General features: G+C 43.9%; 1 protein-coding gene and 1 long non-coding RNA gene across 2 annotated transcripts; both read left to right on the top strand.

The window, feature by feature from the left end:
• The first annotated feature begins 6823 nt into the window (after positions 1-6823).
• Positions 6824-7929, top strand: LOC311116364. The gene is made up of 4 exons (XR_014611405.1): positions 6824-6901; positions 7110-7193; positions 7439-7498; positions 7896-7929. It is a non-coding gene; the product is annotated as an uncharacterized lncRNA (long non-coding RNA).
• A 6072-nt stretch (positions 7930-14001) lies between these two features.
• On the top strand, positions 14002-64788 carry LOC311116363 (polymeric immunoglobulin receptor-like; the record flags this gene model as incomplete). The annotated part of the gene is made up of 15 exons (XM_084191450.1): positions 14002-14060; positions 16317-16324; positions 16552-16884; positions 18307-18459; positions 18583-18735; positions 26752-26754; positions 26947-27252; positions 57017-57361; positions 57532-57643; positions 58094-58188; positions 58553-58593; positions 62895-62960; positions 63925-64011; positions 64257-64316; positions 64712-64788. 15 exons carry the CDS (start codon positions 14002-14004, stop codon positions 64736-64738), a joined length of 1848 nt encoding a protein of 615 aa, XP_084047576.1. The 3' UTR covers positions 64739-64788.
• Positions 64789-72089: the final 7301 nt, after the last annotated feature.

The raw sequence follows: 72089 nt of genomic DNA, 5'->3' as shown, positions 1-72089 counted from the left end.
CATTCTAGTTTGCGCTGTTTTTTTGTTTGTTCTTTCCAATGTGTCAAGTAATTCTCTTTTTGTTTTCTCATGATTTGGTTGGGTCTAATTGTGTTGTTGTTGTTGTTGTTGTTGTTGTTGTTGTCTTGGGGCTCTGTGGGGTCTGTTTGTGTTTGTGAACAGAGCCCCAGAGCCAGCTTACTTAGGGGACTCTTCTCCAAGTTCATCTCTCTGTAGGTGATGGCTTTGTTAAGGAAGTTTTGGGAATCGCTTGCTTTTAAGTGGTTATAGAATTTAACGGCTCTTTTCTGGATTTTGATAATTAGCGGGTATTGGCCTAATTCTGCTCTGTATGCATTATTTGGTGTTTTACGTTGTACACAGAGGATGTTTTTGCAGAATTCTGCATGCAGAGTCTCAATTTGGTGTCTGTCCCATTTTGTGAATTATTGGTTGGTGAGCGGACCCCAGACCTCACAACCATAAAAGGCAATGGGTTCTATAACTGATTCAAGTATTTTTAGCCAGATTCTAATTGGTATGTCAAATTGTATGTTCCTTTTGATTGCATAGAAGGCCCTTCTTGCCTTGTCTCTCAGATCGTTCACAGCTTTGTGGGAGTTACCTGTGGCGCTGATGTTTAGGCCGAGGTATGTATAGTTTTTTGTGTGCTCTAGGGCAACGGTGTCTAGATGGATTTTGTATTTGTGGTCCTGGCAACTGGACCTTTTTTGGAACACCATTATTTTTGTCTTACTGAGATTTACTGTCAGGGCCCAGGTCTGACAGAATCTGTGCAGAAGATCTAGGTGCTGCTGTAGGCCCTCCTTGGTTGGCAACAGAAGCACCAGATCATCAGCAAACAGTAGACATTTTACTTCAGATTCTAGTAGGGTGAGGCCGGGTGCTGCAGATTGTTCTAGTGCCCTCGCCAATTCGTTGATATATATGTTGAAGAGGGTGGGGCTTAAACTGCATCCCTGTCTCACCCCACAGCCCTGTGGAAAGAAATGTGTGTGTTTTTTGCCAATTTTAACCGCACACTTGTTGTTTGTGTACATGGATTTTATAATGTCGTATGTTTTTCCCCCAACCCCACTTTCCATCAATTTGTATAGCAGACCCTCATGCCAAATTGAGTCAAAAGCATTTTTGAAATCAACAAAGCATGAGAAGACTTTGCCTTTGTTTTGGTTTGTTTGTTTGTCAATTAGGGTGTGCAGGGTGAATACGTGGTCTGTCGTACGGTAATTTGGTAAAAAGCCAATTTGACATTTGCTCAGTACATTGTTTTCACTGAGGAAATGAACTAGTCTGCTGTTAATGATAATGAAGAGGATTTTCCCAAGGATGCTGTTGACGCATATCCCACGGTAGTTATTGGGGTCAAATTTGTCTCCACTTTTGTGGATTGGGGTGATCAGTCCTTGGTTCCAAATATTGGGGAAGATGCCAGAACTAAGGATGATGTTAAAGAGTTTAAGTATAGCTAATTGAAATTTGTGGTCTGTATATTTTATCATTTCATTGAGGATACCATCAACACCTCAGGCCTTTTTGGGTTGGAGGGTTTGTATTTTGTCCTGTAGTTCATTCAATGTAATTGGAGAATCCAGTGGGTTCTGGTATTCTTTAATAGTTGATTCTAAGATTTGCATTTGATAATGTATATTTTTTTGCTGTTTGTTCTCTGTTATAGGGCCAAAAAGATTGGAGAAGTGGTTTACCCACACATCTCAGTTTTGGATAGATAGCTCTTCGTGTTGTTGTTTGTTTAGTGTTTTCCAATTTTCCCAGAAGTGGTTAGAGTCTATGGATTCTTCAATTACATTGAGCTGATTTCTGACATGCTGCTCCTTATTTTTCCGTAGTGTATTTCTGTATTGTTTTAGTGATTTACCATAGTGAAGGCGTAGGCTCAGGTTTTCTGGGTCTCTATGTTTTTGGTTGGATAGGTTTCTCAATTTCTTTCTTATGTTTTTGCATTCTTCATCAAACCATTTATCACTGTTGTTACTTTTCTTTGGTTTTCAATTAGAGATTTTTAGATTTGATAGGGAAGTTGAGAGGTCAAATATACTGTTTAGGTTTTCTACTGCCAAGTTTACACTATTACAGTGGAACGTTTTGTCCAGGAAGTTGTCTAGAATGGATTGAATTTGTTGTTGCCTAATTGTTTTTTGGTAGGTTTCAACACTACTTTCCTTCCATCAATAGCATTTCTTAATATTATTCAGTTCCTTTGGCTTTGATGCCTCATGATTGAGTATTGCTCTGTTCAAGTAGACTGTGATTCAAGTAGACTGTGATTCAAGTAGACTGTGATTTTCAATCCCTGCAGTGTTGAGCTGAGTATCTGAAGTTCCTATACTCTGTATTCCTATGCATTTACATTTACATTTACGTCATTTAGCAGATGCTCTTATTCAGAGTGACTTACAAATTGGTGCATTCACCCTATAGCTAGTGGGATAACCACTTTACAATATTTATTTATTTTTATTATTTTTTTTTTTTGGGGGGGGGGGGGGTAGAAGGATTACTTTATCCTATCCCAGGTATTCCTTAAAGAGGTGGGGTTTAAAATGTCTCCGGAAGGTGGTGAGTGACTCCGCTGTCCTGGCGTCGTGAGGGAGCTTGTTCCACCATTGGGGTGCCAGAGCAGCGAACAGTTTTGACTGGGCTGAGCGGGAACTATGCTTCCGCAGAGGAAGGGGAGCCAGCATGCCAGAGGTGGATGAACGCAATGCCCTCGTTTGGGTGTAGGGACTGATCAGAGCCTGAAGGTACGGAGGTGCCGTTCCCCTCACTGCTCCATAGGCAAGCACCATGGTCTTGTAACGGATGCGAGCTTCAACTGGAAGCCAGTGGAGTGTGCGGAGGAGGGGGGTGACGTGAGAGAACTTGGGAAGGTTGAACACCAGACGGGCTGCGGCATTCTGGATGAGTTGTAGGGGTTTAATGGCACAGGCAGGGAGCCCAGCCAACAACGAGTTGCAGTAATCCAGACGGGAGATGACAAGTGCCTGGATTAGGACCTGTGCCGCTTCCTGTGTAAGGCAGGGTCGTACTCTCCGAATGTTGTAGAGCATGAACCTGCAGGATCGGGTCACCGCCTTGATGTTAGCGGAGAACGACAGGGTGTTGTCCAGGGTCACGCCAAGGCTCTTCGCACTCTGGGAGGAGGACACAACGGAGTTGTCAACCGTGATGGCAAGATCATGGAACGGGCAGTCCTTCCCCGGGAGGAAGAGCAGCTCCGTCTTGCCAGGGTTCAGCTTGAGGTGGTGATCCGTCATCCATACTGATATGTCTGCCAGACATGCAGAGATGCGATTCGCCACCTGGTTATCAGAAGGGGGAAAGGAGAAGATTAGTTGTGTATCGTCAGCGTAGCAATGATAGGAGAGGCCATGTGAGGATATGACAGAGCCAAGTGACTTGGTGTATAGGGAGAAAAGGAGAGGGCCTAGAACTGAGCCCTGGGGGACACCAGTGGTGAGAGCACGTGGTGCGGAGACAGCTTCTCGCCACGCCACTTGGTAGGAGCAACCGGTCAGGTAGGACGCAATCCAGGAGTGAGCCGCGCCGGAGATGCCCAGCTCGGAGAGGGTGGAGAGGAGGATCTGATGGTTCACAGTATCAAAGGCAGCAGACAGGTCTAGAAGGACAAGAGCAGAGGAGAGAGAGTTAGCTTTAGCAGTGCGGAGAGCCTCCATGACACAGAGAAGAGCAGTCTCAGTTGAATGACCAGTCCTGAAACCTGACTGGTTTGGATCAAGAAGGTCATTCTGAGAGAGATAGCAAGAGAGTTGGCTAAAGACGGCACGCTCAATAGTTTTGGAAAGAAAAGAAAGAAGGGATACTGGTCTGTAGTTGTTGACATCAGTGGGATCGAGTGTTGGTTTTTTGAGAAGGGGTGCAACTCTCGCTCTCTTGAAGACGGAAGGGACATAGCCAGCGGTCAAGGATGAGTTGATCAGCGAGGTGAGGTAGGGGAGAAGGTCACCAGAGATGGTCTGTAGAAGAAAGGAGGGGATGGGGTCAAGCGGGCAGGTTGTTGGGCGGCCTGCAGTCACTAGTCGCAAGATTTTATCTGGAGAGAGAGGGGAGAAAGAAGTCAAAGCATAGGGTAGGGCAGTGTGAGCAGGACCAGCAATGTCATTAGACTTAACAAACGAGGATCGGATGTCGTCAACCTTCTTTTCAAAGTGGTTTACGAAGTCATCCACAGAGAGGGAGGAGGGGGGGGGGGTGGGGGGGAGGATTCAGCAGTGAGGAGAATGTGGCAAAGAGCTTCCTAGGGTTAGAGGCAGATGCTTGGAATTTAGAGTGGTAGAAAGTGGCCTTAGCAGCAGAAACAGATGAAGAAAATGTAGAGAGGAGGGAGTGAAAAGATGCCAGGTCGGCAGGGATTTTAGTTTTCTTCCATTTCCGCTCAGCTGCCCGGAACTCTGTTCTGTGAGCTCGCAATGAGTCATCAAGCCACGGAGCTGGAGGGGAGGACCGAGCCGGCCGGGAGGATAGGGGACACAGGGAGTCAAAGGATGCAGAAAGGGAGGAGAGGAGGGTTGAGGAGGCAGAATCAGGAGATAGGAGGGAGAAGGATTGAGCAGAGGGAAGAGATGATAGGATGGAAGAGGAGAGAGTAGTGGGAGAGAGAGAGCGAAGGTTGCGGCGGCACGTTACCATCTGTGTAGGGGCAGAGTGAGTAGTGTTGGAGGAGAGCGAGAGAGAAAAGGATACAAAGTAGTGGTCGGAGACATGGAGGGGAGTTGCAGTGAGATTAGTAGAAGAGCAACATCTAGTAAAGATAAAGTCAAGCGTATTGCCTGCCTTGTGAGTAGGGGGGGACGGTGAGAGGGTGAGGTCAAAAGAGGAGAGGAGTGGAAAGAAGGAGGCAGAGAGAAATGAGTCAAATGTAGACGTAGACGTAGGGAGGTTGAAATCCCCCAAAACTGTGAAGGGTGAGCCATCCTCAGGAAAGGAACTTATCAAGGCGTCAAGCTCATTGATGAACTCTCCAAGGGAACCTGGAGGGCGATAGATGACAAGGATATTAAGCTTAAATGGGCTAGTGACTGTGACAGCGTGGAATTCAAATGAGGAGATAGACAGATGGGTTAGGGGAAAAATTGAGAATGACCACTTGGGAGAGATGAGGATTCCTGTGCCACCACCCCTCTGACCAGATGCTCTCGTGGTATGCGAGAACACATGGTCAGACGAGGAGAGAGCAGTAGGAGTAGCAGTGTTTTCAGTGGTAATCCATGTTTCCGTCAGCGCCAGGAAGTCGAGGGACTGGAGGGTAGCATAGGCTGGGATGAAGTCAGCCTTGTTGGCAGCAGAACGGCAGTTCCAGAGGCTGCCTGAGACCTGGAACTCCAGGTGTGTGGTGCGTGCAGGGACCACCAGGTTAGAGAGGCAGCAGCCACGCGGTGTGAGGCGTTTGGGTAGCCTGTGCGGAGAGGAGAGAACAGGGATAGGCAGAGGCATAGTTGACAGGCTGTAGCAGATGGCTACAATAATGCAGAGGAGATCGGAATGAAATGAACTAAACATCTGGGAAAGGAGAGAGCAGGGCCTCCATTACCAAAAAAATATAACTCTCCCAACTTCCACCTCAGAAACTATAATTGTTTCACTGAACCACCCGAATAAAACTCTCCCAACTTCCACTTTAGAAATTAGAATTGTTGTAAACTACAGCGGTTCAATGTTTCAAGGAATAGACCCAACTTACTTTATTCAGCTAGCTAACTATGACGCCATAGCTAACTAGCATGCTAGCATCCAATAACACACAGTTTAGCACCAATACTTGGTTACAACAAACTACCAATAGTGTGTTAACACACTAAACAGATAATTTGTGTCCGTGTCTAGTTCTTTCATAACGCAGCAATAATTAAACGTTGGCTAGCTAGCACAAATATAGCTACCACAGTACAGCTAGCTGGTAGTGTTGGCTAGCTAGCAATGGCTGCTGTGTTGACTTTGTTTGAAAAACGGCGTCGCTGCGAACGAATGTAGCTGGCTAAAAGGATATTGTATTTAGTTGCTACCGTTGCTAATAGCTACTCCAACTAGTCCAGGAGGTGAGTTAGCTAGCCAGCTTCGTGCTACACCCGGCACCGCCGCACCGCCAAATACAAAAGTAACCTACAATAACTACATACAACAACTACCCACAACAGCCCACGATGCCTACCTATAATACCTAGTAATATACAGCCCACGATGCCTACCTATAATACCTAACTACAATCTAAATACATAGTTTAAGCCTTACTCGACAAAGCCCAAGCTATGTATAAAGCCAAACTTACCCGACGCCAGCTGTCTGGGTGGCAGACTGCAATCAGTAGCTGTAATTAAGTACAGCAGCTACCAACCACCTAACGTTAATGCCTCGGATAATGAGGTTAGAAAAACAGCTGAATGGTAGGTAGCTAGCTGGCTCAATTACAGGTACTCTTAAGCGTGAAATAACATTGGAAACAACTAACCACAGTTGCTAAAAGTTACCAGTAGCTACCCGCTAGCTAGCTAGCTTTGTTGGTCCAAGTAGTGGGTTAGCTAGCCTCGTGCTTCGCTGGGGTCCGCCGAATACAATACTTACCTACAATAATTACCTACAATAACCTACAATAACTACCTAAGTAAACTACCTATAATACCTAACTACAATACCTACCTACAATCTAAATACATGGTTTAAGCTTTACTCAACACCATATAAGAAGCCAAGCTTACCTCCTGCTAGAGAAAACACAACCTCTCCCGTTGATTTCCACACACTATGCATGTCGCCATATGTTTACCTTCTGTCCTGTCCATTTCTCAGGGTCCAAAGCCAGAGAGCCACCATGACGTGATGTACAGCACTGTGATGCCTGATCAGTTCAGGACAGAACAGAAGGTCAACATATGGCTACATGCATCATTGGTCTTAGACAACATTATGGATGTTACTCATAAAACGTCATAGCCTTGGCAAATTTGCATCTGTTTTAGAAAACAATTGTATTTACAGTTTCATTTTCTTTCTTGGAACAAGCAATAGATAAATGTACACTATAACAATACAACAATATGTTTTTGTTATCTGGGTCTCTCTCTATCAGCAGGCCCCATTTCCTGAAGATAATGATGATGTCACATACAGCACTGTCATCCCCCAGCACAAGGCTCAACTAAAAGTACAGGCCAAGGTAAAGCTGCTCTGTTGATTAGCCACAGCTAGTATTATGTTATCAGAAACAACAGTAGGTGATTGTTTCCTCAGTGTTAATATAGTCATGGTTATGTCACCATTATACCCATAGGCATAATATATCACCTTTATGTCACATATCACGATTACAACTGTCTTTCACAGAGAACTGTGTTTCAAACTGTACTCTCCATTATAACAGAACTGTCCCTGTTCACCTCTCTACCTGTTCCTCCTCTGTAGGCAGCAGAACCAGATGATAATGTGGTCTACAGCTCACTAGCTCTACAGGTGACCACACAGGTCAGTGTTGGTGTCTCCTCTGTCTGTTGTACCAGATGATGCTGATCTCTCAACAAAGATACAGACAACACCACATTGCTATGTGTTGTAAACGTCACTCTTTAATCACACAAATCTTTCTTAGTCTTTTTAGTTTGCTGTATGAAAAACTGTATAATCACGTTGTGGCCAGCTAACCTCATTGTTTTCAGTGTGTATCCATAACATTACAGTGTGGAGTGTGCCTGGGTTTAGGGTGAAGTTGCCCCTAGATGCTGATCTTGGGTCAGATTTTTTTTTTAAATCCCACTAAAGGTTAAGGTTAGGATTGGGGGAGGGGAAGATGATTCTAGATCTCTATCTATTGGAAATGTCACCACAGTGATTGTGACTAAATGTTACACGTTCTCTCCAGCAGAGGGCAGCAGCAGCACAGCAGTGACTGACTGAGTGACGTTGGTGGAGTCCTTATCCTGGAAGGACAGTCCACTCCCCTCTCCTGTGTCACAACATCTATCTGCCTCCAATATGCTTCTGTCATACCTCTTAACCCACGCCAGAAAGACCCCTCTATCCTTTTGTGTCCATAAACTACTGAAGACAGTCTGCTGTGTTAGTTTTCATTGTTACCACATATCTGTTATATGTTATTTTCCATCCACCTTTCCCCTTGTCACTTGTTTTTTACATCATCATCTTATTTCTCTCACCTAATTAATTGTCCTATGCCTGTAACTAATCATGATCAAAAGTATAGATAGTATAGTATAGTAGCTACTATGTATAATAACTACTGTACTGCGATAATAAAATGTACTATACTGTCTATATTGCACAATGGACATCTGTCACACCTGATGTGTATTTTTAATGGATTATCAGATAAAATTGAGTTAATCATGAACATATAGTTAACATTCTTTGTGGCTAACTGAATTGGGCCGTTTGTTTTTGTCTCTCTCTTCAAACACAGTGAAGGGAGCATACACCAGGGTTGAATAGAGTTTGGGCTAGACCTTTGTCTCCTTGGTATCTTCTTGATTGATTACAGCATGAGGAGGTGAGGTTTGTGTAATTTAGGGCCTTGTCATGCAAGACAGGGGAGTGGGTGATTGGTTGGAGTAATAGTTCAGCCGTCCTCAGGGACAAAGGAAGTGGTCGGAGGAATAAAAGAGCAGGAAAACTGAAGAGGACTATATAAGATGGAGGGAGACCTTAAGGATGTGTGCCCCTCTGCAGACTGGTATCGGCTTTGTTGAAAACTTTAATGAAGTCATTTCTTGATGCAACAAAAACTCTGTAAGACCTTATTTGTAATAAAGTATAGTGGTTATTTTCCACAACACACCCTGCTCTGTTTCACCTGTCTTGTGCTTGTCTCCATCCCCCTCCAGGTGTAGCCCATTTTCCCCAGTATCCCCTGTGCATTTCTACCTGTTTTCTGTTTGTCTGTTGCCAGTTTGTCTTGTTTCGTCAAGCCTACCAGCGTGTTTTTCCCGTACTTCTATTCTCTCTAGTCCCTGTTTTCTAGTTCTCCCGGTTCTGACCTATTCTACCTGTCCTGACTCCGAGCATGCCTGCTGTCCTGGACCTATCTGACTCTGACCTGGTTTACAAACCTCTGCCTGACCTGACCCTGAGCCTGCCTGCCGTTCTCTACCTTATTGACTCTGCCCTGGATTACTGACCTCTGCCTGCCCTTGACCTGTCGTTTGCCTGCCCACTGTTTTGTAATAAACATCTATGATTTGAACTGTTTGCATATGGGTCTTATCCTGATTCCTGATAGTACAAACTGGCTTACCCAGCAGACTCGGACAAGCTCTGCGACGCCGTCTCCTCCCACTGAGCCACCATTGCAAGACACGAGGAGTTACTTCACAACCTTATGGAAGGATTCCAGACCTTGGCTGAACGCCACGGCTGTGCTTTCCATACATTGCCGGAGAAAGTCAGCAGATTGTCTATTAGGCAGCAGCCACTACTTTAATCCCCCAGACTCTCAGCAACCCCGCCACCAGCGGCATTTCTTCCCAGCCTACCCCGGTGTCCCGAGAACCATGCTTACCTCCGGAGCGCTATGCTGGAGATTCTGGAACCTGCTAAGCTTTTCTCTCCCAGTACTCCCTCATCTTCTGTTCCGGTTGCCCTCGCACGTCCTCAATTTCCACCTCGCCTCCAAGGAATCCCGGAAATCTCCAAAGTCTACACTTCCGAGTGAATCCGATGTCACCCGAGTTCTCTCAGAAATCACAGAGGGTTGCCGACTCGCCTATGCAACTTGGCAGAGCTAGATTGTCTCCTGCCGAATGGTTACACAGACTGAACACATAGGGCTGTCATTATATTTCTACCTGTCCTGTAAAAAGACCCGGCTCATCAGGAGGTATGAGTACACTGGTGGCCATTACGAAGAATGTCCAGTCTCCCATTACTCGTACCCCTCTCCATGCCATCTTGCTGTGCGGTGACCGGTCCAAATCTCTCCCGGTTCTCATTGACTCTGGGGCCGACAAGAGTTTTATGGACGCTACCCTGGTGTCAGAGTTGGGAATCCCCACTCAAACCCTCTCCATTCCCATGGACGTCGGAGCGCTGGATGAGCGTTCTATTGGCAGAGTCACCCACAACATGGTTCCTATCAACCTGCGAGTGTCAGGCAACCAACGCGAGACGATCCAGTTTCTACTTATCGAATCCCCTCAGGTACCCGTTGTGTTGGGGTTTTCATGGCTCCAAAGACACAATCCCCTTGTGGACTGGACTGTGGGTTCGATCAATGGTTGGACCGCATTCTGCCATGCTCAATGCCTGAAGTAGGCGCAGCATGCCCTGGGACGTCTTCCTGCAGACTTGGGTAAAGTCTCGGACCTTTTCGCCATTCCCATGGAATACCAGGACATCCGGGAGGTTTTCAGCAAGGCCCGTGCCACCTCACTTCCTCCGCTTCGGCCCTATGACTGCGCAATTGACCTTCTCCCGGGCACTGCACCGCCTCAGGGGTGGCTCTATTCCCTGTCGGGTCCGGAGACCAAGGCGATGGAAAAATACATTGAGGACTCCCTGGCTGCAGGGTGTATCCGTCATTCTGCCTCCCCCGCCGGCACAGGGTTTTTCTTTGTGGAGAAGAAGGACAAAACCTTGCGCCTGCGTATCGACTACCGGGGCCTGAATGACATCACGGTTAAAAACCGTTACCCACTTCACCTCATCGCCTCGGCTTTTGAGTCTCTCCAGGGGGCTACCATCTGGTAAGGATACGGGAAGGGGACGAGTGGAAGACATCCTTTAACACGGCTAGCAGGCACTACGAATACCTTGTTATGCCATTCAGACGGACCAACGCTCCTGCAGTGTTCCAGGCCCTGGTTTACAATGTTCTCCGTGACATGTTGAACCAGTTCGTGTTCGTCTACCTCAATGACATTCTCGTTTTTTCCCGCTTGGCTCAAGAACATGTCCTCCATGTTTTTCAGCACTCACCTCTCCCAAGGTCCCGATCACGTGGTCTCCAGCTGCAGACCGGGCGTTCTTGGACCTCAAGCACCGATTCACAACCGCCCCCATCCTAATCCATCCGGATCAGTCCCGGCAGTTCGTGTTGGAGGTCGACGCCTTGGACATCAGATTGGGGTCTGTCCTGTCCCAGCGTTCGGCCCAAGACCAAATGTTGCATCCCTGCACTTTCTTCTCCCATCGTCTCAACACCACTGAAAGGAATTACAACGCGGGTAACCGAGAACTCTTCACGGTTAAGATGGCGTTAGAGGAGTGGAGGCACTGGTTAGAGAGGAAGGAACACCCTTTCATAGTGTGGATGGATCACAAGAACCTGGAATATCTCCACACCGCCAAGCGCCTCAACTCCAGGCAATCTCGACAGGCCCTGCTATTCACTCGGTTCAACTTCACCATCTCCTTCAGCCCGGGATCCAAGAATGTGAAGCCGGATGAGCTTTCACGCCTCTATAGCCCCTCTGCTACACCAATGGATCCTGAGACCGCCCTACCCTAACTCTTGTCTCGCGGCTGCATTCGTCTGGGGTATAGAGTACCAGGTCCGTGAGGCGCAGTGTTCCCAGCCGGACCCCGGGGAGGGGGTCCGGTTACCCAGATGTTTGTCCCGGACTCTGCCTGTTCCCCAGTTCTGGAATGGGCTCATCCCTCCCGACTGGCCAGCCATCCTGGCTCCCGTCGGACCCTGACCTTTGTACGACTACCTTTTTTGTGGCCCACCTTGGTTCATGACGTCTCCATGTTCATCACCGCCTGCACTGTGTGTACTCAGAATAAAATTCTAAGGCAAGCTCCGGCTGGCCTCCTTCAACCTCTTCCCGTTCCTCACCGCACCAGGTCCCATATATCCCTGGACTTCGTCAAGGGTCTCCCTCCATCAGATGGCAAAACCACTATCCTCACGTTGGTGGATAGGTTTTCCAAAGCCGCCCACTTCATTCCCCTTCCCAAGTCACCCTCAGCCAAGGAAATGGCCCAGCTCATGGTGCAGCACGTCTTCCGGATCCATGGACTTCCGGTGGTCTCCGATCGCGGTCCTCTGTTTTCGTTCTGGAAGGCGTTCTGCACCCTCATTGGGGCATCGGCCAGCCTGTCCTCCTGTTTTCACCCCCAATCTAACGGCCAGTCGGAGGGAGCCAATCAGGATCTGGAGACGACTCTTCGTTGCCTCGTCTCTGCCAACCCCACCTCCTGGAGCCAGCAACTCTTGTGGGTGGAATACAGTGGGGGGAAAAAGTATTTAGTCAGCCACCAATTGTGCAAGTTCTCCCACTTAAATAGATGAGAGAGGCCTGTAATTTTCATCATAGGTACACATCAACTATGACACACAAAATAAGAGAAAAAAAATCCAGAAAATCACATTGTAGGATTTTTTATGAATTTATTTGCAAAATATGGTGGAAAATAAGTATTTGGTCAATAACAAAAGTTTCTCAATACTTTGTTACATACCCTTTGTTGGCAATGACACAGGTCAAACGTTTTCTGTAAGTCTTCACAAGGTTTTCACACACTGTTGCTGGTATTTTGGCCCATTCCTCCATGCAGATCTCCTCTAGAGCAGTGATGTTTTGGGGCTGTCGCTGGGCAACACGGACTTTCAACTCAGACTTTCAACTGATTTTCTATGGGGTTGAGATCTGGAGACTGGCTAGGCCACTCCAGGACCTTGAAATGCTTCTTACGAAGCCACTCCTTCATTGCCCGGGCGGTGTGTTTGGGGTCATTGTCATGCTGAAAGACGCAGCCACGTTTCATCTTCAATGCCCTTGCTGATGGAAGGAGGTTTTCACTCAAAATCTCACGATACATGGCTCCATTCATCTTTCCTTTACACGGATCAGTGGTCCTGGTCCCTTTGCAGAAAAACAGCCCCAAAGCATGATGTTTCCACCCCCATGCTTCAAAGTAGGTATGGTGTTCTTTGGATGCAACTCAGCATTCTTTGTCCTCCAAACACGACGAGTTGAGTTTTTACCAAAAAGTTCTATTTTGGTTTCATCTGACCATATGACATTCTCCCAATCCTCTTCTGGATCATCCAAATGCACTCTAGCAAACTTCAGATGGGCCTGGACATATACTGGCTTAAGCAGGGGGACACGTCTGGCACTGCAGGATTTGAGTCCCTGGCGGCGTAGTGTGTTACTTATGGTAGGCTTTGTTACTTTGGTCCCAGCTCTCTGCAGGTCATTCACTAGGTCCCCCCGTGTGGTTCTGGGATTTTTGTTCACTGTTCTTGTGATCATTTTGACCCCACGGGGTGAGATCTTGCGTGGAGCCGCAGATCGAGGGAGATTATCAGTGGTCTTGTATGTCTTCCATTTCCTAATAATTGCTCGCACAGTTGATTTCTTCAAACCAAGCTGCTTACCTATTGCAGATTCAGTCTTCCCAGCCTGGTGCAGGTCTACAATTGTGTTTCTGGTGTCCTTTGACAGCTCTTTGGTCTTGGCCATAGTGGAGTTTGGAGTGTGACTGTTTGAGGTTGTGGACAGTTGTCTTTTATACTGATAACAAGTTCAAACAGGTGCCATTAATACAGGTAACGAGTGGAGGACAGAGGAGCCTCTTAAAGAAGAAGTTACAGGTCTGTGAGAGCCAGAAATCTTGCTTGTTTGTAGGTGACCAAATACTTATTTTCCACCATAATTTGCAAATAAATTCATTACAAATCCTACAATGTGATTTTCTGGAGAAAAAAAATCTCAATTTGTCTGTCATAGTTGACGTGTACCTATGATGAAAATTACAGGCCTCTCTCATCTTTTTAAGTGGGAGAACTTGCACAATTGGTGGCTGACTAAATACATTCTTTCCCCACTGTATGCCCGCAACAACCTTCCCTGGTCAGTCACTGGTCTCTCGCCTTTCGGGTGTTCGATGGGATATCGGCCCCCGCTCTTCCCTGAGCAAGAGGACAAGGTCAGCATACCCTCGGCCCAGATGTCCATCCGCCACTGTCGCCGTACCTGGAAGAGAGCCCGGCATGCTCTTCTCCAGGTATGGACGACAGGCGGACCGCCATCGGACCCCGGCTCCCCATTGTCGTCTCGGGCAGAGGGTATGGCTGACCACTCGGGATCTGCCCCTCCGGGTGGAGTTCCGCAAACTTTCACCCCGTTATATCGGCCCTTTCCCCATCTCTAAGACTCTTAGCCCCTCACCCTCCGTATACATCCCTCTTTTCATGTATCAAGGATTAAACCTCTGTCTCACAGCCCTCTGTCTCCTCTTTCCAGTAAACTAAGGGACAACAACACTTAAGCTTCTACTTCCAGCTTATACAAACTATATACATTTTACGGACACAGTATATTTTACAATAGCTCTCTTTTGTTTGTTTTTAGTCCCATCCTTCAGCTACCCTCAACCCATCCTATCTATCTCTGAAGACCATCCAGTTTTGATTTATATTTGCTATATATTTTTCAACTCTGCTGTTTCATAAAGGTTCTGAACCTATATACAAAATCAGAACTGTTTGTGGTCGCCATTGAACATTCACGTGTCCTGGTCTCCGTCTGCCCAAAATGAATTATTAACCCGAGTGGAGAGTCAAAGGACAATTGTGGAGGGGTTCCCGGGGTTCAAACCAAATCTGTTAAAGTACAGGGCAGGGGAATTGATGAACAGTGGGGCATTTATCATATGTTACTGTTTAAGTACCTTAAGTTGGTTTCTGTAAACATTTACTTTGATTAATTTATGGCACCTTTTATTATGTTTTTTAGAATATTTTTAGCAATTTTGAATGTATAGTTTCTTTATTGAATTTGATTGTTTCCGTAGGAGGGGCTATGGCAATTTATAGGCTGGGGTAGAGCTCGTCCCGGACCTGGAGTCGCGGGCAGACCATGATAAGCAGATTCCACTAGCTTCCATAGCCACCGAGTCAGATTCCACAGCCACAAAGTCAACATTTTATTTAAGGTTAGGCATAAGGTTAGCAGTGTGGTTAGGTTAGGGTTAAGGTTAGGTTCAAAATATAATTTTAAGAACATCAATTGTAGAAATGGGTGGGGTTTATGACTTTGTGGCTATGGAAGCTAGTGACGACCATGAAATGCTGCATTCACGTGCTCATCAGAACTTCCTATTTCCTAGTTGTGGTGTCGGAAATACAACTTTGTTTCATTCATGTGCTTTTTAGTGATTTGGTCGGAACAATTCTTCAACTAATAAGAGTTTAGCTAGCATACTTAACATTGACAATATGGTCAAACTAGCTACATTATACATACTGATGAGGCTGTAGTGGTCAAAAACGTATTTGTTGTCATCCTTTGGTTGAAAAGGTTAAAAGGTCAGTGGTGAAACTTGACAACTTGACAACTCGGGCAGCAACATTTTCTCGGTTTCCCCTTGTAATTCCGACTTGGAGGGTTTTTCATGTGAAAATTCCCAGTCGGAACTAGGAATTTCAAAGAAATCCGACAGCACGTGAACGCGGCAATGATCCTTTAATGCAGAAGCATGTAACGTTTAGAGCCCAAGACATATGGGTATCGACTGAAAACCAAGTTGAAGTCTAGTCTCGTGTTTTTCAAAATTTGTAATTTTTTGGTGTGGTTTTCCTGTTTTTGTCCCGCACTGCAAATATTCCTCACTGGATTCTGGAACTCCAACAACCTTTTTGTCAAATAAACCAATGGTGACACCATACCAGCCGCTGCCAACCAACCCTACAGTTTAGCTAAGCAGTCTTTTATCAACATGTAATGCATTGAGTTAACCTGAAACCTGTAGTCTTGTGGTACAGCAGCTTCCTGAGCTACTGCTGATTCGCTACCTTACAGGACAATGTGGTTTGGAGCTGTGTCTATGACCAGGGTTCATTTCCTGGACAACGTTTATTGTTTCTATTTCTATTCCTTTCTAGTCTAATTCTTTTTAAGACAGAGAGGGTTCATATCTGGATTTTGGCAAAACACCTTAAAATCACATAGACTGGAAGTCTAATCATGGGTTTACTTTGAAGCTGATTTTTGGTCTGGTCTGTGGAGATATTGGTCTAACTTTATTGGGAACAAATACATCAAGTAAGTACATAAATAAAGAATTGAAATCAATTAATTGGAATAAATCAAATCATATCAATTGTAATGACTGATCCACAGAATGTATTGTTACCAGCCAATCAGGGGTATGTTCACTTTAACAGAAGCAGAATGAGGGGTACAGACAGTGATGTGTATAGGAGTCATTGTCTTTGGTGCCTCTGTCCTTGACACATACATTTGTGTACAGGTACTATAACACAGAAACACAAACCACACATGGCTCTTCATCTCTCCCTCCTCCTCCTCCTCTTCTCCAGACTCTCAGGTAAGGGTAAAATGTTTTTATGAAGTGAAAAAGTCTCATGCTTGAAGTCAGACAAAATATTAGCTAGCCTACATATTCAGCCCACACTCATCCCTGCCATACCAGCCATTTTGTACACTACTCACTCCGACTGTTGTCCTTGTCCACCTGAATGGGTAATTGGTAGACCACCTTCAGTTGACCGAAAGGACTGAGTCTAAATGTGTTTTCTGTTGCTGTGTCTGCAGGTACCCAGGCAGGGGAGTACGGTGTATCCACAGTGAGTAAGGTGTCTGTGAAGACAGGAAACTCCATCACCATCCCATGTCGCTATAATCTGAGATACATAGAATATGTCAAATACTGGTGTCAAGGAGATTACTGGAATTCTTGTTCTGCTCTAGTACGCACAGACCAACCAAAGATATCTGGGACGGTGTCAATCTCTGATGATGTCACCCGAAGAATCTTCTCTGTTACCATGACTGATCTGCAGCCAGAGGACTCTGGGTATTACTGGTGTGCTGTGGAGACTACAGGAAGAGATCAACATACATACTTGCACCTGTCAGTTACCACAGGTTAGCTCCCCATACCTCTCCTCAATCACACTGTTTTTTTATTTGTTCATTATGACACAGCTATGTAGCTATTGATTTGGGGAAGACTGTTTTAAGGCTCTAAATACAATGCATTTACATGGCTATACATATAGGCAGATACAATGTATGTATGGAGTGTGTTTTCATTGTGGGTTTACATTGTTATACTGTGGAGAACAGAAACACTTTATTATGAAGGGATTCTACATACGGACTTCATAACACATTCATAAGCCATGCATAATGAAATCAAAATCACAACCAAATGCTGATTTATTAATTATCTTTGAGACATTAAATTGAAATACTGTAGAATTCCATTCTTCCTATTGAAGACCGCTCCTTCTGAGGAGTACCAATATGGCGGACGGTGGCTTCAAAGCCTCTCATTGGCCAATACATAGCATCAGCAATCTAGTGTTTGTATGCACTGAGTGTACAAAACATTAGGAAAACCTTCCTAATATTGAGTTGCACCACATTTTGACCTCAAAACAGCCTCAATTCGTCAGGGCATGGACTCTACAAGGTGTCAAATGTGTTCCACAGAGATGCTGGCCCATGTTGATGTCAAAGATACGGCCGAGGCTGCCCCTCCTCCTCGTTCGGGCAGGCTTCGGCGGTCGTCGTCACCGCAGTACTAGCTGCCACCGATCGATGTTTCTGTGTCTCACTAGTTCTGTCTGTATTGTTCACACCTGTTACTCATTAGGCTTATTAGTTTCCCTATATTACCTCTGTTTTCCCTCCTGAGTGTGTGCGTGATTGTTCTTTGTTACGTCGTCTGTTGAGCTGTTGTTTTTGCTCTTCCCTGCGTGGAGGGTTTGCTATATTTACTTGGAGTCGAGTAAAGCCATTTATTCTCAGTTCTGTGTCCTGCGCCTGATTCCGTTTCCCCACTGCACCCAGACGCTGACAGTTGACTCCAATGCTTCCCACAGTTGTGTGAAGTTGGCTGGATATCCTTTGGGTGGTGGACCATTCTTGATACACATGGGAAACGGTTGAGCGTGAAAAACCCAGCAGCGTTGCAGTTCTTGACACACTCAAACCGGTGCGCCTGGCACGTACTACCATACCCCGTTCAAAGGCACTTAAATATTTGTTATTGCCCATTCACCCTCTTAATGGCATACATACACAATCCATGTCTCAATTTGCTCAAGGCTTAAAAATCCTTCTTTAACCTGTCTCTTTTCCTTCATCTACACTGATTGAAGCGGATTTAACAAGTGACATTAATAAAGGATACTAGCTTTCACCTGGATTCACCTGGTCAGTCTATGTCATGGAGAGAGCAGGTGTTCTTAATGTTTTGTACACTCAGTGTACATCATTGTCTATGAAATGACATGCGTTGCTTCTCCCTTGGTGAATTTGTGTCTGTACCTCTGTGTTCAGGTACTCCAGGACTCTATGTGGACCAACAGGAGGTGACTGGAGTTGAAGGAGGGAGTGTCACTGTCTGTTGTCACTATAGTAACACTGTGGCTAAGAAGTGGTTGTGGTGTAAGATGGGTATCTACTATGTCCCCTTGGTGGGAAGATATTCAGGTATTTTAGATGGAACATCAGTGACATCACAGCAGACCATTGATAACAACAACAGACACATTTTAACAGTGACTCTGAATGGATTGAATATGGGGGATACTGGCTGGTACTGGTGTTCCACAGGTGACCTACAGATGCCTGTTCACATCACTGTCAATCAACTGACCACAACACAGAGTATCACACCTGCCTCCACCACCACCCCTACCCCCACTTCCACCATCACCATCTCCACTGTCGATCAACTGACCACAACGCAGACTGACACCATCATCAGTAAGTAATGAGAGACCAGTTTTAACCAAATATAGTGAAATTAGTCTTTCAAATTCACAGAATTCAACTTAAGTCATTTTGCATACATGATACATTGATATATCACGCTGAAATTGTGTCACTTAAACACTAATAAATGAAATACAGAAATTGTTGAACCTTGACAGAAAAGCTGACCCCTCAAGACATCTCTCTGACCTCACCCACAACTGTAGTTCCTGCTGTGTCCTCTTCCACCTCTCAGGCCCCAGTCAACAACACACACGATGGAGCCCAAGGGTAGGTGAACACTACCACCTCTTTAGTCGGTACTCAATAAGCAAAAAGGTCATTTATTTTAATTATTGGTTGAATAAATTGTGTTGTTTTAAAATAAAAAAATAAATGCCTTCTGTATGCCTCAGTCTTCAACTAACACTGTCTGGTTGCAATTTGCATAGTGTCATGTCCTCAAAGCAATGTTGTTCTTCTACAGATGGGAAAGAACACTCTTCTACCTTCCGAAAACTGTTAATGCAGTGCTCTTCCTCCTGTGCACCATCATTGCTGTGGTGAAGTTCATGGCAAACCGACTCTGAGGTCAAACAGGATGAGTAGAAACTAGATTTATTTAGCATTTGCACATTTTTCATTGGATATGTCTTCACCTTCTTCACCTTCTTCTCCTTCTCTAGCTTTATTGGTATATTTAAATTCTTTGCTAATAAACATTTTTTACTCTTCTCAAGATCATCTGTTACGAAATTCTGTGAAATTACAGTGCCTTCGGAAAGTATTCAGACCCCTTTACTTTTTCCACATTTTGTTACGTTACAGCCTTATTCTAAAATTGATTAAATAAATAAAAATCCTCAACAATCTACACACAATACCCCATAATGTTTTTTAGAAATGTTTGCTAATTTATAAAAAATAAAAACCAGAAATACCTAATTTACATACGTATTCTGACCCTTTGATATGAGACTCGAAATTGAGCTCATGTGCATCCTGTTTCCATTGATCATCCTTGAGATGGTTCTACAACTTCATTGGAGTCCACCTGTGGTAAATCAAATAAAGAATAATATGGTCAATTCAATTGATTGGACATGATTTGGAAAGTCACACACCTGTCTATATAAGGTCCCACAGTTGACAGTGCATGGAGGTCCATAGAGCTCGGAGAGAGGATTGTGACGAGGCACAGATCTGGGGAAGGGTACCAAAATATTTCTGCAGCATTGAAGGTCCCCAAGAACACAGTGGCCTCTATCATTCTTAAGTGGATGAAGTTTGGAACCCCCAAGACGGTCACCAAGGGTCTTGGTCAGGGAGGTGACCAATAACCCAAAGGTCACTCTGACAGAGCTCTTGAGTTTCTCTGTGGAGATGGGAGAACCTTCCAGAAGGACAAGCATCTCTCCAGCACTCCACCAATCAGGCCTTTATGGTAGAGTGGCCAGACGGAAGCTACTCCTCAGTAAAAGGCACATGACAACCCTCTTGGAATTTGCCAAAAGGCACCTAAAGACTCTCAGACCATGAGAAACAAGATTCTCTGGTCTGATGAAACCAAGATTGAATTCTTTGGCCTGAATGCCAAGCGTCACATCAGTAGGAAACCTGGCACCATCCCTACGGTGAAGCACGGTAGTGGCAGCGCCATGCTGTGGGGATGTCTTTCAACGGCAGGGACTGGGAGACTAGTCAGGATCGAGGTAAAGATGAACAGAGCAAAGTACAGAGAAATCCTTGATGAAAACCTGCTCCAGAGTGTTTAGGACCTCAGACTGGGGCGAAGGTTCACCTTCCAACAGGACAACGGCCCTAAGCACACAGCCAAGACAACGCAGGAGTGGCTTCGGGACAAGTCTCTGAATTTCCTTGAGTGGCCCTGCCTTGGCCCGGACTTGAACCTGATCGAACATCTCTGTAGCGATCTGAAAATTGCTTTGCAGCAATGCTCCCCATCCAACCTGACAGAGCTTGGGAGGATCTGCAGAGAAGAATGGGAGAAACTCCCCAAATACAGGTGTGCCAAGCTTTTAGCGTCATACCCAAGAAGACTTGAGGCTGTAATCGCTGCCAAAGGTGCTTCAACAAAATACTGAGCTTTCATTTTTTAATTTGTTTATAAATTTACATTTTCTCAAATTTCAAAAAAATAGTTTTTGCTTTGTCATTATGGGGTAGTGTGTGTAGTTTGATGAGGGTTAAAAACAATTTAATCCATTTTAGAATAAGGCTGTAACGTAACAAAATGTGGAAAAAGTCAAGGGGTCTGAATACTTTCCGAATGAACTGTGTAGGAGGTAATTTGCTGTGTTGGAGGCAAAAATAGAACGTTTAGCTCAGTGTTTAACATAATGTCATGGAATGAGTTTGTTTACCAGAAACCTGCCGTGTGGTACAGCAGCTTCCTCAGCTAACTTTAACACTTTAGGTTGGAGGACATCTGTGGTTTTGAGCTGCGTCTATGACCAGCTTTCATCTCTAAGTAGAAGGCAGTCATCACTCCATCTCTGCAGCACCTGCCCTCTCAATTCTATAAATGTCTTTGTGTAATCATTAGTGACCTATTTTCCGGCAGAGGGTAACAGGATAATAGTGACTCTTGGTCCCAAAGAGCCCTTAGAGAATGTTGGAAGCTGAAAACATTGTAGTGACTATGAGTTTTGGGTTAAACTAGTATATATAATGCAATAGTTGCTATCTTTCACTGAGGGGGGCATGTACACAAATATTTTGAGCTTTCTTCAGGATAAAACACACACACGTTTGTTTTACTGTATTTGTGGGGATCAAAAAAGTATGCCCATTCAAAATCATTTTTTCCCTAACCGTAATGCTAATTCTAACCTAAACCCTAACCGTAACCCTAAACCTAACCCCTAAACCTAAAATAGCCTTTTACCTTGTAGGGACCAGTGAAATGTCCCCACTTGTCCCAACTTGTCCTTGTTTTACTGTCATTGTAAGGACATCTGGTCCCCACAAGGATAGTAGAACTAAACCACACACACACACACACACACACACACACACACACACACACACACACACACACAAAACAAGGTTACATTTTAATTTGTTTGTTTTTAGCATGATTTATGAATCCTGAGTTCTTGAGTTGTTTCGTAGTTGATTTTTGGTCGTCTGGTTTACTGTAACAAATCCTCTCCTTGTTGAATCAAAGCCTTGGACTACTATTCTGTCTTTACCTTCTCCAACTTTAATGGAAAATATAAATGCTTTGCTAATAAACATTTTTAAAGACATTATACTGTCCTCAAGATCATTTGTTACAAGATTATGTGCTCTGTGAGTTTAGGTGTGAAATTGTTGTATCAGAAATAGTTGGCTGTGTTGGAGCCAACAATAGAATTTATAACTCAGTAGTTAACATCATGTCATGGAACCTGCAGCCTTCTGGAACTGCAACTTCCTGACATAACTTTAACACTTTAGGTTGGAGGACATCTGAGGTTTTGAGTTGTGTCTACTGTGACCAGGGTTCATTTCCTGTATAGAAGGCAGCCATCACTCCATCTCTGCAGCATCTGCCCTCTCAATTCTATACATTTCTTTGTGTAATCATTAGTGACCTATTTTCCAGCAGAAGGTAACAGGATAATTGTGACTATTGCTCCCAAAGAGCCCTTGCTGAAAGGGGCAGTGCAGTCAAAAATGTGAGTTTCTTGTTTGTTTTTAAATTATATTTCCACACAATGAGGTTGAAATAATACTGTGAAATTGTAACACATTTGGATAATGCCCTTTTAGTGTAAGAGCTTTTTGAAGAAAAAAACGCCAGGATTTTCAGATGTTCAAGTGGGATGGAGTTTTTGACCCACAGAATGACATCACAATCTGAAATGATTATTCTGATTCTGTTTTATTTGCATATGTATCCTCCTACTTTGAAGGGGTAAACTGGATAGGCTCTAGTCTATACAATCCTCTCCGCCAATCAGGGCTCTGTATTTAAATATATTTAAATTTGTATCAACACGCACACATGATCACACAGAGCATTTCAATGTCAAAAGGAGGCTCAGGAAAATAAATCATGAAAAATGTATTTTTGATTTGTTTTCATGAAATGAACACAGACAGTGATTTAAAAATAAAATGAAACTGCATGGGGGCTTGAACAACGTTGTAGTGACTATGAGTTTGGGTTAAACTAGTCTATATAATGCAATAGTTGCTATCTACCACTGAGGGGGGCATGTACACACAAACAGAAGCAGGAAGAGTTAAAGTGAGGTCTGTGAACATTGGGAAGTAGAGTAATTCTCGACTGGTGCCTTTGTCCTTGACTGATCTACACATTAGTACACAGATACCGTGTCACACACACAGACTCAAACCTTCACGACTCCCCACCTCTTTCACCTCTATGATGGGGCCCATGCCCACCTCTTTCACCTCTATGATGGGGCCCATGCCCACCTCTTTGACCTCTTTGATGGGTCTAATGCCCACCTCTTTGACCTCTTTGATGGGGCCCATGCCCACCTCTCTGACGGCCCCTTGTCCACCAGCTCTTTGATTTCTCCCTCCCCCTTGCTGTCTATCCTGCTCCTTGTTAAAGAAATTGCAAGTGTTCACACACACCCTTTTATATGGTGACCAATAGTGGTTGCACTATGTTTTACATTTTAGTCATTTAGCAGACGCTCTTATCCAGAGCGACTTACAGTTAGTGATTGCATACATTTTCATCCTGGCCCCCCGTGAGAAACGAACCCACAACCCTGGCATTGCAAGCGCCATGCACTACCAACTGAGCTACAGGGGACTATGTGAAATCAATTAGTACTAATGAATGGTCATTATGGATGGTTATCATGTATCATACATGTCATTTAGATGTTTATACTATACAAACACACATTGTATTTATGTAGTTCTCTAAATACATATATAGTAGACAAACCAGTCAAAAATCAATAGGTTTACCAACGGTTAAATGACTAACCATTAAGCGCCGTTGGATTGCATGATGGTCAAATGTATTTAAACAAATGTGAAGAGAATCATATGAAAAGTATTGTGATTATTACATTGTTAACCCTTGTGCTTTGCTGGAAAAAAATGACATCCATTATGTTACGGGTCAAATTGACCCGCACAGTTTAAACACACTCAAGACAGTCAAAGAATTAAGTAAAAACAGAAACAACTTTATTTTGTCTTATCAGACATTTCAGAAAGAAGAAATACAATACTTTTTATTTTTTTTAAACAATATTTAAGAACTATTTGTTAAACATATTTCCTTTCTCACAAACAAGATTTTTCAGTTTCCCCAAGTAGGTTTTTTCCCCCCCTATTGGTCCATATTATCCCTTCAGTCTTTCTCTCTACATGTTGAACACAATGTGTGTGTGTGCTTTCTGCAGATGTATTTATTGCATTCTACACAAGTGGTGCTTGTTTTACTGTCTTGTCGAGGGGGGCAGAGCTGGCATCTTTTCCGTTTCTTGCCACTGCCTGTATCCACTGGATCCATTTCTGGTTGATTGGAGGCATGTGTTGATGGTCCAGCTTGAATTTTCTGGACGGCAGATGCAGCTGCTGTCGACCGAGGAGGCCGGACTCTCCTCTGGATCTTGGGAGTGATGAGAGCTTTGCCGAGCTCCTCTAGGAAAAGCCGGCGTCGGTACAATTTGCCACCATTCCATTGCTGGTTGATTTCAGTCCACAGGACATAGGCATTGTAAGCAGACACATCCACAATGTTGTAGAAAATCACCAAAGGCCAGCGGGCAGTCATGCGCTGACAACTATATGTTGCTGTGACTTTATCCAAATTGTCAACTCCTCCTTTGGTGGAATTGTAGTCCAGTATTATTTGTGGCTTGATGTCCTCTCTTGCACTCAGCGATGCATCTTTGTGCATTGTGCTCATTACAAGAACATTCTTGTTCTTCTTTGGGCAGTATGAAACAACAGTTGCATTTTCAGAGAAAGCAAATTTAGAGGAATGCACAGTTCTGCCCTGCATTTTCAGAAGCTCACTGGGAAGTTCAGGTTTGTTTTTTCTGATTGTTCCAACCATGGTCAGCTTTCTCTTCTGTAGTTCAACACCAAGGCGGTAGGATGTGAAGAAGTTGTCACACGTGATGTTATGACCTTGCAGCCCTTCACTCATGTCCAGCACCACCCGCATCCCTTGGTTTTTCTCAGGCACTCCGCCGGGTGGCTTCCCAGTGTAAACTTGCATATTCCATGCATAGCTTGATGTGGCATCACATGCTGCCCATATTTTGATGCCACATTTTGCAGGCTTGTTTGGCATATACTGTCTGAAGGGACAACGTCCTCTGAATGGAACAAGGCGTTCATCAACTGTAACATGAGGACTGGGATTGTACAGTAACGGTAGAATTTCCACCCATTTATCCCATACATCTCTGATTGCAGCTAGTTTGTCTCTTTCACGTCGACCCGGTCTGGTATCACGGTTATCAAAGCGAATCACCCGAGAAATTATGTGGAATTCTTGTAGAGACATTGTTGCCCGAAATATTGGCCTTCCATTCTCTTCATTCCACAGGCTGGCCGTTGCTTCTCCGTTTGACCGGTAGACTCCAGCTAATATGAGCAATCCAATGTATGCATGCAAGTCAATCCGATCCAGTGGCTTCCAGTTCTCTTGAAACACACGGCTCCCCTCCAAGTTGGTCATGTCCAGAACAATCTTCTCTATTGCTTGGGGTAAAAAGAGCTCAAAAGCTGATTGTATGTCATGGACTCGAGTGACAGCAAATCGTGTAGGTCCTGGAACCATTTTTATTACATTGGAAGCTGAGAGTCTACCTTGACCTCGTTGTGGTGACGGTGACCATTCAATATGACCATCTTTAGACTTCCATGTCTTCTCTTCTCTTGATGATGCTTGTTGCATGCTCTGTCTCTCATCTGATGTAGGGGATGGTACGGCAGACTCCTCCTCTGAATCCTCTTCAATGAAGACAAAATCTGGATCATCAACAGCATTGTCCTCTATCTCTGAAATATCCTCTGTCTCTGAAACCTCTTCTTCTTTTTCACTGTCACAGTCCAGAATTTGTGATAAGACTTCATTGATTGAAAATCTTTTGGAGCTCATTTTTGAGTGTCTGTGTCAGGGACCTGCTGCTCTCACACTGAGGAGAAGCTTGGGAAAGCCCTTTTTAACCCAAACACAATTCTAAAAGTGCAACCAGGACCAGTCAAAACAAAATAAATCAAAGACACTTTTTTGTTTTGCACCTGTGCAAATATATATACACATGAAAGCCTCCGGGTCAAAATGACCCACAACATCATGTTTGTATACAAAATGTACACAGACATTCCACAACACATCAGTGTGTCCACATTTTGCAGTTAGGTTCATGACCCTAAATGAGGAAAAGTCATGTAATTTCATGGCGAAAAAGAGTGGTTAACTAGTATTTTAGACAACGCAAAAGTGGAAACGGGTCAAATTGACCCACAACATAATAGGAGGGTTAAAGGCAATTACTTTATATGAAAGGTATTTCTAGATGAAACACTGATCATGTTTGGTGAAAAGCTTTGTGTGATTTTGTGTTTTGTACTTAGTCAATTGAAAATGTGCTTAAAGTTTTGAAAAAACAGCCTTTTTGATGATCTGTTTTGAGTTTTGTACTAAGAGTTGTGAAATGTTACCACATACATGTGAAAATAGTATGAAAGCGATATATTTTTAAAGACATTTTATTCTTCTCAAGATCATTTGTGATTTTGAGAGTGACATTCTGATGTATCTGAAGTAGTTAGCTGTATTGGAGCCAACAACAGAATGAATAGCTCAGTATTTAACATGACATTATGGAATGAGTTTAGCTTAAACTTGCAGCATTCTGAGCTAACACATACACATTTGTACTCAGGTACCTTATAATATACCAGGCAGACTGAAACCATAAACATGGCTCTTAAATCTCTCCCTCCTCCTCCTCCTCCTCCTCCTCCTCCTCTTCCTCATCCTCACCCTCATCCTCTTTGTACTCTCAGCAGGTAAGGGTACTATTTCTACGAATTAAGGGCGAAGTCCCCTGGGTCTATTCACTTAAAACACTGTATAATCAATCTCAATCATGAACGAGCTGTGTGTTGGAGCAATGTGATTCATTTTGTATTTTTCCTTTGTACAGATTCTGTTAAATGTTAATTCTAATTTAAATGTGTTTTGTGTTGATCTGTCCACAGTGAGGTATGTGTCTGTGCAGACAGGAGGCTCCATCACCATCCCATGTCACTATGATCTGAATCACATCAACCATGTGAAATACTGGTGTAAAGGATTAGGTTGGGAACTGTGTTCTTATGTGGTACGCAGTGACCATCCTAAGATCAGTGGTAAGGCCTCAATCTCTGATGACATCAACAAGAGAATCTTCACTATGACCATGACTAACCTGATGTCACAGGACTCTGAGAATTACAGGTGTGTTGTGGAAATCAATGGAGGACCAGATATCAGGATACAATGGTTCTACCTATCTGTCACTCCAGGTAAGATCTCTTCACTGTTTGTATCTAGTAAAGTAGAATGAATAGTGCTCAGCAATGTCCTATGGATTGTCCTGTAAACCTGCAATGTCAAATACAAAATAATGACCCAATTATAAATATCCTTTTACAACAAATGAAATGATAAATGTGTAACCAGTCTGAAATTCATAGACAGAGCTATACTGTATACGTAGGTGCAAGAACTGACCGTGTTTTGAAGCTGGACAGCGTTTGTTTACAATTACATGACATAGTGTCTCTAGCTTCCCCTCAGTTCCCTCTCTGTTGCAGCATGACATAGTGTCTCTAGCTTCCCTTCAGTTCCCTCTCTGTTGCAGCTTGACATAGTGTCTCTAGCTACCCCTCAGTTCCCTCTCTGTTGCAGCATGACATAGTGTCTCTAGTTTCCCTTCAGTTCCCTCTCTGTTGCAGCATGACACAGGGTCTCTAGCTTCCCCTCACTTCCCTCTTTGTTGCAGCATGACATAGTGTCTCTAGCTTCTCTTCAGTTCCCTCTCTGTTGCAACATGACACAGTGTCTCTAGCTTCCCTTCAGTTCCCTCTCTGTTGCAGCATGACATAGTGTCTCCAGCTTCCCCTCATTTCCCTCTCTGTTGCAGCATGACATAGTGTCTCTAGCTTCCCTTCAGTTCCCTCTCTGTTGCAGCATGACATAGTGTCTCTAGCTTCCCTTCAGTTCCCTCTCTGTTGCAGCATGACATAGTGTCTCTAGCTTCCCTTCAGTTCCCTCTCTGTTGTAGCATGTCAGTGTCTCTAGCTTCCCCTCAGTTCCCTCTCTGTTGCAGCATGACATAGTGTCTCTAGCTTCCCCTCAGTTCCCTCTCTGTTGCAGCATGACATAGTGTCTCTAGCTTCCCTTCAGTTCCCTCTCTGTTGCAGCTTGACATAGTGTCTCTAGCTACCCCTCAGTTCCCTCTCTGTTGCAGCATGACATAGTGTCTCTAGTTTCCCTTCAGTTCCCTCTCTGTTGCAGCATGACACAGGGTCTCTAGCTTCCCCTCACTTCCCTCTTTGTTGCAGCATGACATAGTGTCTCTAGCTTCTCTTCAGTTCCCTCTCTGTTGCAGCATGACATAGTGTCTCCAGCTTCCCCTCATTTCCCTCTCTGTTGCAGCATGACATAGTGTCTCTAGCTTCCCTTCAGTTCCCTCTCTGTTGCAGCATGACATAGTGTCTCTAGCTTCCCTTCAGTTCCCTCTCTGTTGCAACATGACATACTGTCTCTAGCTTCCCTTCAGTTCCCTCTCTGTTGTAGCATGTCAGTGTCTCTAGCTTCCCCTCAGTTCCCTCTTTGTTGCAGCATGACATAGTGTCTCCAGCTTCCCCTCAGTTCCCTCTCTTTTGTAGCATGACATAGTGCATGTCTCTAGCTTCCTTTAGTTCCCCTTGAGCTCTCTTCAGTTCTATGGTTTTACGTCATAAGGATTCACATGCTGTAAAAACACTGTTGGATCTATTGTGTAGAGCAAGGCTCACCCTGTCTCATCTGATTTAGAAAGGTTCTGATCTCTAATTCTGTGTCTCATACCATCACACACACTACTATAAACTCTCTCACAAATAGGTGCACGAAAACGCACACACACGAGCACACAAGCACACTATTATAAATACCCTTAGTCTCTGCCTTTTTAGTGTTCTCTCTATCTTTTTGGTGGAAATGTTCACACTCTCATTCCATTAAAGAAACACACACGTCAGAGAGGGGCTCTGCGCAATCTCACTGTAGACGCCTGTAGTGTCTCTGAAAACATCACAACGCTCCCCAGTGTTGCCATGACAACAGATTGTGTTTGCCATAGCTAGCTACCTCTGGAACGCAACGGCAGCACACAGGTGCATCACATACAAATTGTATAACACAGATGAAATGAGCAGGATCACACAGGTGCAGAACGTAGAAGTGGGACAACATAGATCAGGTAGGCAGGAGCACATGGAATACAAATAGAACAGACACATAGTTCCATAGGGAGAGCTATATGCTACAGTTCTTAAACAGTGCTCAAGGATTATCATTAAATGCCACAGGGAGAGTCTGATTATGATCATTTCTCTAAAGTTTCCCATCCGTCAGTTTTTCAGAGGTGAAGAGCTCGCATCCTATCAGAGCTTGTCAGAGATGAGGAGCTCTCATCCTAAGAGAGGGAGGTCTGAGTCAATCACAAAGTGCTGCTTCATTCAGACGGCCTGTCAAAACCCTCTTAAAGACGTGACAGAGGAGGAGAAAAGCTCTTTATCAGTTCCTCACTGTAGAGGGAGCTGTCAGTGCCAGGATCATCAGACGGACAGACAGGGTAGTGTAAAGAAGTGTTCACACAGTACACACTGTCTTAGTTTTGACAACACATGGACTACTGAACGTCCAGTTTAAGAAAAAACGTTATACCCCCCCACACACATACACAGCAGGATGATAATGTTGAGCTACCTGTAAACTACTTCATAACAAAGTGATAAACCTTAATGATGCAACCTCAGACAAAATCAGAGAGAGAGAGAGAGAGAGAGAGAGAGAGAGAGAGAGAGAGAGAGAGAGAGAGAGAGAGAGAGAGAGAGAGAGAGAGAGAGAGAGAGAGAGAGAGAGAGAGACTATTTTCTACAGAAGATAATCCCACCATCCAGAGGCAATCCAAAACATTGGCCTCTTGCCCTCTCTCTAATCCAGTGGTTGTCAGAGTGGGTCCTCTGTCCTCACCCGGTTCTAATCCAGAGGATATTAGCTACTAGCAACCAGTCCTAATCCAGAGGATAATAGCTACTAGCACCCAGTCCTAATCCAAGTTTCCGGGACACATCATCTAGGTCCCGACTCCGACCCACTGTGAGTTTCCTTAGAACACATCCACAAAAATTGATTTACAGTATTAGGCAATTACTGTGTGTCAATGAGCTCTGTCTAATAAAGAAATGGTAGACAGCCAAGATTCCCCCATTCACATCTCAATATAAAGCTTTTTTTTCTATGAATGTATGAACTCTTTATAGAGACCAACGATGGAAAGATAACTCATAATTACAGATATCTCCAGAGCCCTGTCACAGCTTGGCATCAATCATGAGTCTTTGTGTGTGTGTGCACGCACATGTGTGTTTGCCCTTAGTGAAAAAGATGACAGTTGATGCCATTGAACATCCATAGAGAGAGACAGTGTTTTTCTGTTTTTGTTAACAGGAAAACAAATGGGAACAATTTAATGAATGTGAAATGTTCTCTCTCACACAATACAATCCCCAGCTGGAATGTGCAAGTCTATAACATCATTGACTAATAATACTTTCCCTTTATTAAATAGAGTAAGAACAAATGTGTGTGACTCTGACCTCTACAGGACAACATAAAGAAGAATGAATGATCAATGGATTGATTGAAAGGACAAATTATCAATGGAAGTGCTTGGAGGGATGAATGATCAATGGAAGTGATTGGAAGGATGAATGATCAATGGAAGCGCTTGGAAGGATGAATGATCAATGGAAGTGATTTGAAGGACAAATGATCAGTGGAAATTATAGGAAAGATGAATGATCAATGGAAGTGATGGGAATGATGAATGATCAATGGAAGTGATAGGAAGGATGAATGATCAATGGAAGTGATAGGAAGGATGAATGATCAATGGAAGTGATAGGAAGGATGAATGATCAATGGAAGTGATAGGAAGGATGAATGATCGATGGAAGTGATTGGAAGGATGAATGATCAATGGAAGTGATGGGAAGGATGAATGATCAATGGAAGTGATAGGAAGGATGAATGATCAATGGAAGTGATAGGAAGGATGAATGATCAATGGAAGTGATAGGAAGGATGAATGATCAATGGAAGTGATAGGAAGGATGAATGATCAATGGAAGTGATAGGAAGGATGAATGATCAATGGAAGTGATAGGAAGGATGAATGATCAATGGAAGTGATGGGAAGGATGAATGATCAATGGAAGTGATAGGAAGGATGAATGATCAATGGAAGTGATAGGAAGGATGAATGATCAATGGAAGTGATTGAAACGCAGCGGAGGAGAGAGAAATACGTATTCTTCCATTAGAATGGATCAATAATAACCGTAAGGCCACATATGAACTGCTTATAATCAATAAATTATTTAACCCTTTATTGAGGCATGACACAACATCATTATCTTCACATTCTCCAATCAGGTTGGAAATTGTAGCATTGATTCCTCTTGATGACATTGATCCCTTCAGTATGGAAGAGGGTAGTAATCCTCTCTTTAGTATGGAAGAGGGTAGTAATCATCCCTTCAGTATGGAATATGGATGTAATCCTCTCTTCGGTATGGAAGTAATCATCCCTTCAGTATGGAAGAGGGTAGTAATCATCCCTTCAGTATGGAAGAGGGTAGTAATCATCCCTTTAGTATGGAAGAGGGTAGTAATCATCCCTTTAGTATGGAAGAGGGTAGTAATCATCCCTTTAGTATGGAAGAGGGTAGTAATCATCCCTTTAGTATGGAAAGGAGTAATCATCCCTTTAGTATGGAAGAGGGTAGTAATCATCCCTTCAGTATGGAAGAGGGTAGTAATCATCCCTTTAGTATGGAAGAGGGTAGTAATCATCCCTTCAGTATGGAAGAGGGTAGTAATCATCCCTTTAGTATGGAAGAGGGTAGTAATCATCCCTTTAGTATGGAAAGGAGTAATCATCCCTTTAGTATGGAAAGGGGTAGTAATCATCCCTTCAGTATGGAAGAGGGTAGTAATCATCCCTTTAGTATGGAAGAGGGTAGTAATCATCCCTTTAGTATGGAAAGGAGTAGTAATCATCCCTTTAGTATGGAAAGGGGTAGTAATCATCCCTTCAGTATGGAAGAGGGTAGTAATCATCCCTTCAATATGGAAAGGGGTAGTAATCATCCCTTCAGTATGGAAAGGGGTAGTAATCATCCCTTCAATATGGAAAGGGGTAGTAATCATCCCTTCAATATGGAAAGGGGTAGTAATCATCCCTTCAATATGGAAGAGGGTAGTAATCATCCCTTCAGTATGGAAGAGGGTAGTAATCATCCCTTCAATATGGAAGAGGGTAGTAATCATCCCTTCAATATGGAAGAGGGTAGTAATCATCCCTTCAGTATGGAAGAGGGTAGTAATCATCCCTTCAATATGGAAAGGGGTAGTAATCATCCCTTCAGTATGGAAGAGGGTAGTAATCATCCCTTCAATATGGAAAGGGGTAGTAATCATCCCTTCAGTATGGAAGAGGATAGTAATCATCCCTTCAATATGGAAAGGGGTAGTAATCATCCCTTCAGTATGGAAGAGGATAGTAATCATCCCTTCAGTATGGAAAGGGGTAGTAATCATCCCTTCAATATGGAAAGGGATAGTAATCATCCCTTCAGTATGGAAGAGGGTAGTAATCATCCCTTCAGTATGGAAAGGGGTAGTAAACATCCCTTCAATATGGAAAGGGGTAGTAATCATCCCTTCAGTATGGAAGAGGGTAGTAATCTCTGATCATTACCAATCTCATCACTAGGTCTTTAGATGATATGGTGGCACATGTTCCAATACTAACATGAACCCTTTCCTCCTCCCTTCCTTGAGGTAATCATTGATCTGCTATGACTGTGATGGTGGGAAAGCATTTGAAGTGGTCCCTTGTTGTCACCTATCCTTTAATGTTAGATCTGGGGCCTGTCCATTAATGTTAGATCTGGGGCCTGTCCATTAATGTTAGATCTGGGGCCTGTCCTTTAATGTTAGATCTGGGGCCTGTCCATTAATGTTAGATCTGGGGCCTGTCCATTAATGTTAGATCTGGGGCCTGTCCATTAATGTTAGATGGCCGTATGTGGCCCAATGCATCAAGCGTCTCAGAATAGCAGCGCTGATCTAGGAACAGGTCCTCCGTGTCCATTTAATCTGATTCAATGTGATCTAAAAAGGCAAAACGTATCTTAAATCAGCACTCTTACTACGATACGTACTTATGGCCCCAGGTGCTCTCATGTGATTGCCATGCTACCTGGTACCTATGATACAGCCATACCCATTATGCTGGTGATGACTCACAAGCAGGGCCGTAATCAGGGAGTTTCAGAGAGGTCCTGAAGGGGGGGGACATTTTTGTGAATGTTGAAGCTCATTTTTCTCCATTTCTATACAATGAAACTTTAAAATGCTGTTTGGAGAACAGCAAAACAAGCCAAAATTATCCCAGTCATTATCACCTTGGCTACTGTAGGTTCATTCACCTCAGTCCATCTACAGACACATACAGTGGGGGAAAAAAGTATTTAGTCAGCCACCAATTGTGCAAGTTCTCCCACTTAAAAAGATGAGAGAGGCCTGTAATTTTCATCATAGGTACACGTCAACTATGACAGACAAATTGAGAAAATGTTTTCCAGAAAATCACATTGTAGGACTTTTAATGAATTTATTTGCAAATTATGGTGGAAAATAAGTATTTGGTCACGTACAAACAGGCAAGATTTCTGGCTCTCACAGACCTGTAACTTCTTCTTTAAGAGGCTCCTCTGTCCTCCACTCGTTACCTGTATTAATGGCACCTGTTTGAACTTGTTATCAGTATAAAAGACACCTGTCCACAACCTCAAACAGTCACACTCCAAACTCCACTATGGCCAAGACCAAAGAGCTGTCAAAGGACACCAGAAACCAAATTGTAGACCTGCACCAGGCTGGGAAGACTGAATCTGCAATAGGTAAGCAGCTTGGTTTGAAGAAATCAACTGTGGGAGCAATTATTAGGAAATGGAAGACATACAAGACCACTGATAATCTCCCTCGATCTGGGGCTCCATGCAAGATCTCACCCCGTGGGGTCAAAATGATCACAAGAACGGTGAGCAAATATCCCAGAACCACACGGGGGGACCTAGTGAATGACCTGCAGAGAGCTGGGACCAAAGTAATAAAGCCTACCATCAGTAACACACTACGCCGCCAGGGACTCAAATCCTGCAGTGCCAGACGTGTCCCCCTGCTTAAGCCAGTACATGTCCAGGCCCGTCTGAAGTTTGCTAGAGTGCATTTGGATGATCCAGAAGAGGATTGGGAGAATGTCATATGGTCAGATGAAACCAAAATAGAACTTTTTGGTAAAAACTCAACTCGTCGTGTTTGGAGGACAAAGAATGCTGAGTTGCATCCAAAGAACACCATACCTACTGTGAAGCATGGGGGTGGAAACATCATGCTTTGGGGCTGTTTTTCTGCAAAGGGACCAGGACGACTGATCTGTGTAAAGGAAAGAATGAATGGGGCCATGTATCGTGAGATTTTGAGTGAAAACCTCCTTCCATCAGCAAGGGCATTGAAGATGAAACGTGGCTGGGTCTTTCAGCATGACAATGATCCCAAACACACCGCCCGGGCAACGAAGGAGTGGCTTCGTAAGAAGCATTTCAAGGTCCTGGAGTGGCCTAGCCAGTCTACAGATCTCAACCCCATAGAAAATCTTTGGAGGGAGTTGCCCCAAAACATCATTGCTCTAGAGGAGATCTGCATGGAGGAATGGGCCAAAATACCAGCAACAGTGTGTGAAAACCTTGTGAAGACTTACAGAAAACGTTTGACCTGTGTCATTGCCAACAAAGGGTATATAACAAAGTATTGAGAAACTTTTGTTATTGACCAAATACTTATTTTCCACCATAATTTGCAAATAAATTCATAAAAAATCCTACAATGTGATTTTCTTGATTTTTTTTCCTCATTTTGTCTGTCATAGTTGACGTGTACCTATGATGAAAATTACAGGCCTCTCATCTTTTTAAGTGGGAGAACTTGCACAATTGGTGGCTGACTAAATAATTTTTTTCCCCACTGTAGCCTATTAGCTATACAATTGTAATGTTATACCCCTGAAAGGGGGGAAATATGAGAAATGATTCACACTGACACGTAGCATCAGCGACGAAATGGAAACCTATGACATTTTTAGAACTATTGTTTGCATGTTGATTGCATTTTAATGTCGGCCTACAGGGAAGATAGGCCATGTGGAGATGTTCATATTGTTTTAAGTTCCTATCGTATTATTATTTTTAAAGTTCCTAACATATTATTTTTTAAGTTCCTAACGTATTTTTTTTTATGTTCCTCACTTTTTTATTTTTTTACGTTCCTAACATATTCTTTTTTAAAGTTCCTAACGTATTATTTTTTTTAGTTCCTAACTTATAAAAACTTTGCAAAGAGGCAGGCGCGAATAACTCAGTCAGATCAAGTCTAATAAGCGTTCTGAGCTTTGATCAACGCTGGGATCAATATCTAGAGGTTGACCCGTGTTTGATTTTGTTTATTGTGTACAAAGTATATATTTGTTTTATTATTAGCTTTATTAGAAGAAATTACGAGGTCCTGACCTCTGTGTCCTCATATGTAGTCACAGCCATGCTCATAAGTCATTGTAATCCATAGCCTAAACACTGATGAATAAAACACAAATCTATGTTAATCTTTACCCCTATCCAAATTGCATTTCGTACCTATCCAAATTGTAGTTCGTGCCTATCCATATTTATATATTAGGGTAAGTCACTACCCTTTGTGCTATAAAGATCCAGACCTCTTCACATGGGATGAAGTGCGTTTAGGCTACTTTACACACATGAGAAGACACGGCAGTAGAAACTGTGTTCTCCATCTCCATTACATGGTTAGCTAGCTACATAGGCAATTAATTAATATAACAATTTGCTGTTATCAGATATAGGCCTAAAGTAGCTGCAAATCAGGTTGTTATGGACGTGTACACATCTGCAGAAGAGCTACGTCCATAACAACCTGATTTGCAGCTACTGGCCACTCATTTAGTGTTCAGACCGAGCATCGCGGCACTTAACAAAACGTCCCCCTACGGAAGATGCCCTGGTCCAATGACTCATGTGTAATGTAATGGAACTGAGAGTCATGATCAAGGGCTAGGTTACCTGCTGATGTACAGTAGCCATGGAAGATACTGAAAAAGATAGGGACTAGAACAGAAAATCAAGACAATGGACAAATGATGATACACTGGTGTTCAATATAAAGTAAGCTACGCTGACGTCAATAATAGGAAAGCATATTTTTTACATTGATAGTCTATGCCCCTCAAACTCAACTCTGGACCTCGAAGCCAGTTCCACTGCATTTTTGTATTGTTCCCATCTGATCAGGGACTGATTTAGACCTGGTACACCAGGGTGGTGCATTTAACTATCAGGTAGAACAGAAAACCAGTGGTCTCTGACTGAGGTAAAGTAGGTTTTATATCAGACATTAAACAGACATTCACCGTTAGCCTAATTAAAGTTTGACATACATTTCCATTTCTCTCTGATTACTTGAAAGGATCTTTCACGAGCTAATGTTTTTGTTAGGGGTGGACAGATAAAGTCAAATGTTGATTTGATAGAAATAATCAAATCATATAAAAATGCATTTAAATCTCTTTTTTACAACAACCTTTTCATTGATTGTGATAGAAACATCAAAACAAGTGAAAATTATTCTAAAAAGGTCTGGCCTACTTTTACAACCTTTGATTTGTATAAAACATCAAGTATTGATTTGATAGAAATAATCAAATCATATAAAAATGCATTTAAATCTATTTTTCGCAATAATTATTGCATTGATTGCCATAGAAACATCAAACAAGTGAACATTTTTCTAAAACCATCTGGCCTACTTTTACAACCTTTGATTTTCATAAAAATCACGATTTGATAGAAATAATCAAATCATATAAAAATGCATTTACATATCTTGTTCGCAATAATTTTTTTCATTGATTGTCATAGAAACATCAGAACAAGTGCAAAAATATTCTAAAAACATCCGGGAAAGACACTCAAAGAAGAAACAGATACTTTAATTGGAGAAACAGGAAGTACTGACATAAAGAAGAGAACAACAGAATGTTGAGAATATTCAATTCACATTTCATGATTAATCCTATCGTCAAGGCTTCACCCTCTTATTATATAGAAAAACATTGTCTCCTTCCTAGAAAACGTCAACATTCTAACTTAGTTTTAGTGTCTACTGAATCGCAATTGCTCAAACAATAGGCTGCATTAAATCTCGCTTAGCTAATTTTCTAAGCTTTGTGGAAAAGGAAGTGGACACCAGTGTGGCGTTTGACAATGTGCATCACAGTTCACAACATTAGTTCAGCTATACAGCTGAGGGATGGGGCTGGGGAAATTTCACCCCTCTCCAATTAATGAATGTTGAATGTCAACACTTATAAGCCACTGACAGGGCAGTTTCTCAAAATGTATGTAGTGTATTAGGATTATGTCTTTGTTAATGGTTTTTAAGTGGAACTGAAAGAATGTTGATTTTAGTATCAAGAGGGAATGTTTTAGTGTAACGCCACATACAACAGACAGGAAGTGTGTTGTAGACAGGGGATTGGACAGTAGAGGGAGCCACCCACATCTTGGGGAGATTATATATACTGGGGGAAAAACGAAGGAGAGGGTAGAGCGACCATTGCAATCTGAGGCGTCGCTCTCCGGGTGGGCATGTCACCTTTAACTCATGCTGAAAGCTTGTGATATGAATAAACTTATGATCAAGGTTCAGTATGAGCGGACTCCTTTGTTTATCAGCAATAATTGCCAGCATTTACTCGATACGACATGTATTTTTCAATATTTTCAATAAACCACTAACTCAAGCTGAACTGGAAGAGGTGGCTGACTGGAAGAGGTGGCTGCAGCTATGGTCCATGTTGTGTCTACAACCGTCTCTAACATCCCAGCCACCCAAGTCATAGACTGTTCTCTCTGCTACCATACAGCACGTGGTACCGGAACGCCAAGTCCTGGACCAAAAGGCTCCTGAACAGCTTCTACCCCCAAGCCATAAGACTGCTAAATAGTTAGCCGGACTATCTGCATTGACCCTTTTACTATTTCTGACTCTATTCACACACACAATGGACTCTACATACACACACAGACACACTCACATAACACGTACACACATTCGCCACACACACACTCATCACATATGCTGTTGCTACTGTCTATTATCTATTCTGTTGCCTAGTCACTTTACCCCTATCTAAATTGTATTTCGTACCTATCCAAATTGTATTTCGTACCTATCCAAATTGTAGTTCGTACCTATCCATATTGTATTTCGTGCCTATCCATATGTAACATAATATTTAGTGAAATACGTCTAGACTAGATATTGGTGGAGCTAGATGTTTGCTCTGGTTAACCACTGACTTGAACTATAGACTGAAAGGACCATGAGACAGATTTCCAGTTGAATAGTGTTTATCAGTCATACATTGCGTTACGTCAGTTGGGAGGTGTTACAAAGGTCCAGCAGTTGGCAATTATCACAAAAATACATACTAATGGAGAATAACGAGATCATAGTTATTAGACTCATGGCAAACATAGGAGTTAACAGTTGCAGTGTTATCCTGCGCTAACAAAGGGAAAACAACCCTTGCATTGAAAAGATAGAGCCGATGTCTGCGCCCATGCGGAAATCTAATAATAATAAAATCACCATTAAAATATGTCTGTTTAAGCTAGATATATGTTTTTTTTTGCATGGGCTAACTCTCAATCCACCGCATCCGCCTATGGCGGCCTTCCACATCTGTGGTGGAAGGTGGCAGAGCTACGCAGGTGTTAGTCAGACCAGGAGACATTACGAAATTCGGTCTTCTCCAGAAAACATCTGTAGGATCCGAACGGTTTGGGCTACAAACTAGTATGACCCCTCTATGGAAAGGTGAGACTCACAAACACGAGAGATATAGATCTACGATATAGATAGGACAGACACTTCAAAACAAACTTCCTTTGGATTTTTTTAGGGGGGACTATCTGTTTTTCCATGCATGAATCTGTTATTCAATGTGCTTCTATGGGATAATAGTAGTACATTTCATCAAATAATGTTTATATATATTTGTTTATACCTACAGGGTCCTAAAATTCTAAATCTAGTGGCTAAATGATCCTTGTTATGCACATCATAAAACAAATAATTATGTTAGCTTACTAGAAACCCAGCCCTGGGCCCTTAAACTCTAGGGGGTTAAACCGAACATGTAAGGTCCTTGGACTAAGGACTAAGGTTAGGTTCCAGTCCATTATTGGGCTACAGGTAGCCTATCCAAAACGCAGAGAAATGATACAGTCACAAAGAGCAGTAGTAAGCCTACACGGAGATAAAGTAATTCGGTTTTACCTGAACCATGCGGGGATTCCTTGAAGAGACGGAATGTGGTGTTTGGTGTAACAATTCCGTAATTTATAGTGGACTTTCGCCCGCAGCAAACTGTGATAACCTGACTGACAAGAGGTGTGTAGACGCTCCGTCACAAGTGACCACGCCTCTTCGTGAATATTCATAAATACTTTAGCCTATGCCAAGTTAGGAAATAAACGATCAATATGCCAAAACTTTAGTTGTACACAATCATAAATAAGCAAATTAATTCTATAAGGTTCCCTAAATGTGAACATGTAGTAGTTGAATGTTTTCTGGATTTTTTTATTTTGTCTATTACAGTTTCATGGAAGTTGACAACGGTATTATGACGAGATCAATGGGTAAATTGTATCAATAATCATTCTGAAAAATGTGTGTAAATTAATAATAACAGCTGTGTGTCCTTGACTCCTTCCTAAATTTAGCTGTACTTTGCACTTACTGTAGGTTCATCGCTTCACATCGCAGGTGGAACTCTACTGACACCTGCTGGATGAAGATAGAAATCATTAGTATTCAGTGGGTCAAACACCCTATTGGGACAGTTATGAATGAAGATAGGCCTAATCTGAATAAAATGGCAGTCAGAACACAATGAGTTTGCTGGCACCACAGAGATCCTATTAGGCTAAATAGTTCTATATCAAATCAAATTAAATTTGATTTGTCACATGCGCCGAATACAACCTACCTTACAGTGAAATGCTTATTTACAAGCCCTTAAACAACAATGCAGTTTTAAGAAAGTGTTAAGTAAAAAAATTGATAAGTAAGAAATAAAATAATAAAAATAGAAAATAACAAATAATTAAAGAGCAGCAGTAAAATAACAGTAGCGAGGCTATATACAGGGGGTACCGGTACAGAGTCAATGTGCGGGGGCACAGGGCGGCAGGTAGCTTAGTGGTTAAGAGCATTGTGCCGACTAGGTGAAAGATCTGTCTGTGCCCTTGAGCAAGGCACTTAAGCCTAATTGCTCCTGTAAGTCGCTCTGGATAAGAGTGTCTGCTAAATGACTAAAATGTCAAAAAAATGTTAGTTGAGGTAATTGAGGTAATATGTACATGTAGGTAGAGGTAAAGTGACTATGCATAGATGGGGGGGGGGATGCAAGTAGTCCGGGTAGCCATTTGATTAGCTGTTCAGGAGTCTTATGGCTTGGGGGTAGAAGCTTTTTGGACAGACTTAGCGCTCTGGTACCGCTTGCCGTGCGGTAGCAGAGAGAACAGTCTATGACTAGGGTGGCTGGAGTCTTTGGCAATTTTTAGGGCCTTCCTCTGACACCGCCTGGTATAGAGGTCCTGGATGGGAGGAAGCTTGGCCCCAGCGATGTACTGGGCCGTACGCACTACCCTCTGTAGTGCCTCGTGGTCGGAGGCCGAGCAGTTGCCATACCAGGCGGTGATGCAACCAGTCAGGATGCTCTCGGTGCAGCTGTAGAACCTTTTGAGGATCTGAGGACCCATGCCAAATCTTTTCAGTCTCCTGAGGGGGAATAGGCTTTGTCGTGCCCTCTTCAAGACTGTCTTGTTGTGTTAGGACCATGATAGTTTGTTGGTGATGTGGACACCAAGGAACTTGAAGCTCTCAACCTGCTCCACTACAGCCCCGTCGATGAGAATGGGGGCGTGCTCGGTCCTCCTTTTCCTGTAGTCCACAATCATCTCCTTTGTCTTGATCACGTTGAGGGAGAGGTTGTTATGTAATACTGTGGCTGGTACCAAAAGAGAGACCAGAGTTGTGTGGCCACTTATAAAGATGTACTTTTTATTACATTAAACAGCTGCACAGACAAAGACTCAAATCCTTTATTTCCAGTGTTGTTTTACCCTTCTGATCCAGTGGGAGAACTCAAAGTTGGAGGCGTCGCTAGCCAAAGCCTGAAGGCTGTGTCCCGGGGCTAAGCTGTGCCCTATAGAGTAGGCTACCGAAGCACCTACACACACCAGAATCATTTCCTTCATGTATATCTCAGTAACATCATAGCGGCACACATCAGATTACATGTTTGTTAACCGTGTGGTCTAGCGCTATTCACATAATCCAATGCACTTTATTAAATGGTCATTTTGTAACTGTTATTCGCTGTCAACATTTACGTTGATTAATTTATGGTAGCTTACCTTATCTTATAGACAATATTATTTGTCCTTTTGAATGTGTTGTTTTTTGATTGATTAACTGTTTTGGTTTGTCTCCGTAGGTGGGGCTAACGCAACATAAAGGATGCGTTTCCCTGCTCAGATGTTGCATGCATCAACCAATGGTTGCCTTCCATGTTATTGACTGTGCGGTCCTTGCTATAACATATGAGTTGTGTTCCTCTGCTCAGACGTTGGTGATGCATGCCAGATCTCCTGCATGGGTATTTTACTATCAGTAAACCACATCATATGTTATTATAATTTATTCACTTTTATTTAATCAGGGGAGCCCAATTGAGACCAGGCGTTGTAAGATCTGAGCAGCAACGTCTGAGCAGAGGAACACGGCTGGGGCAGAGCTCCTCCTGGGCAGACCATGGTGAACCTTTGACACAAGGTATTTAGCTTTTAGGGCCCAACTTGAAGTCTAGTCTCAAGTTTGTCATTTTGTTTCGTTTTCTATTTTGTCTTGCACTGTAATTTTCCTCACCGGATTCTGGAACTCCACAAACTTTTTGTAAAATAACCCAATGGTGACTCCATATCGCTGCCTCCACTTTAATGCTTTTAAGCCTCCAACTGCTGGGCCAACCCTACAGGCAGTAACAAAGGTAGTAGAACTGAAAAACCAAAATACAATAAAGGAAATTCAAAAGAAAATGTCATACTGAAGAAGTGCCTGTGGGCTATAAAAAATGATGTGAGCTCTGTGCTTTGTGAGTTTGCGTGTGATATTCTGATGTATCGGAAGTAGTTTGCTGAGTTGGAGCCAAAGATAGAAGGTATACAGTGCCTTCGGAAAGTATTCAGAACCCTTGACTCATTCCACATTTTGTTACGTTACAGCCTTATTCTAAAATTGATTAAATAAATCAAAATCCTCAGCAATCTACAGAGAATACCCCATAAGGACAAAGCAAAAACAGTTTTTTAGAAAACTTTGCAAATGTATAAAAAAAAAAAAAAAAAACGTATTTACAAAAAAACTGGTTGAGAAATGTTAAATACATATGTATTTATATAAGTATTCAGACCCTTTGCTATGAAACTCGACATTGAGCTCAAGTGCATCCTGTTTCCATTGATCATCCTTGAGATGTTTCTACAACTTGATTGGAGTCCACCTGTGGTAAATTCAATTGATTGGACATGATTTGGAAATTCACACACCTGTCTATATAAGGTCCCACAGTTGACAGTGCATGTCAGAGCAAAAACCAAGCCATGAGGCCGAAAGAATTGTCCGTAGAGCTCAGAGACAGGATTGTGTCGAGGCACAGATCTGGGGAAGGGTACCAAACCATTTCTGCAGCATTGAAGGTCCCCAAGAACACAGTGGCCTCCATCATTCTTAAATGGAAGAAGTTTGGAACCACCAAGACTCTTCCTAGAGCTGGCCTCCAGGCCAAACGGAGCAATCGGGGGAGAAGGTTCTTGGTCAAGGAGGAGCCCAAGAACCCGATGGTCACTCTGACAGAGCTCTAGAGTTCCTCTGTGGAGATGGAAGAACTTTCCAGAAGGACAACCATCTCTGCATCACTCCACCAATCAGGCCTTTATGGTAGAATGGCCAGACGGAAGCCACTCCTCAGTAAAAGGCACATGACAGCCCGCTTGGAGTTTGCCAAAAGGCACCTAAAGACTCTCAGACCATGAGAAACAAGATTATCTGGTCTGATGAAACCAAGATTGAACTCTTTGGCTTGAATGCCAAGTGTCATGTCTGGAGGAAACCTGGCACCATCCCTACGGTGATGCATGGTGGTGGCAGCATCATGCTCTGGGGATGTTTTTCAGCAGCAGGGACTGGGAGACTAGTCAGGATCGAGGGAAAGATGAACGGAGCAAAGTACAGAGAGATCCTTGATGAAAACCTGTCCAGAGCACTCAGGACCTCAGACTGGGGCAAAGGTTTACGTTTCAACAGGACAACGACCTGTTGAAACGGGGGTTGTTGCTAAAATGTCTAAATAACTGTTTTTGCTTTGTCATTATGTGGTATTGTGTGTAGATTGATGAGGGGAAAAAACTATTGAATCCATTTTAGAATAAGGCTGTAATTTAACAAAATGTGGAAAAAGTAAAGGGGTCTGATTACTTTCCAAATGCACTGTAGCTCAGTATTTAACATGACGTTGTGGAATGAGTTTACCCAAGACTTGCAGCCTTGTGTTACTGCAACTTCCTGAGCTAATTTTGACACTATGAAGATATTATCTGTGGTTTTGAGTTGCCTGTGGTTTTGAGTTGGCCCCTGAAGGACCCTGAACCCTGACCTGGCTTAAAGTGAGAGTCTGTGGAGGTCTAGTTCCCATCACTCCATCTATGCAGCACACCTGAATTCTATCAATTTCTTTGACATAAATGTATGATATAGTTTATTTTATACAGAATTAATTCAGAAATATTGAATTTAGAAAAGAAAAGGTGCAACGCTCGCTCACCATAAAAAGTATTTGTTTTATTAAGCAAGTTTAAAAGACTGACGTTTCAGCCTTTAATGGCCTTCTTCAGAAATATTGAATTTGGCCATTGAAAATGTGGTGCATGATGCTCCTGCATCCAGTCTTTGTATCATTAGTGGCCTGTTTTCCATCAGAGGGTAACAGGATAGTAGTGACTCTTGGTGCATAAAAGGCCTTAGAGAAAGCTGAAATACATGTACATTGTAGTGACTATGACTTTTGGGTTAAACTAGCCAATTTAACACAATAGTTGCTATCTGCCACTGTGGGGGGAATGTACACAGAAACAGGAAGAGAGTTAAAGAAAGTGAGGTCTGTGAACATAAGGAAGTAGAGTATTTCTTGCGGTTGACTTTGTCCTTGACACACACATCAGTACATGGCTCCCAATCTCGCCCGCCTCATCCTCCTCTTCCTCATCTTCCCCAGACTCTCAGCAGGTATGTGTAACCTCCTACATAAAACAATATTACAGTTTACTATAGAATACTATAGTAAGCTGTAGTATACTGTAGAATTCCATACTCCACAATGTAGTGTACCTCGATTGTGTAGTGCTTACAATATAATTTTGTAGTATACTGGATAATTATATTCCACACACTGTAGTATTCCTCAATCATGTAGTACTTACTTTAGAATTTTTAGATGGATTGGACTGCTAGCTAGCTTTATTGCTAGCTGCTAGCTTTGTCGATGCTCTTTTGATTTGAACGCGCTGTCCTTGGGGATCTGATGCCGGGGATTTCCAATGAGGTTCCCCCTCGATCATGTAGCGCTTACTATAGAATGTTGCAATATACTGTAGAATACTATACTCCACACTGTAGTATCCCTTGATTGAAAATTTTATCTGACTACTTAAAAAAACAATACAGCCACAAATGTGGATACAATGCATTTAGAAATTTGTCGAGAATAACACAAAAAACCTTTGACATTTATTTCGATTGTGATCCTAGTTCAAACATCAAATATATTACACATTTACAGCTTACCCACATTAATAAATACTAAAGTATACTATGGTCTAAATACTGTAGTATTACTATAGTTATATACTATAGTATTGCGGACTAGTGTTTTTGCAGACATGACTGTAGTGTACAATAGTATTCACTGTTGTGTTTTTGCAGACTTTACTGTCGTATTCACTGCAGTGTTTTTGCGGACATGACTGGTATACTATAGTATTCACTGCAGTGTTTTTGCGGACATGACTGGTATACTATAGTATTCACTGCAGTGTTTTTGCGGACATGACTGGTATACTATAGTATTCACTGCAGTGTTTTTGCGGACATGACTGGTATACTATAGTATTCACTGCAGTGTTTTTGCGGACATGACTGGTATACTATAGTATTCACTGCAGTGTTTTTGCGGACATGACTGGTATACTATAGTATTCACTGCAGTGTTTTTGCGGACATGACTGGTATACTATAGTATTCAATGTAGTGTTTTTGCAGACATGACTGTAGTATTCACTGTAGTGTTTTTGCGGACATGGCTGTAGTATTGTATAGTATTATTCACTAAGGGTTTGGGAGTAACGAATTACAATTTTTTTTCTTTTCTGTAATCCGTTAGGTTACCAGCTAAAATATTGTAATCAGATTACAGATACTTTTGGAAAACTACAAAGAGATGATTACTTCAAGGATTACTTTTAAATTCAGAAAATATGTTTGTGAATTTTTTGTTGTTGATACCTTTCTGTTTTCTCAATGACATTCAAGTCAGCATTGAAAAAAGGCCAAGTTTAAAGTGGAACTGATAGCGTTTTAACTACTTTGCAGACATGAAACAAACAGACAATCATAATATCAGTCAGAAATATCAAATTCCCAGTTTATGCTACAAAACCAACTTCATAAGAGGTTTTAAAAATTGATTCTATTTGACTCAAAATTCCATGACGTACAGTAAGACATTGTTGGCAGAATAGATGGATGCAGTTCAATGCATGATATAATTCACCAATACATTTATTGGTAGTCCAAAAAAATATTGCTATCAGGTTGTAAATCACAGCTGACCTAACATGGTTTGCTGCCTCCACCCATTCAGGATGCAGTCTTTCAGTTTCAATGACTCAATATTTTGAACAAAAACGGAGGACTGTAACTAAGGCTGGGAATGTCAATACAATCAAAATCAGTCATAACATGGCTAATAGGCTAGCGTATCTATTTATGTAGATATGTATTTAGCAATCTAAAAACACGGAGCCTAACGTTAGCTAGCTAGCTGCTGGGAGGATTTCATGTCATTGGAGGCGTGGGTGAGTGACAGACTTTTTCCCTTCATCGCTTTTCAGTGGCTACAGCTACACACACTGGTGTCATTTGGTTAGCTAGCAAGAAATGTGAATCCGCTTTGCTAGCTAGCTATGCTGAACATGAACGACTGTTATCCACAGTTAGCATATCTCTTAGTTGTCAATCAAATCTATTTGGCATCGATCAAATAGGCGGGCAGGCAGGCAAGTTCCAATTTTGTCAAAACGTGGGTTGGGACAAGCATGCATTGGCAGGCAAGCTGCAGAATGGACTAGCAGGCTACTATTCCCCATTGTTTATCAGTGCGTTTTTGACGGCCAATTAGCTGAAAAGGTTTGAGGGTTTATCTAATGTTCTCTCCTTAGATTTTTTTCTCATCTCGCTCTGGCTGGCTTTAGTTGTTGATGTGCATAGGCAACTGAGAGCGAGAGACCCTACCTTTTCACAGTTGTTTGATCAATAGGACTGTGAAGTTCCCAAATGTAAGAGGACTCCCGTGGTATTTACATATTTCCAGAAATCCATTCAGGTGTATTTTGTGGCTTTTGGCCAATGCATTCTAATGATCTAAAGTCACACTGTTGCTACTGCCTGTAAATACACAGTTCAAACTGAATGATGGCAGGCCCATGTGAAAAATGGCTTATTTGCATATAGGCCTGCTGTAGATCTGAATAACTATGGCGCACCGGTCTGTGTAGACTCGGTCCTAGATGAGCATGTGTTTTTATTAGGTTTTATTTACTGCAGTGTCTATTAATTGTCCAAACGCAAGACCGCTTTCCCACTCTTTATTGCTATTGAATTTTCACAAATGCTTTAGTATACCTCATTCCCAAACATTCTATGAATTTATGAAAATGACAAAATGACCATAATATTTAAGTGCTCTATAATTTTTTGGAAAGGTGTCATATTCTTCCTGGGGTGTATACTGTATGTAGCAGGAGCAGTTTTCACTTGCATGTATTTGTATGAAGTTCGTCAAAATATTAGATTCTCATTCTAAAGGGAATAAATTCCAAGATGTTGTCTCTATTCAAGCTCTTATGCATTGTTCTTATGCCCTCTCCTGGCATAAAATGGTATTGGTCTGGTGTCAAGTTCACCGTTGCCGCCATATTTGAGTTCCCTTTCCATTATGGCGAAGAAGGTATGTAGAAAGTTGAGCTCCGCTCTTTTTTGTGATATACAGTGGGGAAAAAAAGTATTTAGTCAGCCACCAATTGTGCAAGTTCTCCCACTTAAAAAGATGAGAGAGGCCTGTAATTCTCATCATAGGTACACGTCAACTATGACATACAAATTGAGAAAAAAAAATCCAGAAAATCCCATTGTAGGATTTTTAATGAATTTATTTGCAAATTATGGTGGAAAATAAGTATTTGGTCACCTACAAACAAGCAAGATTTCTGGCTCTCACAGACCTGTAACTTCTTCTTTAAGAGGCTCCTCTGTCCTCCACTCGTTACCTGTATTAATGGCACCTGTTTGAACTTGTTATCAGTATAAAAGACACCTGTCCACAACCTCAAACAGTCACACTCCAAACTCCACAATGGCCAAGACCAAAGAGCTGTCAAAGGACACCAAAAATAAAATTGTAGACCTGCACCAGGCTGGGAAGACTGAATATGCAATAGGTAAGCAGCTTGGTTTGAAGAAATCAACTGTGGGAGCAATTATTAGGAAATGGAAGACATACAAGACCACTGATAATCTCCCTCGATCTGGGGCTCCTCGCAAGATCTCACCCCGTGGGGTCAAAATGATCACAAGAACAGTGAGCAAAAATCCCAGAACCACACGGGGGGACCTAGTGAATGACCTGCAGAGAGCTGGGACCAAAGTAACAAAGCCTACCATCAGTAACACACTACGCCGCCAGGGACTCAAATCCTGCAGTGCGAGACGTGTCCCCCTGCTTAAGCCAGTACATGTCCAGGCCCGTCTGAAGTGCATTTGGATGATCCAGAAGAGGATTGGGAGAATGTCATATGGTCAGATGAAACCAAAATATAACTTTTTGGTAAAAACTCAACTCGTCATGTTTGGAGGACAAAGAATGCTGAGTTGCATCCAAAGAACACCATACCTACTGTGAAGCATGGGGTTGGAAACATCATGCTTTGGGGCTGTTTTTCTGCAAAGGGACCAGGACGACTGATCCGTGTAAAGGAAAGAATGAATGGGGCCATGTATCGTGAGATTTTGAGTGAAACCCTCCTTCCATCAGCAAGGGCATTGAAGATGAAACGTGGCTGGGTCTTTCAGCATGACAATGATCCCAAACACACCGCCCGGGGAACGAAGGAGTGGCTTCGTAAGAAGCATTTCAAGGTCCTGGAGTGGCCTAGCCAGTCTCCAGATCTCAACCCCATAGAAAATCTTTGGAGGGAGTTGAAAGTCTGTGTTGCCCAGCGACAGCCCCAAAACATCACTGCTCTAGAGGAGATCTGCATGGAGGAATGGGCCAAAATACCAGCAACAATGTGTGAAAACCTTGTGAAGACTTACAGAAAACGTTTGACCTGTGTCATTGCCAACAAAGGGTATATAACAAAGTATTGAGAAACTTTTGTTATTGACCAAATACTTATTTTCCACCATCATATGCCAATAAATTCATAAAAAATCCTACAATGTGATTTTCTGGAATTTTTTTTCTCATTTTGTCTGTCATAGTTGACGTGTACCTATGATGAAAATTACAGGCCTCTCTCATCTTTTTAAGTGGGAGAACTTGCACAATTGGTGGCTGACTAAATACTTTTTTTCCCCACTGTACCATGTCATAATCCTCATACAAGTCTAGTCTAGCTGAATAAAGTGCCTTATGAATGTTTTGTATATGGATCAAGCTGTGTGGAGATCAGACTATCTCAGCTATTTAATATCTCAGTATCTTGATGTATCGTGATGCTAGCTAACTACTTGGCACTAAATGAACGTTCTGAATGTTTACTTTGCTAGCTAATGAGTCGTGTAATGGCTAACGTTACCACGAGTGGTAAGACAAAGTTGTGACTACAAAAGGCTGTGAAGTATTTGTAGTTAATCATATCAGTAATTAGTCCATCATATCAGAGCTGTAGCTCCGCCCACCGGTGAAGTGGAGCAGAGCATGCTGGGCGATCTCCAGCTCAGAGAAGATCAGCTGGAGAGAAGTCAAGTGAGAGAAAGTTCCAGCCATCCTTGTGTTTTCCCACCAGGTAGCTTTCATTGTGTTAGCCAAGACCAGTGTACGTCCTTGTTGAAATTTGCCAGACAACTAAGTGCCTTAGCCCATCCATACTACATACACTGTGCGGTGCTGTTCCGTGCCTGTCCATCTTCAGCGTTATTAAACCACCTCAACTGGAATCCTACCCGTCTGGCATCTGTTCCCTTACCAGCACAGATGCCAGACAGGTACCCTAAAGGTAGTCCCGGTAGTCTCGCAATGTTGCGCCTCTGGGTTTAGAATCTCTGTGACAAGAGTTTCTGTCAGACAAAGTCAGGTAGGTCCCTCCCCGTTTCATTCCATTGGCTTTTTTTGCAACATTTTGCAACATAATCTGCACAATGAATACGCCCCAGTGGACAGCTAGTGAAATATGCACTCTTGCAACAGCTGCATAGTGTATGGAATAAAAGTTTGAGTTTCTACCTTCTACCTTCTACTCCTGAGTGGCGCAGTGGTCTAAGGCACTGCATCGCAGTGCTAACTGTGCCACTAGAGATCCTGGTTCGAATCCAGGCTCTGTCGCAGCCGGCCACGACCGGGAGACTCATGGGCGGCGCACAATTGGCCCAGCGCCGTCCAGGGTAGGAGAGGGAATGGCCGGCAGGGATGTAGCTCAGTTGATAGAGCATGGCGTTTGCAACGCCAGGGTTGTGGGTTCGATTCCCACGGGGGGCCAGTATAAAAAAATATGTATTCACTAACTGTAAGTCGCTCTGGATAAGAGCGTCTGCTAAATGACTAAAATGTAAAATGTAAACCCCCCCATGGTATTGTGCTTCAAAAGTGGGGCTTTTATTGCTCAATTTAATTAGTGCTTAAAAAAAATGGCATGCTCAAACTCACGCACTTTTGATAGACTTATCGAGATTTCAGAGTGTCACCAACAAAAACGTAAACAATAGACCCATAGCAAATGCAGCATATGGAATACATTTTTCACATGCAAATATCACTTTTTGGTAGTGCTCAAAGCATGCCATTCCGAGAGCAGCTTTTATTTTTCAACTTGAAGCAATGAGCCCACTCAGTCCTCCATGACAACAACATCAGAAACCACAGTGTAGGCTAATAGTCCTTAGTTTTTAGGTTATGCTCAGGTAAAACAATTTGACTCATTTATATTTCCAAGACCTATTGTTTAAGATCAAGGAGTATTACATTAATTGGAATGTCAAAATATCTGACAGACTGTTTTGTAAATGCAAATATATAGCCTTAATCATATTATTATCTGTAGTAGAAAGCAATGGGTTAGAAGAAGCCTATATAACCAACCCATAAAGTAAAATGCAACATACATTTATGGCAAGCTATGCAATAGATGTTGTTCAAGATATTTGTGTCTTCTTCTAATTAAGCAGGTTGACCTTTATTGTGATGAGTATTGTCCTTGAGGCAGAACTGAGCGATTTCCGCTAGATGGGCCAGCTTCAAAGTCAAAATTGTCTGTAGCTTATTGTAAAAATGTATAAAAACAAAAACTAGCTTTTTGGTCTGAATTTAAGGTTGGGCATTAGGGTTAGCAGTGTGGTTAAGGTTAGAGTTAGGTATAAAAGCAGATGTTATGACTTTGTGGCTGTGCCAGCTACTAACCTGCACCTCTTAAGAGGAATGTAATCTAGTATACTGGCGACGTCGAATGCCGAAGGGGTGGAGCGGGAGTAGACGTGACAGTACCACTCCCCCCACCGAAGCGCGGCTCCAGCCGCAGGACAACGCCGACCAGCGGGGCAGCCCCGAGGACGAGGAGCGGGCCGGTCCGGGCGGCGAAGGTGGAAATCACGGATGATGTTGGGATCCAGAATGTCCTCCACCGGAACCCAACACCGCTCCTCTGGGCCATACCCCTCCTAGTCCACCAGGTACTGGAGCCGACCACCACGACGTCGGGAGTCCAGTAGAGATCTGACAGCATAAGCAGGACCCCCCTCGATGTCGAGGGGGGGGGGGGGGTGGGGGGGGGGGCGCGAAGGAGTGTCGTGGGGGACAGCATAACCAGGAACCACCGGCCTGAGAAGGGAGACATGAAAAGAAGGTGAGATACAGTAGTCACTGGGAAGCTGTAACCTATATGTCACCTCGTTGACCCTCCAGAGAACCTTGAATGGCCCCAGAAACCGGGGACTCAGCTTCTTGCAGGGTGGAGTGGGAGGTTCCTGGTAGAGAGCCAGACACAATCCCCAGGATGGTACACAGGGGTCGCACTGCGGTGGCGGTCTGCCTGCTCCTTTTGACAGTGGACGGCGAGCTGGAGTCTCATGTGGTCATTGCTCCACACTTCTTCTGTGCGGCTGAACCACTCAACCGCAGGAGTTTCGGTCTGGCCCGGGTTCCACGGAGCCAGGGCCGGCTGAAAACCCAGAACACACTGGAAGGGGGTCAACCCAGTGGAGGAGTGACGAAGCGAGTTCTGGGCGTACTCCGCCCATGGAAGGAGTCGAGCCCACTCTCCCTGCCGGTCCTGACAGTGACTCCTCAGGATCCTCCCCAGCTCCTGGTTCATCCTCGCTACCTGCCCGTTGGACTGAGGCCTATACCCGGAAATGAGGCTGACTGTCATAAAGGCTCTCCATACCCATGATGTGAATTGGGGGCCACTGTCGGAGACAATGTCCTCTGGAAGGCCAAAATGCCGGAAGACCTGCTGGAATAGTGCCTCAGCGACCTGGAGAGCGGTAGGGAGGTCAGAAAGAGGGATTCAATGACAGGATTTAGAAAATATATCCACAACCACCAAAATGGTGGTGAAACCCTCAGAGGAGGGGAGACCAGTAACTAAGTCCGTGGATAGATGGGACCTGGGACGCTGAGGCACGGGAAGGAGTTTCCCTGCTGGAGCGTTCTGGGGGGATTTGGTTTGGGCACATACGGAACAGGAGTTGACGTAGCAAATGATGCCCTGCGCCAAGGTGGGCCACGAGTACTTCTCAGAGATGGATTGGGTAGTGCGAGAAATACCTGGATGTCCAGCGACGACAGCTGTGTGTGCCAAGGTCAGCAGCCAATCCCTTATTCCCGTGGGAACGTAGATGCGCTCGGGAGGACAGTTAGTGGTCGCGGCTCCCTCTCCAGAGCCTGACAACATCTACATCCCAGACCACAGGAGCTACGACTCGGGAGGATGCACTTAGGACAGGACCCTCTCCCGAATCGTAGAGACGGGTCAGGGCATTGGCCTTGGTGTTCTTTGAACCTGGGCGATAGGTCAGCGTGAAGTCGAACCTTGTGAAGAAAAGGGCCCACCTTGCTTAGCTAGGATTCAGCCTCCTCGCTGTCCGTATGTACTCCAGGTTCCAATGGTTGGTGAGGATGACGAATGGTACCTTGGTGCCCTCCAGCCAGTGTCTCCACTCCTCTAATGCCAACTTCAACACCAGGAGCTCTCGATCACCGACTTCCTAATTCCTCTCTGCAGGGGTCAGTTTCTAAGAGATATATGCACATGGATACAATTTCTGTGGATTACCCTGTCGTTGAGACAGAACTGCCCCCACATCCACCTCTGAAGCGTCCACCTCCACCACAAAGGATATCGTTGGATCTGAGTGTTTGAGCAATGGGGCGGAGGTGAAACATCCCTTGAGTAGACGGAAGGCCTCGTCGGCTGCTGGGCTCCATACCAACCTACGGGGACCACCCTTGAGGAGAGAGGTGAGAGGGGCGGCGACGAAGTTGAAGTTCCTGATGAAACTGCGGTAGAAGTTGGCAAACCCCAAAAACCATTGTAACCCCTTTATGGTGGTCGGGACTGGCCATAACCTGACTGCATCTACCTTCTTGTCGTCCATCCTCACTCCCTGCGGGCTGATTTGGTAGCCTAAGAAGGAGACAGCCTTCTGATGAAATTGGCACTTCTAAGCCTTGACGAACAGGTGGTTAGCCAGGAGGCAATGTGTGACCTATTTTCCAGCAGAAGGTAACAGGATAATCGTGACTATTGCTCCCAAAGAGCCCTTGCTGAAAGGGGCAGTGCAGTCAAAAATGTGAGTTTTTTGTTTGTTTTTAAATTATATTTCCACACAATGAGGTTGAAATAATACTGTGAAATTGTAACACATTTGGATAATGCCCTTTTAGTGTAAGAGCTTTTTGAAGAAAAAAACGCCAGGATTTTCAGACTGTTCAAGTGGGATGGAGTTTTTGACCCACAGAATGACATCACAATCTGAAATGATTATTCTGATTCTGTTTTATTTGCATATGTATCCTCCTACTTTGAAGGGGTAAGCTGGGTAGGCTCTAGTCTATACAATCCTCTCCACCAATCAGGGCTCTGTATTTAAATATATTTACATTTGTATCAACACGCACACATGATCACACAGAGCATTTCAATGTCAAAAGGAGGCTCAGGAAAATAAATCATGAAAAATGTATTTTTGATTTGTTTTCATGAAATGAACACAGACAGTGATTTAAAAATAAAATGAAACTGCATGGGGGCTTGAACAACGTTGTAGTAACTATGAGTTTGGGTTAAACTAGTCTATATAATGCAATAGTTGCTATATGCCACTGAGGGGGGCATGTACACACAAACAGAAGCAGGAAGAGTTAGAGTGAGGTCTGTGAACATTGGGAAGTAGAGTCATTCTCGACTGGTGCCTTTGTCCTTGACTGATCTACACATTAGTACACAGATACTGTGTCACACACACAGACTCAAACCTTCACGACTCCCCACCTCTTTGACCTCTTTCATGGGGCCCATGCCCACCTCTTTCACCTCTATGATGGGGCCCATGCCCACCTCTCTGACAGCCCCTTGTCCACCAGTTCTTTGATTTCTCCCTCCCCCTTGCTGTCTATCCTGCTCCTTGTTAAAGAAATTGCAAGTGTTCACACACACCCTTTTATATGGTGACCAATAGTGGTTGCACTATGTTTTACATTTTAGTCATTTAGCAGATGCTCTTATCCAGAGCGACTTACAGTTAGTGATTGCATACATTTTCATACTGGCCCCCCGTGGGAAACGAACCCACAACCCTGGCGTTACAAGCGCCATGTTCTACCAACTGAGCTACAGGGGACTATGTGTAATCAATTAGTAATAATGAATATTCATTATGTATGGTTATCATGTATCATACATGTCATTCAGATGTTTATACTATACAAACACACATTGTATTTCTGTAGTTCTCTAAATACATATATAGTAGACAAACCAGTCAAAAATCAATAGGTTTACCAACGGTTAAGTGACTAACCATTAAGCGCCGTTGGATTGCATGATGGTCAAATGTATTTAAACAAATGTGAAGAGAATCATATGAAAAGTATTGTGATTATTACATTGTTAAAGGCAATTACTTTATATGAAAGGTATTTCTAGATGAAACACTGATCATGTTTGGTGAAAAGGTTTGTGTGATTTTGTGTTTTGTACTTAGTCAATTGAAAATGTGCTTAAAGTTTTGAAAAAACTGCCTTTTTGATGATCTGTTTTGAGTTTTGTACTAAGAGTTGTGAAATGTTACCACATACATGTGAAAATAGTATGAAAGCGATCCAAAAAAAAATCATGAATATTTTTAAAGACATTTTATTATTCTCAAGATCATTTGTGATTTTGAGAGTGACATTCTGATGTATCTGAAGTAGTTTGCTGTATTGGAGCCAACAACAGAATGAATAGCTCAGTATTTAACATGACATTATGGAATGAGTTTAGCTTGAACTTGCAGCATTCTGAGCTAACTTTCACACTTATGCTTAGAGGACATCTGTGGTTGTGAGCTGTACATTTCCTGTATAGAAAAGGGAGAGAGACAGAGAGCGTTCTTGTTGAACGTAAAATAATATCAGACTGGGTTGTTGTCCGGAGGACCCTGAACCATGAACCTGGTTTAAAGTGAGAGTCTGTGGAGGTCTTGGTCTAGTACCCATCACTACATCGCTGTAGCACATGACCCCTCAAATCTATCAATGTCTAGCACATAGAGTACATTTATCATATAGTTTCTTATATACCGAAATATAGATTTTTGACAATGGAAATATTGTGCATGTCACCCAATTATCAAATCTTTGTATCATTAGTGGCCAATGTTCCAGTAGAGGGTAACAGGATAGTAGTGACTTTTGGTCCCAAAACCCTTAGAGAAAGCTGAAATATATTTTAGTGACTATGATTTTGGGGTTAAACTAGTCCATATGATGCAATAGTTGCTATCTACCACTGAGGGGGCCATGTACACACAAACAGAAGCAGGAAGAGAGTTACAGACAGTGAAGTCTATTAACATTAGGAAGTAGAGTCATTCTGGCTGGTACCTTGGTCCTTGACACACATTTGTACTCAGGTACCATATAATATACCAGGCAGACTGAAACCATAAACATGGCTCTTCATCTCTCCCTCCTCCTCCTCCTCCTCCTCTTCCTCATCCTCACCCTCATCCTCTTTGTACTCTCAGCAGGTAAGGGTACTATTTCTACGAATTAAGGGCGAAGTCCCCTGGGTCTATTCACTTAAAACACTGTATAATCAATCTCAATCATGAACGAGCTGTGTGTTGGAGCAATGTGATTCATTTTGTATTTTTCCTTTGTACAGATTCTGTTAAATGTTAATTCTAATTTAAATGTGTTTTGTGTTGATGTGTCCACAGTGAGGTATGTGTCTGTGCAGACAGGAGGCTCCATCACCATCCCATGTCAATATGATCCGAATCACATCAACCATGTGAAATACTGGTGTAAAGGATTAGGTTGGGAAGTGTGTTCTTATGTGGTACGCACTGACCATCCTAAGATCAGTGGTAAGGCCTCAATCTCTGATGACATCAACAAGAGAATCTTCACTATGACCATGACTAACCTGAAGTCATGGGACTCTGAGCATTACAGGTGTATTGTGGAGATCAATGGAGGACCAGATATCAGGATACAATGGTTCTACCTATCTGTCACTTTAGGTAAGATCCCTTCACTGCTTGTATCTAGTAAAGTAGAATGAATAGTGCTCAGCAATGTCCTATGGATTGTCCTGTAAACCTGCAATGTCAAATACAAAATAATGACCCAATTATAAATATCATTTTACAACAAATGAAATGATAAATGTGCAACCAGTCTGAAATTCTTAGACAGAGCTATGCTGTATACGTAGGTGCAAGAACTGACCATGTTGACAATTACATTATTTATAAACCACTGAGTAAAACAAGAATATATTTGGGGTCATGATGGGGTAACAGTTGAACCAAACTCGTGAGGCAACTTAAATTCTTCAATAATTAATGGCTATATATAATTATTATGAATTCAAAAGACTAACAATGGATGTACCAATCACAGACTGCAGCTTTAAGGAATTTGTAAGGAGCCTGTTGTAAAAACACATTTTTCTTCTCTGAATTCTTGTTTTTTACCTCTGTGTTCAGGTACTCCAAAACTCTATGTGGACCAACAGGAAGTGACTGGAGTAGAAGGAGGGAGTGTCACTGTCCGTTGTTACTATAGTAACTCTGGAGATATAAAGTGGTGCAGGATGGGTGGTGATTGTGTGTCGTATTCTGGGACTTTACATGGAACATCAGTGACATTAATTGATATTACATTACATATCAGTCTGGCCAACAACAGAAAAGTCTTAACAGTGACTATGAGTGGACTGAAGATGGAGAACACTGACTGGTATTGGTGTGAAGTGGGAGGACTAGAGTTGCCTGTTCACATCACTGTCAGTCAACAAACTGCAACACATAGAACCACTACAATGACGTCAAGTGAGTAGATCAATCACATACTTTATGATCAAACATGATTCACTTTGTTTTATCCAGTGGCATCATCTGGAATTAATTGTAATATTAACTATGAATGTGATGTTGCTATACAACCTGACTATCTGGTATACCAGTAATTTCATTGATGCCATTGTTGTTTTACCTCACAGCAACCCAAGCTCCAACCAATCAACAACCCTATGTCTCTCCAACTGCTGAGCCTGTTCAGACTGACAACACAAGTCAAGGAGCTGAGGGGAACAAGGAGGACGTCCACCAGAGGTTATTATCACTCATTCAGCTGTATTATCCCACATATTATGGCAATTGTTAGATAATATGAACACAAAGAAACATTACAATTCCATCATACACTACAACAGTTAAAGCTAACCAAACACCCTCCCTAAATGCATATAGAGACTGTTAGCACTTCCTCTTGAGTATAATTTTTTTTTTGATAAGTAGCATCAATTTTGGTGTTATTCTCACTTGTTTGCAAGGGCGAGTTACACACAAAAAAAAACGTTATTTGTATAGTAATAATCTCAATAATAATCATGTAATCTCTTCAGTTGCATGGTCTTCTTCCACACATGTGAATATCTAAATAATTGTTCCATTTATCACAAAAGTTCATACAACAAGTTATTACTTTTTCACAATTGATACATTTATAATGATCTAATTTAATTGTATTTTTAATTAAAGTTCTTCTATGTAATCCATTAGGTCCATAGATGTGAAAGTCCTACTGATTCCTTGGGGCATGTTGGTGGTGGTGACAGCTGGTATCCTAGTCACATGGAAGATGTGGACAAAGCATAGTAAGTAGTCATTTTATGTGAATATAAAAACGAGAATAGTTTAGAAAAATACAAAACGTATTGTCATTGTGAACAACATTATATTGCTTGCCTGTGATTTATCTTGAATGACAGAAAATATTTGGTGGAATTGTCTATAAGAAATCCATTCAGAGGTATTATTGTACTATAACAATCTCAGAAGTAATTGACATCTTCCTCTCTTTATGAATAATGGCACTGGAGGGGCTGCCGTTTTACAGGCTCCTAACCATCTGTGCTTATTTCTTGAACTGCATTGTTGGTTAAGGGCTTGTAACTAAGTATTTCACGGTAAGGTCTATTCGGCGCATGTGACAAATACATTTGATTTGATTTATTCCAGAGGACAATAAGGCCAAGGACCAGACAACTAACAACTCAGTGGTAGGATACACTTAATTTACTATATTATATTATTTTCAACCATCTGCTTTTCTGTTCTTGAGTTCAGATCATCTACCATTTGTCGAGTGTTACCTCTTCAGTTGGTTATCAATGAGTTGACATAAAAGGTCCCATATTCTGAACCCAAGGTCTTATAGCAGTCAAGACTGTCACGATCGCCAATGAAGTAGGACCAAAGCGCAGCGTTGGGAGTGAACATGATGACTTTAATGTTGAATACACGACAAAACAAAACACGATCCGTAACATCCTCAGTACACCGACTGAACATAGAACAAAAACCCACAACCACAAGGTGAACACAGACATTTTAAATATGGCTCCCAATCAGAGATAACGAGCCGACAGCTGACACTCGTTACCTCCGATTGGGAGTCACTGACCAAACATAGAACGCGAACACCTAGACACTACACACAGTACAAAACACACGGAAATCTACACACCCTGACTAAACATAAAAGTCCCAGAGCCAGAGTGTGACAGTACCCCCCCCCAAAGGCGCGGACTGCGACCGCGCCCAAATACAAGCAAACAGGGGAGGGCTGGGTGGGCTTTCCTCCTCGGCGGCGGCTCCGGCTCCGGGCCTCCTCCCCACTTCCTCTCCAACCCCCCCAAAGTACCCCCGGTCCTGCCTAGCCCCGCTGGCCGGAACCGGACTGACGACACGCGCCCCTGGCTTGGTGCGTGGAACAGGAACGGACCGGAATGGGCTGGCAACGCGCACCACAGACCTGGTGCGGAGAGCAGGAACGAGCCGGACAGGGCTGACGAAACGCACCCTTGGCCTGGTGCGTGTTGCAGGAACAGGCCGGACAGGGCTGACAAGACGCACCACAGACTTGAGCCGGGGAGCAGGAACAGGCCGAACCGGGCTGGCGACACGCACCACAGCCTTGGCGCGGAGAGCAGGCACGGGCCGGACAGGGCCGACGAAACGCACCACAGACCTGGTGCGGGGAGCAGGAACAGGCCGGGCCGGGCTGGCGACGCGCATCACCGGCTTGGCGCGGGGAGCAGGCACGGGCCGGACAGGGCCGACGAAACGCACCACAGACCCGGCGCGGGGAGCAGGAACAGACAGGACCGCGCTGGGGACACACACCCCTGGCCCCCCACGGGGATCAGGAACGGGCCGGACCGGACTGGCAACACACCCCAGCACCTTTCGCCCTGCCTCCACACCTTCCTTCCCCTTCGTGACCAGTGGCCCCCTTAACCTGGCGGCCTCCTCTGCCAACCTTCTGCACTCCTCAATCCCGTACTCCTGCTGCCCCGACGTCGTGAGCCCCCCCCTAAAAATTTTCTGGGGGTCTCTCCTCCCCGTGGACCAGGCCTCTAATGTCCTCTCCCAACCTTCGCTCTTCTGGCTCCACCACTCGTTATCCAACTGCTGCTTGGTCTCGTTGTGGTGGGTTTTTCTGTCACGATCGCCAATGAAGTAGGACCAAAGCGCAGCGTTGGGAGTGAACATGATGACTTTAATGTTGAATACACGACAAAACAAAACACGATCCGTAACGTCCTCAGTACACCGACTGAACATAGAACAAAAACCCACAACCACAAGGTGAACACAGACATTTTAAATATGGCTCCCAATCAGAGATAACGAGCCGACAGCTGACACTCGTTACCTCCGATTGGGAGTCACTGACCAAACATAGAACGCGAACACCTAGACACCCAACATAGAACATAAACACATAGACTGCACACACCCTGGCTCAACATAATGAGTCCCAGAACCAGGGTGTGACAGTACCCCCCCCTAAAGGCGCGGACTGCGACCGCGCCTCAAAACCCCCAAACAGGGGAGGGCTGGGCGGGCATACCTCCTCGGTGGCGGTTCTGGCTCCGGCCTAGACCACCACCCCACCATAGTCACTACCCGCTTACGTAGCCTCCTCCAAATGACCACCCTCCACCTTAACCCCACTAGATTAAGGGCCAGCACCGGACTAAGGGGCAGCACCAGGATAAGGAGCAGCACCAGGATAAGGAGCAGCACCAGGATAAGGGGCAGCACCGGACTAAGGGGCAGCACCAGGCTAAGGGGCAGCACCGGACTAAGGGGCAGCACCAGGCTAAGGGGCAGCACCGGACTAAGGGGCAGCACCGGACTGAATGGCGGATCCTGGCTGGCTGGCTCTGGCGGATCCTGGCTGGCTGGCGGATCCTGGCTGGACGGCTCTAGCGGATCCTGGCTGGACGGCTCTGGCGGATCCTGGCTGGACGGCTCTGGCGGATCCTGGCTGGACGGCTCTGGCGGATCCTGGCTGGACGGCTCATGGCTGGCTGACGGATCTGGCTGCTCATGGCTGGCTGACGGATCTGGCTGCTCATGGCTGGCTGACGGATCTGGCTGCTCATGGCTGGCTGACGGATCTGGCTGCTCATGGCTGGCTGACGGATCTGGCTGCTCATGGCTGGCGGAAGGCTCTGGCTGATCCTGTCTGGCGGAAGGCTCTGGCTGATCCTGTCTGGCGGAAGGCTCTGGCTGATCCTGTCTGGCGGAAGGCTCTGGCTGATCCTGTCTGGCGGAAGGCTCTGGCTGATCCTGTCTGGCGGAAGGCTCTGGCTGATCCTGTCTGGCGGAAGGCTCTAGCGGCTCCTGTCTGGCGGAAGGCTTTAGCGGCTCCGGTCTGGCGGACGGCTCTGAAGGCTCATGGCAGACGGGCGGCTTAGCAGGCTCAGTACAGACGGGCAGTTCATGCAGCGCTTGGCCGACGGACAGTTCAGACGGCGTTGGGCAGACGGGCAGTTCAGGCACCGTTGGGCAGACGGGCAGTTCAAGCGCCGTTGGGCAGACGGGCAGTTCAGGCGCCGTTGGGCAGACGGCAGACTCTGGCCGGCCGAGACGCACTATAGGCCTGGTGCGTGGTGCCGGAACCGGAGGTACCGGGCTGAGGACACGCATCTCAGGTCTAGTGCGGGGAGAAGGAACAGGGCATGCAGGACCCTGGGGACGCACATAAGGCCTAGTGCGTGGTGCCGGAACTGGTGGTCCCGGGCTGAGGACACGCATCTCAGGGCTAGTGCGGGGAGCAGGAACAGGCCGGGCTGGGCTGGCGAAGCACACCGTAGGCCTTGTGCGAGAGGCAGGAACAGGTCGGACCGGGCTGGAGACGCGCACCGTCCCTTTGGTGCGAGGGGCCGTACCAGGCCGGACCGTACTGGGGACACACACCACTGGCTCTACCCCGGGAACTGGAACGGGCCGGACCGGACTGGATACACACCTCAGTCTCTCACGCCGTGCCTCTACATCTCCTTTCCCTCCTTTAACCAGTAGCCCCCGTAACCTGGTGGCCTCTTGAATTCGCCCCTTCTCTGCCTCCGTTAGCCCCGTCGTCCATGCCCTGTGCCCCCCCCTAAAAAATTATTGGGGGTGCCTCTCGTCCGTCCGACGATGCCACTGCTGACGCCGCTGCTCCTCTTCTGCCTGGGTCTCCCCCTTCATAGCCCTCCGGTACCGGACGGCCTCCTCCTCGGTAATCTGCCCCCAACCGAGGAGGACATCCACCAGAGTCACCTCCTGTGTCTGTTCCTGGACACGCTGCTTGGTCGTTGTATGGTGGGTTTTTCTGTCACGATCGCCAATGAAGTAGGACCAAAGCGCAGCGTTGGGAGTGAACATGATGACTTTAATGTTGAATACACGACAAAACAAAACACGATCCGTAACGTCCTCAGTACACCGACTGAACATAGAACAAAAACCCACAACCACAAGGTGAACACAGACATTTTAAATATGGCTCCCAATCAGAGATAACGAGCCGACAGCTGACACTCGTTACCTCCGATTGGGAGTCACTGACCAAACATAGAACGCGAACACCTAGACACTACACACAGTACAAAACACACGGAAATCTACACACCCTGACTAAACATAAAAGTCCCAGAGCCAGAGTGTGACAAAGACGTTGACAAATGCTGTTTAAAAGACAGAGATCAGGAAGCTGTCAGTTCACTAAATATACCTCTGACTGCATCCTATCATTTACAGCATTACAGCTCATGTCTATTTCTAAACCAGTTCTGTGCATTCTTGACATTCACTTAGTGTGCAAAATATGTGTGATACCACATTTTAATGTGCACACATGACTGTAAGTCGCTTTGGATAAAAGCGTCTGCTAAATGGCATATTATTATATTATTATGTGGTAAAGGAGTTTAGCTCCTCTTTCCAGGCTTATCATGGAAACAAACTGTGGTTTAGTTGGTAAATAGACAAGTCCTGTATCTCTTTGCTATTTATTTCTTTGCAGTCTGCTGACCCTGAGCAGGACATTACATACAGCACAGTGAGCCAGACCAGAGAAACAGCACAGCAGGTACAAACTGAATAAACCTGGTTTAGGTCTGTGGAGATCTTGGGCTAGAACCAATCACTCCATCTCTGCATGGAGCTAAGGTTCTCTCTCTCTTTCTCTCTTTCTCTCTCTCTCTCTCTCCTCCATCTCTTCAGTGTGAGCTGGGGTTCTCTCTCTCTCTCTCTCTCTCTCTCTCTCTCTCTCTCTCTCTCTCTCTCTCTCTCTCTCTCTCTCCTCCATCTCTGTAGTGTGAGCTTGGGTTCTCACTCTCTCTCTCTCTCTCTCTCTCTCTCTCTCTCTCTCTCTCTCTCTCTCTCTCTCTCTCTCTCTCTCCTCCATCTCTTCAGTGTGAGCTGGGGTTCTCTCTCTATCTCTCTACTCAATTCCTGCAGTGTTGAGCTGAGTATATGAAGTTCCAATACTCTGTCTTCCTATGCATGGAGCTAAGGTTCTCTCTCTATCTTTCTCTCTCCTCTATCTATGTAGTGTGAGCTTGGGTTCTCACTCTCTCTCTCTCTCTCTCTCTCTCTCTCTCTCTCTCTCTCTCTCTCTCTCTCTCTCTCTCTCTCTCTCTCTCTCTCTCTCTCTCTCTCTCTCTCTCTCTCTCTCTCTCTCTCTCTCTCTCTATCTCTCTACTCAATTCCTGCAGTGTTGAGCTGAGTATATGAAGTTCCAATACTCTGTCTTCCTATGCATGTAGCCATATGTTTACCTTCTGTCCTGTCCATTTCTCAGAGCCCAAACCCAGACAACCACCATGACGTGATGTACAGCACTGTGATTCCTGATCAGTTCAGGACAGAACAGAAGGTCAACATATGTCTACATGCATCGTTGGTCTTAGACAACATTATGGCTGTTTGCATCTGTTTTAGAAAACAATTGTATTTACAGTATCATTTTCTGTCTTGGAACAAGCAATAGGTAAATGTACACTATAACAATATAACAATACATTTTTGTTATGTGGGTCTCTCTCTACCAGCAGGCCCCATTTCCTGAAGATGATGATGATGTCACATACAGCACTGTCATCCCCCAGCACAAGGCTCAACTAAAAGTACAGGCCAAGGTAAAGCTGCTCTGCTGATTAGCCACAGCTAGTATTATGTTATCAGAAACAACAGTAGGTGATTGTTTCCTCAGTGTTAATATAGTCATGGTTATGTCACCATTATACCTATAGGCATAATATATCACCTTTATGTCACATATCACAATTACAACTGTCTTTCACAGAGAACTGTGTTTTAAACTGTACTCTCCATTATAACAGAACTGTCCCTGTTCACCTCTCTACCTGTTCCTCCTCTGTAGGCAGCAGAACCAGATGATAATGTGGTCTACAGCTCACTAGCTCTACAGGTGACCACACAGGTCAGTGTTGGTGTCTCCTCTGTCTGTTGTACCAGATGATGCTGATTTCTCAACAAAGATACAGACAACACCACATTGCTATGTGTAGTAAACGTCACTCTTTAATCACACAAATCTTTCTTAGTCTTTTTAGTTTTGCTGCATGAAAAACTGTATAATCACGTTGTGACCAGCTAACCTCATTGTTTTCAGTGTGTATCCATAACATTACAGTGTGGAGTGTGCCTGGGTTTAGGGTGAAGTTGCCCCTAGATGCTGATCTTCGGTCAGATTTTTTTTTTAAATCCCACTAAAGGTTAAGGTTAGGATTGGGGGAGGGGAAGCTGATTTTAGATCACTATCTATTGGAAATGTCACCACAGTGATTGTGACTGAATGTTACACGTTCTCTCCAGCAGAGGGCAGCAGCAGCACAGCAGTGACTGACTGAGTGACCTTGGTGGAGTCCTTATCCTGGAAGGACAGCCCACTCCCCTCTACTGTGTCACAACATCTATCTGCCTCCAATATGCTTCTGTCATACCTCTTAACCCACGCCAGAAAGACCCCTCTATCCTTTTGTGTCCATAAACTACTGAAGACAGTCTGCTGTGTTTGTTTTCATTGTTACCACATATATGTTATTAGTTATTTTCCATCCACCTTTTACCCTTGTCACTTGTATTTTACATCATCATCTTATTTCTAACACCTATTTAATTGTCCTATGCCTGTAACTAATCATGATCAAAAGTATAGATAGTATAGTATAGTAGCTACTATGTATAATAAATACTGTACTGCGATAATAAAATGTACTATACTGTCTATATTGCACAATGGACATTTGTCACACCTGATGTGTATTTTTAATGGATTATCAGATAAAATTGAGTTAATCATGAACATATAGTTAACATTCTTTGTGGCTAACTGAATTTGGCCGTTTGTTTTGGTCTCTCTCTTCAAACACAGTGAAGGGAGCAGCACCAGGGTTGAATAGAGTTTGGGCTAGACCTTTGTCTCCTTGGTATCTTCTTGATTGATTACAGCATGAGGGGGTGAGGTTTGTGTAATTTAGGGCCTTGTCATGTTTAAACTAAACATGAGTGTGTGTGCAAGACAGGGGAGCGGGTGATTGGTTGGAGTAATAGTTCAGCCGTCCTCAGGGACAAAGGAAGTGGGCGGAGGAATAAAAGAGCGGGAAAACTGAAGAGGACTATATAAGATGGAGGGAGACCTTAAGGATGTGTGCCCCTCTGCAGACTGGTATCGGCTTGTTGAAAACTTTAATAAAGTAATTTCTTGATGCAACAAAAACTCTGTAAGACCTTATTTGTAATAAAGTATAGTGGTTATTTTCCACAACACACCCTGATCTGTTTCACCTGTCTTGTGCTTGTCTCCATCCCCCTCCAGGTGTAGCCCATTTTCCCCAGTATCCCCTGTGCATTTCTACCTGTGTTTTCTGTTTGTCTGTTGCCAGTTTGTCTTGTTACGTCAAGCCTACCAGCGTGTTTTTCCCGTACTTCTATTCTCTCTAGTCCCTGTTTTCTAGTTCTCCCGGTTCTGACCTATTCTACCTGTCCTGACTCCGAGCATGCCTGCTGTCCTGGACCTATCTGACTCTGACCTGGTTTACAAACCTCTGCCTGACCTGACCCTGAGCCTGCCTGCCGTTCTCTACCTTATTGACTCTGCCCTGGATTACTGACCTCTGCCTGCCCTTGACCTGTCGTTTGCCTGCCCACTGTTTTGTAATAATCATCTATGATTTGAACTGTTTGCATATGGGTCTTATGCTGATTCCTGATAGTACAAACTGGCTGACCCAGCAGACTCGGACAAGCTCTGCGACGCCGTCTCCTCCCACTGAGCCACCATTGCAAGACACGAGGAGTTACTTCACAACCTTATGGAAGGATTCCAGACCTTGGCTGAAAGCCACGGCTGTGCTTGCCATACATTGCCGGAGAAAGTCAGCAGATTGTCTATTAGGCAGCAGCCACTACTTTAATCCCCCAGACTCTCAGCAACCCCGCCACCAGCGGCATTTCTTCCCAGCCTACCAGGGTGTCCCGAGAACCTTGCTTGCCTCCGGAGTGCTATGCTGGAGATTCTGGAACCTGCCAGGCTTTTCTCTCCCAGTACTCCCTCATCTTCTGTTCCGGTTGCCCTCGCACGTCCTCAATTTCCACCTCGCCTCCAAGGAATCGCGGAAATCCCCAAAGTCTACACTTCCGAGTGAATCCGATGTCACCCGAGTTCTCTCAGAAATCACAGAGGGTTGCCGACTCGCCTATGCAACTTGGCAGAGCTAGATTGTCTCCTGCCGAATGGTTACACAGAATGAACACCTAGGGCTGTCATTATATTTCTACCTGTCCTGTAAAAAGACCCGGCTCATCAGGAGGTATGAGTACACTGGGGACTCCCTGGCTGCAGGGTGTATCCGTCATTCTGCCTCCCCCGCCGGCACAGGGTTCTTCTTTGTGGAGAAGAAGGACAAAACCTTGCGCCTGCGTATCGACTACCGGGGCCTGAATGACATCACGGTTAAAAAACGTTACCCACTTCACCTCATCGCCTTGGCTTTTGAGTCTCTCCAGGGGGCTACCATCTTCTCCAAGTTGGACCTCCTGAACGCCTACCATCTGGTAAGGATACGGGAAGGGGACGAGTGGAAGACATCCTTTAACACGGCTAGCAGGCACTACGAATACCTTGTTATGCCATTCGGACTGACCAACGCTCCTGCAGTGTTCCAGGCCCTGGTTAACAATGTTCTCTGTGACATGTTGAACCAGTTCGTGTTCGTCTACCTCAATGACATTCTCGTTTTTTCCCGCTTGGCTCAAGAACATGTCCTCCATGTTTTTCAGCACTCACCTCTCCCAAGGTCCCGTTCACGTGGTCTCCAGCTGCAGACCAGGCGTTCTTGGACCTCAAGCACCGATTCACAACCGCCCCCATCCTAATCCATCCGGATCAGTCCCGGCAGTTCGTGTTGGAGGTCGACGCCTTGGACATCAGATTGGGGTCTGTCCTGTCCCAGCGTTCGGCCCAAGACCAAATGTTGCATCCCTGCACTTTCCTCTCCCATCGTCTCAACACCACTGAAAGGAATTACGACGCGGGTAACCGAGAACTCTTCACGGTTAAGATGGCATTAGAGGAGTGGAGGCACTGGTTAGAGAGGAAGGAACACCCTTTCATAGTGTGGATGGATCACAAGAACCTGGAATATCTCCACACCGCCAAGCGCCTCAACTCCAGGCAATCTCGACAGGCCCTGCTATTCACTCGGTTCAACTTCACCATCTCCTTCAGCCCGGGATCCAAGAATGTGAAGCCGGATGAGCTTTCACGCCTCTATAGCCCCTCTGCTACACCAACGGAACCTGAGACCGCCCTACCCTAACTCTTGTCTCGCGGCTGCATTCCCTCACTGCTGGTTTCTTGGCAGCAGAAAGAACTGGCTGAGATAACAAGCGTGTCAAGCCCGTGAACATGGGGCTCACATAGAAACACACAAACTGGTCCCATATTACCTTGCAGCCTGTGTTTGCCTTGGCACAGCTGGTACAGAACCAAACAGAGTGAGGCAGCTAGAGGCATGCACACGTGTGTGTAATGAAGCTGTCAGGTGTCTCTATACCCTCCCCCCCATGTCAGACCCCATGATTGAGGGGTTGCACGTGATAACCATGGTTACGCAATTGTCTCATTTAACCTTTGATCTGTATGGAAGGCTACAGCTCTGCCTCAATCCACAAGGATACTGTACTGCCTTTGGATTGAGACACAGCCTATGTCTGTCTGTTGGAGTATTCTAAAGGTTGTAATTGGGATTAGCCTCAGTAGAGATAAGGAGGCACACTATACATGGTAGCTCTGTATTAGGCCCTTTAACATACTTAGCTTATTAACCTAGATCCTTGTGGCTTGCTACGGTACCTGAGAGTTCTACTGCCTCCGTCTGAGGCCTAGGCTTTTGAGACGGTGGTGTTAGAGCTCTCGTCACTGGACCTCTAGGTTGTAAGATCCCCCTCTGCTTCTCCTGGCACCTCTCTCTCTCTCTCCCTCTCTCTCTCTCTCTGTCTCTCTCTCTCTGTCTCTCTCTGTCTCTGTCTCTCTCTCGCTCTCTCTCTCTCTCTCTGTCTCTCTCTGTCTCTCTCTGTCTCTCTCTGTCTCTGTCTCTCTCTCTCTCTCTCTCTCTCTCTCTCAGTTCAATTCAATTTCAATTCAATTTAAGGGCTTTATTGGCATGGGAAACATATGTTAACATTGCCAAAGCAAGTGAAGTAGATAGTAAACAAAAGTGAAATAAACAGAAATATTAACAGTAAACATTACACTCAGAAGTTCCAAAAGTATAAAGACATTTCAAATGTCATATTATGTACAGTGAGGGGAAAATTTTTTTTTGATCCCCTGCTGATTTTGTACGTTTGCCCACTGACAAAGAAATTATCAGTCTATAATTTTAATGGTAGGTTTATTTGAACAGTGAGAGACAGAATAAAATAAAAAAAATCCAGAAAAACGCATGTCAAAAATGTTATAAATTGATTTGCATTTTAATGAGGGAAATAAGTATTTGACCCCCTCTCAACCAGAAAGAGTTCTGGCTCCCAGGTGTCTTTTATACAGGTAACGAGCTGAGATTAGGAGCACACTCTTAAAGGGAGTGCTCCTAATCTCAGTTTGTTACCTGTATAAAAGACACCTGTCCACAGAAGCAATCAATCAATCAGATTCCAAACTCTCCACCATGGCCAAGACCAAAGAGCTCTCCAAGAATGTCAGGGACAAGATTGTAGACCTACACAAGGCTGGAATGGGCTACAAGACCATCGCCAAGCAGCTTGGTGAGAAGGAGACAACAGTTGGTGCGATTATTCGCAAATGGAAGAAACACAAAAGATCTGTCAATCTCCCTCGGCCTGGGGCTCCATGCAAGATCTCACCTCGTGGAGTTGCAATGATCATGAGGACGGTGAGGAATCAGCCCAGAACTACACGGGAGGATCTTGTCAATGATCTCAAGGCAGCTGGGACCATAGTCACCAAGAAAACAATTGGTAACACACTATGCCGTGAAGGACTGAAATCCTGCAGCGCCCGCAAGGTCCCCCTGTTCAAAAAAACACACGGCCAAGGCAACAAAGGAGTGGCTCAAGAAGAAGCACATTAAGGTCCTGGAGTGGCCTAGCCAGTCTCCAGACCTTAATCCCATAGAAAATCTGTGGAGGGAGCTGAAGTTTCAAGTTGCCAAACGTCAGCCTCAAAACCTTAATGACTTGGAGAAGATCTGCAAAGAGGAGTGGAACAAAATCCCTCCTGAGATGTGTGCAAACCTGGTGGCCAACTACAAGAAACGTCTGACCTCTGTGATTGCCAACAAGGGTTTTGCCACCAAGTACTAAGTCATGTTTTGCAGAGGGGTCAAATACTTATTTCCCTCATTAAAATGCAAATCAATTTATAACATTTTTTACATGCGTTTTTCTGGATTTATTTGTTGTTATTCTGTCTCTCACTGTTCAAATAAACCTACCATTAAAATTATAGACTGATCATGTCTTTGTCAGTGGACAAACGTACAAAATCAGCAGGGGATCAAATACTTTTTTCCCTCACTGTATATATACAGTGTTGTAACAATGTGCAAATAGTGAAAGTACAAATGGAAAAATAAATAAACATAAATATGGGTTGTATTTATAATGGGGTTTGTTCTTCACTGGTTGCCCTTTTCTTGTGGCAACAGGTCACATATCTTGCAGCTGTGATGGCACACTGTGGCTTTTCACCCAGTAGATAAGGGAGTTTATCAAAAATGGGCTTGTTTTCGAATTCTTTGTGGATCTCTGTAATCAGAGGGAAATATGTGTCTCTAATATGGTCATGCATTTGGCAGGAGGTTAGGAAGTGCAGCTCAGTTTCCACCTCATTTTGTGGGAAGTGTGCACATAGCCTGTCTTCTCTTGAGAGCCAGGTCTGCCTACGGCAGCCTTTCTCAATAGCAAGGCTATGCTCACTGAGTCTGTACATAGTCAAAGCTTTCCTTAAGTTTGGGTCAGTCACAGTAGTCAGGTAATCTGCCACTGTGTACTCTCTGTTTAGAGCCAAATAGCATTCTAGTTTGCTCTGTTTTTTTGTTAATTCTTTCCAATGTGTCAAGTAATTCTCTTTTTGTTTTCTCATGATTTGGTTGGGTCTAATTTTGTTGTTGTTGTTGTCCTGGGGCTCTCTGGGGTCTGTTTGTGTTTGTGAACAGAGCCCCTGGACCAGCTTACTTAGGGGACTCTTCTCCAAGTTCATCTCTCTGTAGGTGATGGCTTTGTTATGGAAGGTTTTGGAATCACTTACTTTTAAGTGGTTATAGAATTTAACGGCTCTTTTCTGGATTTTGATAATTAGCGGGTATCGCACTAATTCTGCTTTGCATATATTATTTGGTGTTTTTCGTTGTACACTGAGGATATTTTTGCAGAATTCTGCATGCAGAGTCTCAATTTGGTGTTTGTCCCATTTTGTGAATTCTTGGTTGGTGAGCGGACCCCAGACCTCAAAACTATAAAGGGCAATGGGTTCTATAACTGATTCAAGTATTTTTTGCCAGATCCTAATTGGTATGTCGAATTTTATGTTTCTTTTGATGGCATAGAAGGCCTGTGGCGCTGATGTTTAGGCCGAGGTATGTATAGTTTTTTGTGTGCTCTAGGGCAACGGTGTCTAGATGGAATTTGTATTTGTGGTCCTGGCAACTGGACCTTTTTTGGAACATCATTATTTTTGTCTTACTGAGATTTACTGTCAGGGCCCAGGTCTGACAGAATCTGTGCAGAAGATCTAGGTGCTGCTGTAGGCCCTCCTTGGTTGGTGACAGAAGCACCAGATCATCAGCAAACAGTAGACATTTGACTTCAGATTCAAGTAGGGTGAGGCCGGGTGCTGCAGCCTGTTCTAGTGCCCTCGCCAATTCGTTGATACAGTGGGGAGAACAAGTATTTGATACACTGCCGATTTTGCAGGTTTTCCTACTTACAAAGCATGTAGAGGTCTGTAATTTTTATCATAGGTACACTTCAACTGTGAGAGACGGAATCTAAAACAAAAATCCAGAAAATCACATTGTATGATTTTTAAGTAATTAATTTGCATTTTATTGCATGACATAAGTATATGATCACCTACCAACCAGTAAGAATTCCGGCTCTCACAGACCTGTTCATTTTTCTTTAAGAAGCCCTCCTGTTCTCCACTCATTACCTGTATTAACTGCACCTGTTTGAACTCGTTACCTGTATAAAAGACACCTGTCCACACACTCAATCAAACAGACTCCAACCTCTCCACAATGGCCAAGACCAGAGAGCTGTGTAAGGACATCAGGGATAAAATTGTAGACCTGCACAAGGCTGGGATGGGCTACAGGACAATAGGCAAGCAGCTTGGTGAGAAGGCAACAACTGTTGGCGCAATTATTAGAAAATGGAAGAAGTTCAAGATGACGGTCAATCACCCTCGGTCTGGGGCTCCATGCAATATTTCACCTCGTGGGGCATCAATGATCATGAGGAAGGTGAGGGATCAGCCCAGAACTACACGGCAGGACCTGGTCAATGACCTGAAGAGAGCTGGGACCACAGTCTCAAAAAAAAACATTAGTAACACACTACGCCGTCATGGATTAAAATCCTGCAGCGCACGCAAGGTCCCCCTGCTCAAGCCAGCGCATGTCCAGGCCCTTCTGAAGTTTGCCAATGACCATCTGGATGATCCAGA

The sequence above is a fragment of the Coregonus lavaretus genome, assembly GCF_964263955.1.
Source record: "Coregonus lavaretus genome assembly, contig: HAP1_SCAFFOLD_2148, whole genome shotgun sequence".
Classification (NCBI taxonomy): domain Eukaryota; kingdom Metazoa; phylum Chordata; class Actinopteri; order Salmoniformes; family Salmonidae; genus Coregonus; species Coregonus lavaretus.
The sequence above is the reverse complement of the archived record's forward strand: the minus strand, read 5'-3'. Positions and strand labels throughout refer to the sequence as shown.